This window comes from Eptatretus burgeri, chromosome 5 (assembly GCF_056783735.1).
Source record: "Eptatretus burgeri isolate ZD-2024b chromosome 5, Ebu_testis_v1, whole genome shotgun sequence".
Classification (NCBI taxonomy): Eukaryota; Metazoa; Chordata; class Myxini; order Myxiniformes; family Myxinidae; genus Eptatretus; species Eptatretus burgeri.
In genome coordinates, this window is record NC_140965.1 from 82662922 (window position 1) to 82735010 (window position 72089).

At 44.0% G+C, this 72089-nt stretch overlaps 2 protein-coding genes and 1 long non-coding RNA gene across 4 annotated transcripts in view; 2 read left to right on the plus strand and 1 right to left on the minus strand.

Moving 5' to 3' along the window:
- LOC147026840 (uncharacterized) overlaps positions 1–5364 on the plus strand; it is an 11764-nt gene extending 6400 nt beyond the window's left edge. Inside the window, exon 2 of the mRNA XM_085882693.1 lies at positions 2922–5364. Within this exon, the coding sequence (XP_085738819.1) occupies positions 2922–3885 (964 nt within the window). The 3' untranslated portion in view covers positions 3886–5364. The remainder of the gene's footprint in view (positions 1–2921) is intronic.
- Positions 5365–13704: 8340 nt separating this feature from the next.
- LOC147026841 (uncharacterized) lies at positions 13705–59541 on the plus strand. Of its 2 annotated transcripts, none has more exons than XM_085882674.1 (8): positions 13705–13896; positions 14084–15484; positions 19457–19618; positions 44252–44368; positions 50248–50278; positions 50536–50648; positions 56773–56861; positions 57652–59541. In XM_085882674.1, the coding sequence occupies exons 1-8, from the start codon at positions 13848–13850 to the stop codon at positions 57757–57759; spliced, it is 2070 nt and encodes a 689-aa protein (XP_085738800.1). In that variant the 5' UTR covers positions 13705–13847; the 3' UTR covers positions 57760–59541. The 2 variants fall into 2 exon arrangements, with proteins under 2 accessions (XP_085738800.1, XP_085738801.1); XM_085882675.1 differs by having other exon boundaries at positions 44255–44368.
- LOC147026842 (uncharacterized) lies at positions 13785–17275 on the minus strand. Its single transcript, XR_015058525.1, has 2 exons — positions 16742–17275; positions 13785–13840 (listed from the first exon to the last, which is right to left on the minus strand). It is a non-coding gene; the product is annotated as an uncharacterized LOC147026842 (long non-coding RNA).
- Positions 59542–72089: the final 12548 nt, after the last annotated feature.

A 72089-nucleotide genomic window follows, 5' to 3' on the forward strand; every position in this document is an offset into this window, starting at 1 on the left:
TTCCTTTAAGTGTTGGATGTAATTTTGGGGTCTTCCAAAACCACAACAGTATACTCTATTTGTGTTGGACAGAATTTTAGTTGTGAAGCCCTTGCTAAAGGGGCTGTCACACCTTGACGATTTAGCCAGCGTATGCCGACGTATGAAAAATTTGTCTAAAACGCTGGCACACGTCGAATACGTTATGGGTAAGTTTTGTATACGGTAAGAGCACGCTGAAGCACGCTGGCATACGTCGTAGTACGCTGAGCTCGTCGACAAATTTTAACATGCTCAAAATTTTTCGACGTATGCCAGTGTACGACTCACACGTTCCGCATACGCTGGCCATAAGTTGTAGGCACATTACGCGATCGTTGACACACGTCGACACACGTTACTTGTAAGTTACTCATAAGTCGAAACACGTCGAAGTAATGTTTAGCGTACCCGAAACTTATTTCTAACCTATGAGTAACGTGCTTTGAACCTATGTGTAACGTATCTCCAACGCACATTGACGTATGTAGACGTATTTGACGTCTTCCGGACGACCACAGAACTTACTGAACGTGTTTCTAACTTATAGCTACCGTATAATGGCGTATTGGCAGCGTTTAGGGGAATTGGTATATAAAAATGGGCTTCACAGGAGGAACCCGTCAGTGTTCCAGACTCCATGTTTTTTTTTTTGTTTTTTTCTTTTCTTCGGCATGACGGTGATGTTGACACTTCGATTTCTAGTGCGGTTATGATTTAAATCGTTGAGCGGCAGCCTATGAATAGCCTACGCCACGTGATCTTCGACGATACGCTGCCGCACGCTATGCATACGTTCGACTATCGTTGGGCATACGTTGTGAACGCCGACAACACGCTAAGCATTCGTTGGTATAAGTTATCTATAAGTTATCGAAGCGTTCTGTGTACGTTACTAATACGTTATGCATTTGTCCGACTCATTATGAATATGCCAAAAACTTAAAAAACACATCAATAGTTCAGCGTAGAAAAACATTTAAAAAAAGCCGAAGAAAACTTTGAAGAATGCTGCAAAGAAGTCTCCTCGCCGTGGCCGTGGACGCAGACACAAGGAGGATCCATCATCACCCACACCCTCCCCATCACACTCACCTACTACTACTACTACTACGACTACTAATGCCACGCTCACCCACTACTACTGATACTACTGACATGGACATGTACTCACCATGGAGTCTGAAACACTGACGGGTTCCTCCTGTGAAGCCCATTTTTATATACCAATTCCCCTAAACGCTGCCAATACGCCATTATACGGTAGCTGTAAGTTGGAAACACGTTCAGTAAGTTCTGTGGTCGTCCGGAAGACGTCAATCAAATATGTCTACATACGTCAATGTGCGTTGGAGATACATTACACATAGGTTCAAAGCATGTTACTCATAGTTTAGAAATAAGTTTCGGGTACGCTAAACATTACCTCGACGTGTTTCGACTTATGAGTAACTTACAAGTAACGTGTGTCGACGTGTGTCAACGATCGCATAACGTGCCTACAACTTATGGCCAGCGTATGCGGAACGTGTGAGTCGTACGCTAGCATACATCGAAAAATTTTGAGCATGCTTAAAATTTGTCGACGTGCTCGGCGTACTACGATGTATGCCAGCGTGCTTCAGCGTGCTCTTAACGTATACAAAACTTACCCATAACGTATTCGACGTGTGCCAGCGTATTCGGCAAATTTTTCATACGTCGGCATACGCTGGCTAAAACGTCAAGGTGTGATAGGGCATGACGGTGATGTTGACACTTCGATGTCTAGTGCGGTTATGATTTGAATCGTCGAGCGGCAGCCTTTTAATAGGCTACGCCACGTGATCGTCGGCGATACGCTGCCGCGCGCTATGCATACGTTAGACTATTATTGAGCATACGTTGTGAACGCCGACAACACGCTAAGCATTCGTTGGTATAAGTTATCTATAAGTTATCGAAAAGTTCTGTGTACGTTACTAACATGTTATGCATACGTCCAACTCGTTATGAATACGCCAAAAACTTAAAAAAAAAACATCAATAGTTAAGCATACGCCAGCGTTTTACATACATTTTGATACGTTGCCATACGCTGGCTAAATCGTCAAGGTGTGACAGCCCCTTAATCTTTAACAAGTGAAAATAATTAAACATGAGCGGTTTAGTCCAGTTCACGATGTCCATAAATGAGTTAGTTATATTTTTTTTGGAGATTAGCAAAACTCTACATTTTTGGAAACTTCATAGAATAACGAATCAGAAAATGCACGATTCCATTTTCCCAGAAGCCAATATCACGGCCATCTTGGACTTTTTAAAATGGCGACCTTCCAATACTATTTTTTCAATATCTTGACTTCTAGATTACCTAGAATCATGATTCCAGTGGCTAAATCTACATTTTTGGGGGAAATAAATCCAATGGTGATAATTAGAAATCAGTACATCTGATCAATGGCACAGCTTTAGGTCACCATCTTGGATTTTTCATGCACATAACTGAAGTTTACGCTTATCTCCTTATCCTGGCTCCTAGGTGACATAGGAACCTGATCCAAGTGGGTATCTGAACAAAAGTGTACTTAGTGCAACAAGTCAGTGTACAGGTACATAATCTCGTGCTGGCATTTGTAGGTTTATCTGTGGTGATTGTAATTGCAGTAATTACGTCAGTATCTGCAGGTATTAGAGGAACATCAAAATAATTCAGACGAATCCAGGTGTGTTGTTTCTGCGCGGCTGGTGTGTATGCAGCATGTCCAAGCTAATGCTAGTTAGCACATGTGAGCTGTGTTTCCAGGTGTGTCAACTGCAAAGCCCCTCTGACTATTTTTTGCATGTACATTATACCTTACATATTGTATGTGTAGTATTGGGTGTTGTATGTTAATGGGTGATGTTTACCTTTCTTTTTGCAGACCTGTATTAGAGCAACATGAGCAAGATGTCTCAGCTTCTCGTCAGCTTGGAGCAGAGAGACAGGGTCAGGAAATAATTAATTGGAAGCTGTGCATACTCTCTCAGTCTGATGACCAAAGTAAAGGACACTTGGTATTACATCCTAGACTAGATACCGTAAAGGAGAGAGCCAGCTTGAAAGATGGAAACTATGTTGAAATGCAAAAGTGGCTCACGGACATCAAAAAAGAAACACTATGTGAAGAGCATGCATTTTGGCATCACAGCTGTTACGTGGTCGCGACTAACAAGGACCACATTCAGCGAGCCCGAGACCGCTATGAACATGCATTATCCACTCGGTCATACCCTGCCAAAAGACGTGGACAGAACAGAGGAAGCACTGATGTGGATGAACCAAGCCCATCTGGTCAGTCTTCCCCATTCACATGGTCATGTACAGTGCCGCTGGACAAGGACCTGTGTTTCTTCTGTCAAGAAGACGCTGATGAACAGTTGTTCAAAGTCTGCACACAAAATGCTGGAGAAACTGTCAAATCAGCTGTAGTTAAGTACCAAAATCCAGCATTCAAAACGAGACTGAACACATGTATCTCACCAACAGATGCCCATGCAGTAGATGTTAGATATCACAAATCCTGTTGGACAAAACATGTATTCCATGCCATGCGAGATCAAGGTGACACAATGAGTTCATCAAAAGTCCATCTGCTACAAAATGCATGTCTGATTGAGCTGCTCAACCTTGTTGATGTGCAAACTAAAAACCAAGCCTACCTCTCAATTGTTGACATTGAAACCACATACACGAGAATGCTTGGACCAGACGGTATGGAAAACCATTTCCCGGCATTCACCACATGGTGGCTGAAGGAGAAGATCCTTACTGAACTGCCCAGTGTAAGGTCTGTCCTGCAGAAGAACAGAAGAAAGCCAAGTCTTGTACTCTTATACTCAGGCTGATATGACGGAGTATCTGGCATCAAAGACGGTTGAATACAGCAAAGAATCACCCAAGCTTGTCTTTGCTTCTGCTGCAGGACACACCGAGAGCAACAGTCAATGTATTGGACTTTGAAGGCAACAACCATGAAGAAGCAGACACCTTGTTGATCCACCATGCAGTTCTGGCTTCGCAACCCAACTCATCCGATGCACAGCTCATGTTCTTCTCCTCAGACACAGATGTACTGGTGCAGGTTGTAGCAAATTATGAAATCCTGCTGAAAAATACTTGTGTTTCAATGGCATCTGGGATTTTGGAAGTGAAACCAATATGGAAGGCTCTGGGTGCAGATTGAGCAAAGGCTTTGCCGGCATTTCATGCATTTACAGGAGCAGACAACACGGTGGTTTTCTAGAATAGGCAAAGCTACCTGGCTGAACATCTACCTCAAAGTAGATGATCATGTTGTCAAGGCTCTGCAAATGCTGTCTCAAACCAGTGAAGTGACAGAGGATCTGCTATCTACTTTGGCTGAGTTTGTATGCACTGTATACTTACCCAAGGGGATCCAACTCGACAACATACCTGAACTGAGATGGTATCTTTTCTGCAAGCACATGGCAGAAAGTGACGAGCTTTCACCCACACTTGGTGCTCTAAAGCAGCATGTCCTATGAGCCCATATCCAGGCCAGAGTGTGGGGTCAGGCAGACATCACCCAGCAGGAGTTCCTTGACCCACTACAGAATGGCTACTACAAGGACGAGGATGGCCAGCTGAAACCAATGACAACTGAGTCCCTTAGCACCAGAGGCCATCATTGAGATGGTCAGATGTCAATGCAAAGCAGAGTGTTCTTCACACAGATGTTCGTGCAGTTTAGTGAAGCTACCCTGCATGGAGTTATGTCAGTGTAGCACTGACTGCCAGAATGATGAAGATTCTCGGGATATCACATTTGCTCGTGACAGTGATGATGATAGCGAGGACGATGGAGATGTGTAGACAGACATGACAGTTTGCTTGTGTTTGCTTCTGTATAAACTTTGGGTGTCAAATTCTGAATATTTTTCTTTTTCTGTTCTGTTCAGCTATGCATATTAAAATGCAAGAGAGACACCCATACATGTGTCATTGATATTTGTAATTATCACCATTGGATTCCTTGCCCCCAAAATGTAGATTTGGCCACTGGAATCTTGTTTCTAGGTCATCGAGGAGGTGAGATATTGAGAAACTCATGTTTGAGGGTTGCCAGTTTTAAAAATCCAAGATGGCCACCATAATGACATCTGAGAAAATGGAATCAAACATTTTCTGATTTGTTAGGCTATAAGGTTTTCAAAAATATATAGTTTTCATAATCTCCCAAAAATTATAACGAAATTACATAAGGAACCTGACGAGTTGCTGTTAATTTTTTTAACAAACATGCCAGGAAACGGTAATGATGTCTTCTCCTCTCTTCTATGATTATTTGTTTTTGTTCGGCTGTTCCCCCATTGCATTGCACAGTGTTCTGTATTTTCTTGATGTTCATGTTTGGATTCTGAGAAACAAACAGCTCTGAAGATACCATGAACTAAAACAAAATCGGTGTTTAGTTCGTCGGCGTGCTGTTGCTGCGATTTGTGGCAGAGGTACGAGGCCATTTATTGCACGCACGTGCGCGCGCACACACACACACACACACACACACACACACACACACACACACACACACACACACACACACACACACACACACACACACACACACACACACACACACACACACACACACACACACACACGTCCTAAGGCCTCACATCCCACTTCTGGTGGATATAATAAAGATATCCCCAAAAGGAAGTAATGCCATCATAGCAGATATTTTTACCCAACTGGGTGGCACATGGTGATCCCCTTCTTGATTACGACATTGAAAGGACAAGACTGTTGATGCATTTTACTTGTAAAATGTTTAAAACTCAGTCGGTGTTTGTGAAGGGCTTTTGTGAGGTGGGGACAGGGATGTTGCAAGAGCACTTAGAGGCTAACACTTCCCTCGATATTTCCGTTTATCAGGAAGTCGGTATGATTTACGTAGGAATGGCATGGACACGCCATACATGTTTAATACTACACAAATCCTCAAACAAAAATCTCCCAAGATGCAAACTTATGATCCTGGAAAGCAACTACCGGTCGTGTGTGGAGGATTTCACATAAAACAACACTCATGAAGCTCTTGGACGGCATCACTGAACTACAAAACTAACCGACCTAAAACACCCCATTTTCAATTCTCTTTCTTATTTTTATTCTTCTTTCAGAGAGCCTAACTCAAAATTAGTTTAAGCTCAGTACTTGGGGTAAACACAAATCTGCTGAATTTCCAATGGGAATGTCCATGACTACTCAAAATTTTTCACAACTTGAAAAGCATTCCACAAAGTAGGCTTACCTGTAGGCAGGGCTGCATCCCTATGCGTCGTGCAATGAAGGTCTAAGAGGGGTGGGCAGAACTCCATGTTAATCAGCCTGGTGAGGGCAGGCCTGTGATGACACAATTGTCCAAGGGCCAATCACACCCATATGGGTATGGTTAACAGCGGAATATTATGGACTGTACAGTCTGTCTACTTCAAGTCCGACTGCTTTTCAGTCTTCACATCCTTTGTGTTCCGCTGTTCATGTTCAACTGACAGCTTTAACCCCTTAAACTCTTGCGGTCGTTTTCTCACCCACTATTCAAACCTCCATATACCTAAGTGACTGGAGTTTTCTCCGGAGAACCCAGGGTGGAGGAGCCAAAAGTCCAAGGAGCTCAGGATTCAAAAGGTTAATGACAAGATGATTCATAAATCAAAAATAAAATTCTCCCTTCTGTAAATGCTTTTTTTCTCCCTTTTCAAAAAATACAGAAACAAGCAGTCATAGACTGGTACTTACGAAATCGTCAACTTGACCTCTGACCTTGTTTAATAAAAGCCGTCTCCAGAGAAGGTAGCGACGCAAACCAGAAGTTTCTACGATGATTCTGTACCAAACCATCAAAAATCGAATGTTTGACCTCACTGTGACCTTGACCTTTGACCGATTTTGACAAAAATCTAATCAGCACGAGCCATCACCCTCCTGAATCACGTGGTGTAATTTGACATTGGTAGCTTCTTCCGTTCTCGAGTTATCGTGCCTACAAACAAACAAACACACAAACACACACACAAACAGATGACGGAAGTCATCAATATACTTACGAAATCTAAAGATCTAAAGATTTCGTAAGTAACAAGGACAGTAATATTTGAAAAAAAAATGTAAAAGGATGTAGGGGTGGTTTGCTAAAACGTATGTAAACAAGGTATAATAGGGATGGTCACAAGATGAAGAATGGTTGTGCCTACAAATGACACTCGCACTATAGTGTGTGTGTGTGTGTGTGTGTGTGTGTGTGTGTGTGTGTGTGTGTGTGTGTGTGTGTGTGTGTGTGTGTGTGTGTGTGTGTGTGTGTGTGTGTGTGTGTGTGTGTGTGTGTGTGTGTGTGTGTGTGTGTGTGTGTGTAACGGTTTTATATTTGACTGGTCAAATGAATACATGGAAACAATCAACATACATGATCCATTGCAAATAGATGCAGAGATGGGCACGGAACAACCATTATTCAAAGAATGATGTGGAGGTGGTTTCACATGATCATTTCTTGTGACCATCCCTTCCTTGTTTACATACTTTTTAGCATGTCATCCCAACATCCTTTTACATTTTTTAAAAAGTGTTTTTTAATTACTCTCTCGTACCATAAGTACACGATCCCAAAGGGAGATGTGATTTAAAAATAAATTGTATACATGATTGAGGCTCGTGGAAAAGCTGCAGCAGAATGGAAAGGGGGAAACCAACAGCAGAGTAGAAGTGAAAGTGAAGTCACGAGGAGGGGGAGAAGTGCACGTGGGGGTGAACAAGCTGAACGAAACGGCGAGAAGACTGTCTGTGATGTGAGAATACTAGACTTAGACACAGCTTCATCACAGTAGATCCCAATGATTGTGAGGGCCTTCCTTTGCTTGGCATCAAGAAAGGCAATGTGTGAGGCAGGGGCACCGGCCCACATGGTAGAGCAGTACTCCATCGAGCTGCAAATTGAGGCCTCGTTACAATCGTCCAATGGACCAGCTTGCTGTGACCAATTCAAGAACAGCTAAAGCACCAATTAATCTTCAGGCTCCTGACATCAAATTCACAAACAACTTTTTTAAAATTAGATTGACATGATTAGTTATATGAGGCATATAAGAATGTATGAATTGCTTTCCCAGTACTCGGTATCTGCTCTTTGAGCTACGGATCAAAGGGGCTGAACACTGTCACGACCAAAAATGATTTCACGGAGACGAGATCTATACAGAGTCCTCATTCCTATCAGATACTTGATGGGCTCAGCACAACTCATTGCAAAGGATGGACCAATAGATGTATGAGATCCAGCACTGTGTCCCTTGCAGCAAGGTTGCTCTCCTGAACTGCCATTGAATGTAGAATCTCCAGCAGCCTACACCAAAACCAGCAGCTCTGAGCGAAGGGCACCAAAACCCAGCCAGCCCCAGCGCCCCGTAGCCGATTAAAGCTCTGCTTGTTTTTGAAGACAACATACTCCCGAAAAACACCGTGACATATCACGTTTGAATAATTAAGCAAATGTTGGCGAGTTTTCCAATGACGTCAGCATATTAACATTAGATATTTGGTATCCGTACCGGGACAATTGTAAGGCGAAGTACCCTCGAATGGAAGTCTCGTAATGACTGGAGCGGAGTGTAGGTGTGAAAATAACCAATCGGTGTTAGTTTTCTCTTTCGACTAATTCTCGTCACATTATGGACAAGAATATGCCATAGCAAGAGGAAGGGTAGTTCATGAAATACTGAGGACTCAAACTGATTTGCACCTTGCATTGAATTTCACCTGAGCACAAGGTGAGCAAAGTATATTTATTGAAAACATCACACATCAATCACATTTCCCGAACCTGCATTTGTTTCATTTATAAGGAATGCGTCTGCAAGAACCAAATTTCCTTAGCACCTACTAATGTGTCCTCTGTGATTGAGAAGCTTGTGCTTGATATTCCGATAATGTTTGCCAAGACGTGTTCATAAAACGTCGCTCAACCGCTGAATCTTGGCAGATGTGTGTCCCTCGGAATGCGTGGTATGACCTTTTACCCACTTTATGCTTTAGTTTACATTTGAGATTTAACTCGATGTTTGATTCGTATTGTGCAAATCGGAGCAACCTGGTTATCTGGAGCATCTCGAGTTAACACGCATCCTCTTGCGTCATTCCCTGCCAACCCATGTTGCAATGTGTTCTGATTTGATTACAATGATTACTGATTTGATTACAACGCAAGAACTGACCTTTTCTGACTCTTGAGAATGAATCCTTGTGCAAATCCCATTGTTCTGGTCAATTTTTTTTTTTTTTATACTTCCACTTATTTCATGCTTTCAACTGGCTATGATCAACAGTGCATCACCACTGCTACCGAGTGTAGTCGATAGTCTGATTTTAAGTGACAGCAAATCACTTGGTTGGTAGGATAGCCTCACTTCACATCACGAGTGGTGAAAATGGATGTGATCACTCCACCATGTCGGGAGCGGTGGCAAGTCACCAACGAGGTCAAGAGATCGTTGAAGTACACCAATGACCAGTACTATCAGGCCTTTCCTCCAGATTCACATCCATCAGAGGGAGGGCACAAGCATTGATGCCTCGCCCTGCATGTTAAATACCAGGTTGAGAGTATATAGCTGGGTTACTATTCAAACCCAGGCTCGACGGCTCAAATGCGAGTTTACCGCTTGGCTATCCATCCAAGCAGCCCTCAGTTGCACTTTGAAGTCTCCTCGAGAATTCAGCTTTGCAATAAAATATACAAAATATTCCTGAGGCTTTTACTCATCCTCGTGTGCAATCCCCAAAGCCAAACATCCAATACAGAGACTCTGAGTAATTCATCACATAAAGAAGTCTATCAAACACTTGATCTTTACACGTAATCAAATCAACTGTAAACTTTACAAAGGTGTTTCAGAATAGTCATAATCCGTGCTCCCCAACTATCTTTCTCTTGCTGCTCCCTCGCACTGTGGAATGTTTACAATCCAGTGTTGTTGCTTTAGAAGTAAACTGTTTAATCTTCCTCATTGCCAAACTGCTCAGTCCACAGCTTAGAGTGCTATTTAAAACCTGGCACGACCTTATGCGGTCCCTTGCGAATGGAATAAGGATTCTGATCGTCTTGGCTCTGCCGGTTGATTGTTTCGTCCGAGCAATGCTATATATGGTGTCCTTTGGAGATGGCCACCTGCCACGTGTGACCTCTTCGTTTGTTCTACTCTTGTGCTGGACAATGCCAGGATAACAGCAAAGGAACTTCTCCCAGCCTCGAAGCCAAAACACAATGTACATCCTCCGCTCCTCACTGAAGTTTGATTTCCTCCAAATGTGAACGCAGGCAAATTTAGAACCTGCATGGAACGAGGCTTTTAAGTGATCAGGTTCACTGTAACATTCCACACATTTACAGGTTAGTTTGGCTACACCTTCTTCGGGCCTTAAGGAGTATGCTAAATACAATGTTTAATCTTACAATCGTGAATGGAAATGCTGTGCTGAAACTTGTGATTTAAAAAAAAAAGAATCAAATAATATTATCTTGTCGTTCAGTTGCCTCGAACTAGTGTCAGTTAAAGCGTAAAGATTGTGTAAGGTCTGTGTGTCATTACTCCTGTTTGCTCAATGACTGCAGTCCTGATTGTCAGACTCCAGCGCTTCGCAGTCATCGAGTTTGACAGAAAACTCGGAGCTGCTTTGTGCTTTGGAGTTTTATTATACTCGTCTTGAGACTTTTGCTCTTGACAATTATGTATGGTACCAGCAAAGGTACCCGGCATTGCCAGGGCAACACCGGGTCCCTCTTCCCACCCCATCCCTTCCCCCCCCTCCTTGTACCACCACCCTCCTTCCCTCCCTCCTACCACAAAGGTACCTGGTGTTACCTGGGATGTAACGTACATCTATGGACTACCACAATTGAGCACATATTTCGAGGCAAACATTTTATCAAGCTGCACAATATTGAATTGAAATATCAACACAATGGAACATATTATTGCAATAGTGTTGGGTCAACAATATTTAATGTTTTTCCATCAAGGGCTAGAACATGTATATGGATCAAAATCACTTGTTTTTAAATTTTTGTCGGATATATATATATATATATATATATATATATATATATATATATATATATATATATATATATATATATATATATATATATATATATATGGAGAAATTAGCTCAGGTGGTAAGCTTTTCTCTACAATCTCTTTTTTTTCACCCTTGAGAGTTATTTCGTGAGATGAGCAGTAACATAACCTTTAAATCGATGTGTAGGTTGTGTTTGAACTATTCCATGCCTGGTGTTGGCTTATCGGTGAGGGTGATGGGCTGGGGACAAAAGATACAGCGATTCATAGGTTAAGGAAATTAGGCATTTGATGATATGAGTGAGGAAAGTGAAAAAAATAAATTGTGAGAACTTCATCGTACAGAAACCGTTACAGCCTGTCCCAAGTCGAGGGATTGTTCAGCAGGCCAAAACGAAATGGTGGCTTAAGACCCCTGCGAGGTGATAGTGGTCTGACCAAAACGGCACGCCGCCATCTCAGAAAGGCTTTTTTTTGTTTTTTTAAATGACGAGCTATCTTTTAACGAGCTATTTTTAAATGTTAACTCTCTTCAAAAGGGATGTCTAAGTTTACCAAAATACTCAGTTTTCATTCATGTACTCCCTGGGAGTTCCTTTAGTATGCATGCAAAGTATGCATCTTTGCAACCACCAATAAATTATTTTAATGCTTAATTATAATGTATTGTATAAATAATATTTATTTATTGTATTTTCATCTAAATACCTCCATTATTTAAAACGATATATATATATATATATATATATATATATATATATATATATATATATATATATATATATAACCAATAATATTAATTTATTATTATTATATCAAATGCATTGCAATCGAAACTTGTTAACTTGAAAACCAACCAAACTTAAATAATAGGTGATGATGGAATCCAAAGACATTCTCACAAGACCTGATCAAACAATCAGCCAAATATCCTCTGTTTAACATGATGGAAAAAAAAAAACCTTCTCAGCACGTTCCACAAAATTATCCTTTACTGAACAAATTCTTGTAAATCTAAGTAGCTGAGATGAAAAGACATTGGAACCCATTTTAATTGATGCATTATGACCTGGAAAGGTGTACAAGACTACAGGGAAACTGAAATCATCAACTTTATGATTATACACTTGTACTAAAACCATTCTGTCCAACTCTAACCAAAACATCTAGAGGTTCGTTTTCTGATTCATGTTCAAAATATACCATTCATTTGAAATCAAGTTGTTCCTCGATCATAAACTGACATTTGTAGCAGAAGGAAAAAGTTAACCAATTGCTTAACTCTGCTTTTTTGCTTTGCGTGCACAGGTAAAATAATCCTCACGCTGTGAGAGCATAGGGTGTCGAGGCAGTTTCCTTGGAAAGGGGGCACAATCCTGGACAGGTCGCCCATCAACCACTCTGATGCACGTGACTCAAATGGCCCCTTCTTCCCAAAAAGCTGGTACTCATATTGCCGACATCGGAAGGATGAAAGGCTGAGTCAACCCGCCTGGTGTTAATTAAAGAAATGACAGGCTTGGACTCAAGACCTTTGAGATCGTAAGCCAGCCACCTTAACCGTTAAGCCAACACCAGGCTTCAAACGTGAAATAATGGAAGGAAAACGTGGAAATGAAAGTGATGACTCGATTCCCCTCGAGGTTTCAGGAAAGAGTTACGAGTCGGATTGTACAAGGGAGTTCACAAGGTGATTCAGGTAAATGTTAACGAAACCCTTGCTGAGTCAGTTTGAAAAATGATTCACTCCAAACTTTGACCGGCATTAAACTGTGCTTACAATGGATGCTCACGTGAAATGATTACACACATTACGAGGACAAAGTGCATTTTACAACCCGGTATGACCGAACCACCCAGCATAACCAATTTTTAACTGGATCTGTCGGACTCATAGGGCAGAAGAAGTTGATTTCCCCTCTCTGATTACTCGTATCTCCTCCAAAAGTTTCCTCTTCTCTCCCCACCCCTCACTCCTGCTCCACTTCTATTCCCTCCTTTCTCAACCCCTTAATACAACAGTAATACACCCTCTTGATTCTCCTGTTCTCCCCTTCATTTAGAATTGTTAATTCAACTTAACCGCCTCCACCCTCCCAATCAACCACTCTCCACACACACTGATAAAATAACGAATTTCCCTCTTAATGCTGACAGATAAAAGCCATTCAAAAAACAAACATCAGGGGTAAATACCCTTCATCGTTTCCCTTCCTGATCCTACTGGCAATCCTAATACAATGGAATTGGAATGTGACTTGTGCTGATTTACTCACATCAATAGGATGTTTGAAATGATTCTTACTTGATACAGTAGCCAAAAGAAGGAACGATCTGGCTCTTCAGTAAACTCTGAACAAAATAATATCTTGTTCATGTGGTTTAAAAGGGTAAAAAGGCAGATTTTTTTAGAATATTTTTATGTTTAAAAAAAAAAGAGAAGTTTTAAATATTTTTACTTAAAAATAAACTTTAACATCAAAATCATGTTCATGCCTTGTATAAACCTTCGAACATTCCACGGTGCTGTCTCACCACATGGTCTTGAGGCTTCCCCTCCAAAGCTCCACAATGGATTCAAGCTGCTGACGTCTGGCAAAGGAAACGGCGGCCTCCAAACACAGCAGCGGAAGGGTGGGGGCGTTTGAACATTTCGGTTCAACTGCCGAAAATGTCCATCCATCGCCAGCAAGCTTGCACGATCTGCCTGTAAAATGACATTGAGCCAAGCGACAACCATCACACTCAGCCTGCTCCTTACAAGTAAGAGTGTCTTTTTGTGTGTCTGTCTCCCACACCATGATTGGGTTACTCGGGACCCGAGGTTGCAGTTTGTAACGGTTATCCTGTTGGAAGTTACATAAGGTAGTTTGACTTTGCACTTCTTAATTGTGTCGGAATTGCTTTCAACAACCAAGTTGAAGAAAGATTCTTTGTTGTCTGCACACAGGGCTCTGCCTGGCACTCGAGGTCAAAACTGCACCTGAGGCTCCCCTTCTTGTCTGGGAAGGAGAATCGCCGGTGCTCAGCTGCTATGTTGCTCTGGCAGGAGAGCCGCATTCGCCACGTGCTGTCCGGAGTGTCGGCGTTGGCCGCGACCACTTGACTGGCGACATTCCCACAGACAGTGTGTGGTCTTCAAACAGTGGCAGGCCTTGGAGCTCAAGCAAATTTAAAATCCTCAATGGACAGCCGACATTTTTGCAAAAGCTCTTCATGAATTCTGTCAGAGCTATAATTCCTATAAAAGAAGACCGCTCTAATTTCCCAATCAGAAAACGGACAGGCCATGATGTTCCACCAGCTCCAACTTTACATGGAGAAAACGGTTTGGATTTGAGGACGTTAAATAAACTCTATCTGGTGCAATCTTCAACAAAGATACAACAATCGGTTGTCCAAAAGGCATTGGGCCAAAATCGCAGCACCTTTCCCGAGGAAGGGTCTGACTTCCATTCAGGGGAATTGAAACCACTCATCATTGGGGAATCTCAGGACTCTGGGGCAGCTCAAAGGCAAAAAAGCCCTGGAAGGTCAACCCCAAAACAGCAGCACAGACTTGCGGTATATCAACATGGGATGAGCCGATCTGCAGGTCGGATGAGGAGGAATGCAGCATATACACAAAATGCGACAGACAGGATAAGTTATGATCCAAACGATCACCTTGATGCTTTCAACCGAGAAAAACTCAATTACAACTCAAAAGCGACAGATCGAAATGCGTTGATGAAGATCATTGATGAAGAAGATAGTCCGAGCCACGGTATGAAAAACGGTTCTCAAACCTCAAATACCACTGAGGGATATGTGGTCCTCGAAGATGGATTGGGTAGTACTGTTAGATCACATGATACATTGCTTACAAGAAATTTTATTGCAATTCGGGAGTTGCAAGAAGAGGGTAACATCCCTGGGCTTGTAAATAGATCTCAGCTTGCAGGCAATTTTTCGAAAGAAGAATCGAGCAGTAAGGATAGAGGGTCTCGGCCGGTACAAACGACTGAAAAAATTCCAAGCGTAATAGAATCACCCCAAAATACCACAAGATCGGAAGTCTCAACTTCAAATAGGAATGTTCGAAAGGGTCCTACAGCTTTTATTGTGCAATGGTTTTTGGTGACAACCAGCGGAGAGTCCAGGGAGATCGCTCGCAGGGATCGAAGAGGGCAAGTGAAGGTTCTCAAGGAGTTTCGGAAGCGCTGGAAAGTTGAGTGGGACTCCAGGAGTCCTACTTTGTCATTGATTCTTCCACACTTACAACTTCGTGATGGAGGGACCTTTCGGTGTGCTGCCGTGCAGGGGTCGGCAAAAAAGGGTGTCAATGCTTCATCCGACGTTCATGTCAAAGGTTTGATAGATCTTTCATTTGTCTCCATTGGTTCTTTATGAAACCTCATTTTCTACTTCAGTGATATTGACAACTTGACATTTAATTGTGGTATTTTGGACCTGATCCCCTGTTTTTGGATCTGATAGCCTATGCTGTGGGCTCAATATTCAGGGATAGACCTGCACCATCTTGCATACGTACAAAATGAAAATCTTTTTATCCCTCTCGCCCTTCTGGACTCCATTTACATCCTGATCTCCTCTCCTTCCAAAGTGCTTCTTCCCCTTTTTCTCTTTCTTCTTCCTTAAATCTTATGTCTCCAACCACTGTAGCGGTATATCACCTGGACTTTAGTCAGGTGAGCACCCACCCCCCTTCCTTTTTAGCCCAACTAGATTTTAGTCCGGTGAGCTTATGTGATCGAGCAGTGTCCGTAGGTGAGTGAGTCAGTCAGTGAGTCCATAAACACTTCAGTCATTATCGCTTGAACCAAACACAGGATTTTGATGAAATTTGACCACAAGCTTCATATCTGAAGCCCAACACAGGTGTATTGACCGTATCAAGATCCGCGCTCATTAAGGTGGTCTATGGGGGTGGGGGAGGGGGTTAACCCTCCCAAATAGGTATTTGCTCTCTTCTCGGAAACTACACACTTGATTTCGATGAAACTTGACCACAGCCTTCATCACCTGTGATGTACCAAAGTTTGCTCACGGCATAAAAAAGTCAGGGTCTAAGCAGGGGATTTCAGTGACTGTTGCTCCTGATCCAGGTGAGCTTCAGGATTTGTAGCCCTATTTTTTGTTATCATTTCCCTATTGCTTCACATTTTATTTCATTACTTATCCCATTTGCCTCCCAAGATTAGAATATGTAAATCTCTTCCGATGCCCATGGGATAATCACAGCGATTTAACAGGGCCCATGTATTCATTATGATGGAATGATACACCCCCACACCCCTCCCATTACCTTTTACCTGCACTTGTGCCCTTTTCCTTTCTTCCCTTTATTATTATTTCCTCCCAAACCCACTCTCACATTCCTCTAACCTCCTTTCTCTTCTTTTTCTGAATTTAGATTTTTCCAAATTTATCCCCCACCCAGTGCATACATCTTTGATATATGGCCCATTAAATAACTGGAAATGTAATGAGGTGAGATTGATCCAGCACACCTGTATCCTGTATTTGACTGGCACATGACATTTGGAATATGACCAGTGTAGTCTTATTTATAGCACTTCATGAGCTGGTAGGGTAACACACTCACCTCTGATCTGTCCAGCATGGGTCCCGAGCTCCACCGAGCTGTAAAAGGTCGCCCTGGTGTTTCACATGCAGGCCAATTTGGCATCAATGTGTGTGCCGACCAGACTCGTCCACCTGCGCTGGGTGTTGATGACCATTAGAGATCCCACAGCATCCTTCACGAAGAGTAGGCGAGTTATCGCCAGCACCTTGGATAAATTTCAAATTCCTGCCACTTTTTTATATACATTGTCGAGGCTCGTATAAGAGCAAACACACAATGCACAGCAAGGGCGGCATGAGACAAGAAGTGTGGGAGAGGGGAGAACAAAACAGTGGGGAACAGAGACATTAAGAGATCTGTGGAAGGGAGAGGGATGGGGCGGGGAACATGGGGTATCCAAGATGGACATTACAGGGACTTTCAGGAAGGAAAGCAGATAATTTGAAGGAGGTGGGTTTGGGGTGGATTAACAGGAGTAGAAAAGATCGTTGTTTTGGATGGGGGAAGATAAGAGGTAGTGGTGAACTGCTGTTTTGAAGGCCAGTAGGGAAGAATGGGATTGAAGAGAGTGTGAGAGTTTATTCCAAAGGCGGGAAAAAGAAGAATGAAAGAGTGAAGGTGATCAGTGATTCGTGATTTTGGTAGTTTTACCAGAACGGGGCTGTTGGCGGACCTTGAGCGCCCTGCGGAAATATGGTGGGGACAAATCGCAGGCAGAGCAGGGGGGAGGCCAGAGAGGAAATGGAAGAAGACAGACCACCGACCTGCCTGCAGTGAGAGAGTGAGAGGCCCAAAGAATCGGCCTCATCGTGGGAAATGCCAATGATCCGAAATGCCTTGGTTTCCACAGCGTGAAGCTGAGAAAGGTGGGAGGCAGGAGCACCAGCCCAGAGGAGAGAGCAGTACTCCATCAGGCTGTGGACGAAAGCCTTGTATGTGGTCAGGAGCTCAGGTGGGCTGAGGAAGGACTTTGCACGACGGAGGATTCCCAGTCAGCTACTGGCTTTGGAGGCCAGGTTGGAAATGTGGCTTTCCCAGGAAAGATCATTGCAGATAGTGAGACCCAGAAGCTTAAATGAAAGGACTTCTACCAGAGGATTGTTGAGAAAGTCGATGGGGCAGTGGGGGGGGGTGGGGGGTTCTAAACGGTCCTTTCAGAGAGACAGAGTGAGAATGTGAGATTTGTCAGGATTGAAAGACATGTTCTACATGTTGGACCAGTTTGTGATTTTATCCAGATCTGCAAAGAGTGAAGAATATGTGACTTGCCGGTCTGAGGGATGACAGATGGTACGGCAGAGGGTGGAGTCATCAGCAAAGAGATATAGAGGATTTTCCAGAGAGTCGGAGAGATCATTGATGAAAACCAGAAAAAGAACAGGGCCCAGAACGCTACCTTGAGGAACTCCAGCCTGGACAGGAAGAGGGGATGAAAGAACTCCATTTAGGGCCACATGTTGACTGTGACAGGAGTCGAAGTCTGTGCGCCATGAGTGGAGATGGCCTTAGACACCATAGGGAGAGAGTTTGGTGAGCAGGGCAGGGTACCAGACCGTGTCAAAAGCACGTGATATGTCCTGGGATATGTCAAACGTTCAGTCGAATGTTTTCGGCTTTCTACTTTCAGTCGAACATCAGGCCTGGCCAATTCGTGAACAATGTAGGTTAGCCAGGGCAGCCAGTTCTTGAAAGACTTTTACCAAAAACGTTCCCTATACGTAAATCACGTGCAAGACGAAGGCATTCGTAGACATCAGTGTACCATCGTGCGAATTACAAGGACATTAGCAGACTTTGGTCGAATACCTATGGTATGTGAAATTTGAACTTGGGTTCTGAGCATCCTGGACCATCTATTTGGACAATGCTAAACGGGTTGATCTCTGACCCTCCTTTACATCGCATATGAACATGTTTGATTGACAGTGTGTGGATGGCTTCAACCAGGCACGACAGCTCGTATGATGATATGTTGGTCCATAAATTATCGGTCGACTGTTCGGGTTACCAAAGCTTTGCACATTTACCATTGGGTCGTACCATAATGTGAGGGTAGATCATGAACTGGAAATATTTTTGGAATCTTAATTATTGCACTCACATGTTGCCTGGATGATTCTTCTTCCATTGAACGCACAACACTGTGGGGAAGCATCATTAGCTGAGGGTATGGCTATGCTTGCAATTTAGGTTAGGACATGGATTTGGAACTTGTTCAGGGTGTTAGCGATAGCTCGATCTCCTTATGTCCACCAACAAATGCTGGCACATGGGATGCCCAATTTAACGTCTATCCGAGCGACAGCACACACATTCATACCTCGCCCCGCCTGCAAGACACCAGAGGGTGTTCAGTTACCAGGTTCCTTGTTGAGCTGAACAGATCCCTGAATGACAGGTTGTAGCTGGGCCGAGATTCAAACTCAGGCTGGATATCTCAAAGGTTAGTGTGCGTACCTCTCGGCCATCCTGCCATCCCTGCTACCTAGATAAGCACATATTGTTGCCTTGCACTTCGAGAATAGCCCGCTAATAATAATACTATAATTGACTGTGGTTCTGTGAAGTGCAAAAAAAAAGAGCCTTTTTAAGATTGTTGAAATAGTGGAGGTAAAACAACTTGTTTTAAGGGAAACTGATACATATCTACATATCTTTAGTGCTTTTGGATCAATGCGTACAGATGTGATGGTCATACAAATTCAACTCTTGGTTGTTGTTGTTTTTTAACAGTTATACCACACCCAGCACCACCGACTACAACTTCTATAATCTTGACACCCCCTGAGCTCAGCACCAGTGAACCTTCTCAACATTCCACACTGAGCCAACCTGTGCTCAATTCCACTTCCTCCAAAGCTGTGGAGATTGCTCCCTCACCTACACTGTCACAAGGTATCCATCAAAACCGTGGTACTCATTTATCCGCAGCCACACAGCAAGTCCAAAGTATCATCCCCTGCGAGGAGGGCAGTGTCGGTGAAGCAGGTCCTTGGGCAATGAAATACACGAGGTGGTTAGAGTTAGACACAGCCTTTTAAAATTTTATCTACAAAATCTTGAGTCAGGGAAGAGAAGGCATGGTCAGGATTTGAACCTACAATCACAAAATTACAATACAGAAGATCAGACACTTGAGCTAATGCAGAACCCATCCATCCAACCAAAAGTACCAACACTTTTTTTTAAATGTGTTGCCTACTGCTCTCTGGGTATCATGGTGTTTTATCACGACAGTTATCTAAGGCTCATGAAGGTGCTTAGAAGTAAATCACAGGTAGGACCAGGACATTATTCGACGTCAGAATACTTTTACATGAGCTAAAGAGTTCACAGAACACCTTACCCCGTGCAGTCTTGAGAAAAAGGACACGGCAAAGGTCTTTTCAACTCTTGTTTTGTGTTTCCGAGCACGATCGATATTTCCTAAGAGCCGCGATTTTGTCTGAAACTTGATAGTCCCCCGCTGGAGAGCGTGAGCGGTAAATTTGATTGGTCGAGATGGCATAAAATGGCGTAATATTTTGTCCAAGTACTAAACTGGAGGTTTTCTTTGAAAGTGGCAACAAATCGATTTGTGTTCTATAGTGTTCAAGTATATAATTCAGTGAAATAAAATAACTGTTTTAAAAATTGTAGAAAAAAATTTTTTTTTGTCATGTTACATTAGTTATTTGTGCCTGTTGTTTGTGTCCTTTGTGATGTTCCTTAAAATGGTAAGTTTCTTGTTTGGAATGATTTTCATTATTGTTTTTTTTTTTTTTTTACACCATGTTGAGGTTAATGAAAGAGCTAATACACACACATGTATAACAAGGCAGGAGACAAGAGGGGTGGGAGAGAGAAGCACAAAATAGTGGGGAACAAAGACAATCGATATCTGTGGAAGGGAGAGGGGTGGGGTGGGGTACACGGGGAAAAAAAATGATACTACTGAGCAGGGTTTATTCTAAGGAAATTTACAACTGCACAAACTCTGATGCGAGGCAGGGGCGGGAAAAAATGGAGGCTGCGAAGCAGCTGAGCACGACGGCGCAGCCGTCGTGGCACGTAGCAGCGCCGAGGCCCGGAGGGCAAGGCACGTGGAGCGCGGGAGGGTGTAGGAGGGGTATCCCCTCCCGCTGGGTGGCTCTGGGGGGTCTCTCCCAGAAAATTGATTTCTAGATGCTCTGTGGTGCATTCTGAGGGGTATCTTGACCAGTTTCATCTGTCAATCTGCCATATATAGCTATTTTGCAAGAAAATAATATCTAATTAATTACACACATATTTAAGAGTGGGTTACTGTAACGCTTGGTATGAATCATCGTCACGTGATACATATCTGCAAACCAAAATATACCAGTCACCCATACCTATTGTAACGTCTCTTTTCAGACATATATATATATATATATATATATATATATATATATATATATATATATATATATATATATATATATATATATATATATACAAATAGACTGAAAAATAAATAAATAAGTAAGTTAATAAATAAACAAATAGATACTGTTTTTAGTATATGTGAGGTAATTTATATAATTCTTTTTTGACAGGCATGGTCATCGGTCAGAATGGATATCAGGAAATGGTTTAGTCCAGCTGGTGGTGTAGCATCCAAACCTGGTGAGGGTGATGATACCATACCAGGTACATCAACAGCTACAGATGAAGACAAACAGTCTGAGGCAGATACAGAAAGTGTAGAAGATGAATCAAGAGAATACGAATTGGAAAGAAGTACTTCTGAAGGTAGTGAAAACACAAATGACCCTCCAGCAGATAACTCAAATCCATCTACAACCAACAGTGATCAAGGATGTTTTGTTCACCTTCACAGACATGGGAGACACTTAGTGTACTGTGATCCTTGTATGAATGTGAAATGTGGTAGTCTATTTCATATATTATGATTTATGTAATATGTATGATTGCATTATATTGTAAGGTTAATAAAAAAAAATAAGTTTTGGTCAGCTATCAGACTATCAGTGATGTCTATTGTGGTTCCTTCCTAGTTTGTGACACCCTAGCCATGCAAATTCAAACAGAGAACAAATTGACAACTGCACAAATCTGGATTTACAACTGCACATTTTGAATTTACAACTGCACAAAAGGGGTACAACTGCACGTTAGAATAAACCCTGCTACAGAGACTTTCAGGGAGGAAAATAGGGAATTTTAAGGTGGGTTTTGGGGTGGATTAACGGGGGTAGTAAAGATCAAGATTTTGGTGGGGGAAGATAGATGGTGGTGAACAGAGCTGGAGGGAAGAGTGGGATTGACGAGAATGTGGGAGTTTGTTTCAGAGGTGGGAAAAACAGGAATGAAAGAGTGTTGGTGAGCAGTGATTCTTGATTTTGGGAGTTTCACCAGAAGGGGTTTTTTGGCGGACGTTGAGCGCCCTGAGGAAATATAGGGGAGGACAGATCACAGACAGAGCAGGGGGGGGTGGGCAAGGCCAGAGAGGAGACTAGAAGACAGAAAGACCACCAACCTGGCTCCGGTGGGAAAGTGAGAGACCCAAAGACTTAGCTTCATCGTGGGAGATACCAATGATCCTAAAAGCCTTGGTTTCCACAGCGTGAAGTCGAGCTATGTGTGAGATAGGAGCACCACCCCAAAGGGGAGAGCAGTACTCCATCAGACTGTGAATGAAAGCTTTGTAAATGGTTTGAATCTCAGGTGTGCTAAGGAAGGACTTTGCATGATGTAGGATGCTCAGTTGCTGACTGGCTTTGGAGGCCAGCTTGGAAATGTGGCTTTCTCAGGAAAGATCATGGCAGATAGTGAGACCCAAAAGCTTGAATGAAAGGACTTCTTCAAGAGGATTGTTGAGAAAGTAGATGGGTTGGGGGGGGGGTTCCAGACAGTCCTTTCAGAGAGACATGATGATGGTATGAAATTTGTAACTGCCAGAGAGGCAGACAGACGACAACGATTACCTTACTCCCCTCTGTTCATGTGCAATCGGGACAAGATTCCCTCCAATTTGTCAAATTCAGAGCCAAAGTACTGCTAAACTGCAGGTTCGTGTTCCACATTGGGTGGCCATTGAGGAACCTCAAAAATAGAGGACAGTTGCATTTAGTGCACAGTGATTTTTTTTTTTTTCGAAAATAAATTTAGTGCTAATTAATTTTTATTTATACAGTACATATGCAGCCTGTGGCTACTTGGCTGCATCATTTTCTGGGAGCACAGCTGTGTCGCTGATGCGGTGCCCCTGTTACCAGCACAGTGGTACTCATTTTGCCGAACTCGGAAGGATGACAGGCTGAGTCAACCCTACCTGGTGCTAATTCAATGGGGAAAAACAGGGGGCTTGAACTCAAAACCCTAATATCTTAAGCCACGACAGGGGGCTTGAACTCAAGACCCTAAAATCTTAAGCCACGACAAGGGGCTTGAACTCAAGACCCTAAGATCTTAAGCCATGACAGGGCTTGAACTCAAAACCCTAAGATCTTAAGCCACGACAGGGGGCTTCAACTCAAGACCCTAAGATATTAAGCCACGACGGGGCTTGAACTCAAAACCCTAAGATCTTAAGCCATGACAAGGGGCTTGAACTCAAGACCCTAAGATCTTAAGCCACGACGGGGCTTGAACTCAAAACCCTAAGATCTTAATCCACGACAGGGGGCTTGAACTCAAAACCCTAAGATCTTAAACCACGACAGGGGGCTTCAACTCAAGACCTGAATATCTTAAGCCAGCCACCCTAACCATAAAGCCAACACCAGGCTTCAGCAGATTCATAATAAGCACAGTTATAAAGACGACCAGAAAGTTTAGTGTACGCACAATTCTCACATCCACTGCTGTTGATAATTCTGTCCTTCCCTGGCGTCATTCAGAAGAATTGTTTGTTCTTATCCAGGAAGTAAATAAAATGTACATATCTTTTCACAAGAAGAGTGTTCCTTCGACCATTCTGAGCTAAAGGACGTCTAAAGGACATTCTTGACATTTTTTGGCAAGATGAACGTTTAACAGCGTCATGCAACAGCCGTGACGTAATGACGTCATAAAAGGAAACAACAAATGTTTAACAGCGTCACGCAACAGCCATAACTGTTCCATAAAGACTTCATAAAGGAAACGTGACAAATAAGATCTTTGTTGGCATTCACAGGACCAATACAAATGCAGCATCATCCTAAAAATACTCTTGGTGTCTGTCTGTCTTTTTTTGACCATGATATACATTGTCATTATTTATCCAATCTCAACCAAACTTGACAGGAAGACCAAGGGCCACATGATGGAGGTTGTAGCAGCAACCCCCCCCCTTTTCCCCGAGGGGGTTACACCCTGGATGAAATCTGTGTTGAGGTGTATATCCATATTAAAATAGCTAATCATGGCGTTTTTTAAATACAGCTTATAATAACAAAAGTATAAATTCAACACTAATGATAATTGTATCATATTAATGTTATTACAAAATAATATGAATACAAATAATGTCCCTCCTCCCCAAGTGAGTTTTCCCTCCTTGGACAAACACGGTGTTGACATGTTTAAATATCTTATCGTGGCGTTTCGTGGGCCTACCGGAGGTAAAAAAAAATTATTATAAACTACAAACACCTTTTCAAACAGTCGCAACTGCTGTTTCACACGAAACTTAAAGGGAGGAAACCCGACATGACCCTGTCGCTACTGCAGGGTTGAACTAGTTGATGAAATGGGAAATATATTAATCAATGAAAACCAACAATCAAAAGTTCAATTGTGGGTTGAAAGCTTGGGTGGCTCAAGAGGAAAATAGATGACATAAAGGTAGGTGTCCGGTTTCCTATCAAAGAGGACAAAGTGGCAGAAAAACGGACTGTCCTCTATAAAACCATACAAATGGCCACCCTAGTTCTGCAGTTTCAAAATATAACATTCAATTGACATTAAGTCGGTCCTCAATTATAGATGGACATATGGAGACAGATAGATGGTGAACAACATCACCAAAGAGGCAAATGGCTTCACCCCACTTTTCACTTTGTGTGCAGAGTAATTGCAAGAACACTTTGTGTGCAGAGTAATCATATACCATGTCCAAACGCTTAGATATGGTGTATGTGGGATTTGATTCTGGCCTCGCTGGATCATGAGGGTTCAGATGGGAACACTAACAGGTCAATCCTTTCCCCACAATTGGATACTTCCTGGAGTGAATGGTCAAGGTCGGTACGCTATCCCATCGTTTCCTCGTTCAGCCCTCCTATGAAAGTAGAGCTGCCCGCAGTATAACCATACGGTGTGCTTCGTTCCATGGAGGAATTGGCGCGTGCGTGCCTCTTACACATGTCGACGCTAATTGCAATACTAAGAACCAAACAAATTGGATGACCTATTCACTACAGGGACTCTGCTGTGTGCTTAATGCACAAAGGAAAAGGCAAATTATTAAACTATGGAGAAAATGTTTAAAAAAGGAAAAAGCAGGACACACACAGTCTGCTATAGTAACCCTCATCTTCTTAAACTTCGAGAATCCAGGCTCGCTCCTCACATCCACTCATTTGTTCCTCTTTTCTCTCACTTGTGAAACCAACTTCCTCAGTCTGTTCAGTTCCATTCTTCCCTCCAGGGCTGCAAGACAGCTGTTCACCACTATCTCAGGTCATCCCCCATCCATACCCATGATCTCTTCTACCCCAAATTATACCATTCCCAAGCACTTCCTTTTTCAAGGTCATTGTGAGTTCCTCCCTCGTCTCTTTTCGTTTGTTAGTTGTCGGTTGCTTGTTCCTTTTTTCTGTTTAATCTCCGCTTTCCCTTACCCCGTCTTGCTCTGTTGCACATTGTGTGCAGCTTGTTCATGTCCATGTGTCCTTCTCCTTCTCCTCCTTGACCTCATTCTCACCCTCACCCTCACCCTCACTCTCACTTCTACACTGCTCTTGGTGTTTCTCCCTTTCCATTTTGTTCCCATCCACTCTGCTCTAGCTCTTCCACGAGCCAAGATCAAGTATATGATTTATACAAAAAAGAAAAGTGCGAGTCACAAAGTAATATCGCTCTGTAATGTGACGACACATCTATATCTGTAGGTGCTCGTTCAAGATTGCCTTTTCTACATCTGACAGTTCAACACACATTTCAGCATTGAACCATTTGTGGATGGAGGTTATGTTTTCACCCCTGTTTGTTACTTGGCAAAAAAAACAACAATTGCCAAGTATTTTGATCAGTTCAGTTAGTTAGTTTGTTTGTTATGACGAAAATTAAAATTTTTCATCAAATGTCGGTAGTCTCAACTTAGAAGTCTATTGATTTTGAGGTCAAAGGTCATCTTGAGGTCAGATTTGTAAAATTGTCAGTTTTCATTGTCTCGTTTGTTACCTCCGCCACCAAAGGTGGAAGGAGGTTATGTTTTCACCCATCCGTCGGTTAAAAATTTATGACCTGTAGGTGATAAACAGACAAACAGATCTTCACGAAACTTCAACACATGGTAGAGTTGGTGATAAGGAAGAAGCATATTGTTTTTCAAAGGAAGGAGGTCAAAAGGTCAAAAGGTCAACAACTTAGAAGATATTTCTAAAATCATCAATTTTCATCCGATTGACTTGATATTTGAAGAGGATTTATATTTCAGGTCACTGAATTCAAGCAGCCAATTATTTTTTGAGGTCGACATGGACCAAAAGGTCAACATAGGCCCAAGGTCAACAACTAAAGAGGTATTTTGAAAATCCTCAACTTTCATCCCATTGACTTGAAATTTGAAGAGGATTTGCATATCAGGTCACTGAATTCAACAACCAATTATTTTTGAGGTCAACATAGGCCAAAAGGTCAACATAGTCCGGATTTCTAAAATTGTCAATTTTTATCCGATTCGCTTGAAATTTGAAGAAGAGTTGCATATTTGGTCATTTAAGTCAACCACCAATTATTTTTGAGGTCAAATTTATTTTATGGACTTTGCAAGTGTCGTGCTCTACACGACGTCTTCTTGTTATTATTCTGTCTGTTAATCACCTATATGTCACAAATTAAAACCGATCTTCACAAAACTTCACACAGTTGTCGAGGTAGTCTCAACTTAGAAGTCTATTGATTTTGAGGTCAAAGGTCATCTTATGGTCAGATTTGTAAAATTGTCAGTTTTCATCCGATTGACTTGAAATTTAAACAAGATTTTCATATTGCGCCACTGAATTGGGAAACAACTATTTTTAAGATCAAAAGGTCAACTCAAGGTCAAACTTCTAAAATCATCAATTTTCAACTGAAAAATCATCGATTTACGTCCTCTTAACTTGAAACTTGAAAGAAAGGTATCCAAAATTTTTTTTTTTAAGACAATTTGCATGGTCCATCATTGAATTGGGAAAGCAACTATTTTTGAAGTCAAAGGTTAACTCAACGTCAAACTTCTAAAATTGTCAATTTTCATTTAATTAACCTGAAAATTAAGCAGCAACTGCAAAGTGAATCACTGAATTTGGAAACCAACTATTGTTGAGGTCAAAAGGTCAAAGGTCATCTCAATGTGAAACTTCTAAAGTCATCAATTTCAATCTGAAAAATAATCAATTTTCATCTGATTGACCTGAGCTTTGATTAAGATTGTCAATTTTAATCTTGATGAAATGAGTAATTTGATGTATCCATGGCAACCTTTCGAGAGGGGGTGGATTTTGCAAGTATCGTGCTCTGCACGATGTCTTCATCTTGTTACTTACGAAATCTAAAGATTTCGTAAATATATTGATGACTTCCGTCATCTGTTTGTGTTTGTTTGTGTGTGTGTGTTTGTTTGTAGGCACGATAACTCGAGAACAGAAGAAGCTACCAATGTCAAATTACACCAGGTGATTCAGGAGGGTGATGGCTAGTGCTGATTAGATTTTGGTCAAAATCGGTCAAAGGTCAAGGTCACAGTGAGGTCAAACATTCGATTTTTGATGGTTTGGTACAGAATCATCATAGAAACTTCTGGTTTGCATCGCTACCTTCTCTAAAGACAGCTTTTATTAGACAAGGTCAGAGGTCAAGTTGACGATTTCTTAAGTACCAGTCTATGACTGCTTGTTAGTTCATCTGTCTGTTTTTATGCAGGATATCTCAAAAAGTTGTAGAGGAATTCAGATTAAATTTTGTGGTCAGGTTGGGTGTGTAACAAAGACAAACTGATTAGATTTTGGTGAAGATCCGGATCCAGATCCGGCTACAAGAATTTTCTAAGCAATTATTATTCACCATTGAGAGATCAGGCCAAAAACAATATATAGCACAATATCTCAAAACGTTGTGAATGGATTCGGATGAAACTTGGTGCACTTGTTGGGGGTGTGACACGGAAGAATTGATTCAATTTTGGTGAAGATCCCGATCTGGATCTGATAAAAAATTTTTTTAAGTGATTCTTCACCATTGAGAGATAGTGCTAAACCGATATATAGCACGATGTCTCAAAAAGTTGTGGACGGAATCGGACAAAACTTGGGGGATGAGGTTGGGTGTGTGGCAAGGACGAATTCTTCTATTTTGGTGAAGATCCAGATCTGGATCCGGATCTGGATTCGAGAATTATTTAAGTTTTTAAAGTGATTCTTCACCATTGAGAGATAGGGCCAAAAACAATATACTACTGTTTAGCATGATATTTCAAAAATGTATTGGGCCTGATATGTTCTCATGGATCAGGCATTACGTGGCAGAGGTATGCACTCTACCGAGTGCCCTTCTACTTTTGTATATTTTTCTGTGAGTGCGATAACTCGCGAATGCATTAAGCTATCGTCCTCAAACTTTATCAGAGGATTTCAAATGACAAAAGTGGGGTGGTCAATGTATTTTGACCATATCGGTCAAAAGGTCAACATAGTCCAAAGGTCAACAACTTTGTTAAGTTTCTAAAATCCACCATTTTCATCTGATTGACTTGAAATTTAAAGAGGATATGCATATCGGTCACTGAATTCAACGACCAATTATTTTTGAGGTCAACATAGGCCAAAAGGTCAACAACTTGGGTGAAATTCCTGAAATCCTCCATTTTCAAGTGATTAATTTGAAATTTGAAGAGGATTTATATTTCAGGTTACTGAATTTATCCAGCAATTATTTCTGAGGTCAACATAGGCCAAAGGTCAACTGGCCGTCACTTCTGGTTGTTCGCACACAGCTGTGCTCCTCGGCCAGAACACGATAAGTGTTGTTTTGCATATTTTGTTTTTGTGATTTGTGTCAGGGGTTGTGGGATTATATTTATGTCGGTTCCAGTTGTATTCATAACAATTTAGCGGGTATTTGTGTTAGTTTATTGAAAGAAGCAAGGAGAGGCCGAGTGTTAAGTTTAGCGTTTAAGTTAGTTGAAGCCTTTGAAATGTGGTGGTGAAGGAGGGTATAAATAGAGACTGAAGGAGAAAGGAAGAGGAGTACATAAAATGTGATAGATGCTCAATGTGGGCCATATCAACAATAGGGGATGCAGAGGGTTCTTATTACAGCGCGTGCGCTGGTATACAATTGCACCGAGTTTGAAATGTCCCCAGTGTCTACCATGTCTCCGGTGTCCCCCCACCCCCACGCGTCTCAAGTGACAGCCAATGATGGCCGTCCGGTAGATGGCAGTGCGTAACCTAGATGGAAATGGCGACAATTGACGGAAATACCTGAGTATTCATGGGCCGACAACTGATGGAAACAATTGACGAAAATACCCACAACTGACCGAAACATCCGAAGCGATAATAATAATAATTTGCCGGTTTTCCGCATGAACTACACATTAGATTCACACAATACTGCCTTTTTTCAATGGAAATTTGTAAAACGAATGTGTTATATATGTGAAAACCATTGAATTTAGAAAGAAGAAGAAAGAAGAAGAACAAAAGAAAACCATTCTTTTGCGGCCCCCTGCCACACTGTATCGAACAATTTCATTCCTTCTGTTATATATAAAGGTGCTTATCACAATAATAACAAGATTTTTACATTTCAAATATTAAGTACGCTTTTTAATTGTTTTTCAACTGAAAAAGCATAAATTACATATTTTAACATTAGTGTACTCATTTGCTTCACCACACGTGCTGTAATGAAGGATTTCACTTGTTTTTGTATGAAGTGTGAGGAAGTAGCCCACTTGAGGATGGTTATTATTAGGTTGAAGGAACGGATAGATAATTTGCAGCAAGTAGCAGAATGTGAGAAATTTGTCAATAATAGTTAGTTACGGTTGTGGGGTGAGGTTGCTGGGGATGTTGGCAGTGGTGATGGTGCAGTGGGAGCAGGCAGTGGTGATGGTGCAGTGGGAGCAGGCAGTGGTGATGGTGCAGCAGAAGCTGATTTCTGTGATCACTTTCTGTTGGATGTCTACTGATAAATTACAGATTCTTTGATGCACAGTGTCATTGAACAGCGACACCATGTTCAGCTTTTTTGCTGCACCTCTCCCAAGATGCAACGAATCATATCCTTGCAGCATGGCAATACCAGAGTTTCAGTAGTAGTCAATGCGAAAATGTAGTCATTTGATGGTCATGCAGCCAATAATGACTCGTGGTCGTCATTTGGCATCCACTAAAATAGGATGTGAATTAGCCTTGTTGGTGCTGATGTCGGCCTCGACAGAAAAATACTGAATTAAATTTTGTTTATGTGATGTCAGACAGATTAAAATTGAAGCACACGGTTCACGTGTGCCCTATAAACATGAATATACTGCCCATTACTCACTCTAATATGCAATTAATATCCCGTAATATAATGTACAGTCACCCGCAGCCCACCTGCTTCTGACCCCGCCGGTCACCAGTTTGAGAAGTGAGGTGAGATCGTTTGAGAATCCCTCTGAATTAATGAGTGGCACCTTTTCATACTCAAACCTTGTTAAATTTAAATGTAAGAAAGTAAAGAGTGTAAATTGCTATTTTGGCCACAGCAATGACCTTCTCAGCTTTGTCATTCAAAACGGATTCGAGAAAAGGTTCCCACGGGGCCACCTCGTTGATATTGTTGCGGTATTCGCGCCCGCCGGCGTGCGAACGGCCACGTAACTCGAATCGCGGCACGTCGCCCACCGGACGGACAATCCCGTCGTGACCCTCTCGGACTAACGCCGGGAACTAGTCACGGGTGGGCCTTTCGGCCTCACCACGATCGTGCCAATCGGCCCCCCGCGTGGGATAGGGTTGCTCGCCAAATTCGACCTACCTAAGTACCCACACGGAGGGTAGACCGGGCGATCGCACCTCGCCGCAGGTCGACTTCGGACACGGGCCACTTTAAGCGACCCGTTCCGTACTATCGGGATAACCGAGCGGTGTTATCGTCAACCTCGACGGTTCGATTAATTATTGGGCGTATTTAGCCCACGACCAACCCTTTACGTGAAGTAAGATGGAGATTCAATAAAGGAAAAGACGAAGCGAAACGGGAAAAACAGTTCAACATAAAGCACATTTATTCCGCGGAAAACGGAAAGCACACATATACAATTATACACCAAAATAGTCCGGGAGCCAACCTGTGTACGAGGCTGTTTTAGGGTTGGACCTTACAGCCTCTGCTATAAAATTTTACACCCCCAGGATGTTTAGATATATGTTTGCAGTTCATGAAAACCAATGTTGGCAATTCATAAGCTCTTGCGAAAAATTTTGGCGGCCGTTTTTGTTTGAGGAAGATTTGAAAAATTTGATAAAACAGCAATTGTCAATAAAATTTCTAAAAAAATTAAAAAATCACATTCATGAAAAATAAATGTGAACTAAATGTAAGAATTCAATCAGTGCATTGTAAAATGACAAAAAAAAAATTGCCTTTGTGAAAGTAAACCTCGTAAAAGTACATAATTTTGTGAAAAATGCCTTAAAAATAACGTTTTTTGAAGATGGCCTTTAGAACTTTTCTTATCATAGGCAGATGCTGCATTAGAATACTAATTTCTCTTAATGTGATATGAACATGGTATCCATGGCTAATTAAAACAGCAAATTTGATTGAGTTCTATCAATTTTTAAAGAGAAAATTAACATTTTTGTCAACCAAAGTTACCCCTACCCCCAAAATCCTCTTACTCTATTGAACACAGTTCGGTTAAGGTTTGCTGGATCCAGGTTGGGTACTTCACAGTTCACTCTTCCAAAGGAAAATTCAATGGTGTTTGGAGTGACATGGCCCTGGAGCAGACATACAACAATGAAGGGAAGACATCTCTGTTCAAACGCATATCTCAGGCACCAGCTGCTCGAGATAAATATGTGAAAACAGCACCATTTCTCACAGCTGTATCAGAGAACATAAAGTCTATGGCTAATCTAGGCCAACAGGAATCTACTCATCATGGAGAAACACAGAAGCAGGCAACAGAAGAACATATGCATGTTGAGGAGATCAAGAAAGTGATATGCCAGCAGATGATAAACCCATTCCAGTGTAACAACCAAGTGGTTCTGCTCAATAGAGCAACTAGTGAGAAGGCTGCTTCAAAAGACTTGGTCCATGCTCAAGCTAAGGGCATGGAAGCCATTATGAAAGCAGAAGAGGTGGTCTCTATTAAGATTGAACCACTGAAGCTGGTAACTTTCTCCTCACAGAAGAAATCAAAACCATCAAGGAAACAGAGTTTAATCAGGATCTATCAAGATGAGACTGCAACTACACGTGTGCTGTGTTTCTATCGAGATGCCGACCCAGTCACAAGACAGATTGCATTTTCCCATGAGTGGACAGACTATCCATCATCCCTGTTTGAGGTTGATCCACGCTTAGCACAGGGGGTTGTAATGCGCAAAGGCAACGAGTCTGATTTCGTGGCAGTGCTAATTGCTGAAGCTGAGCAGGATGTTGTTTTACAGCTGCCATCATTACCACAGAGTGACCTATACACAGTTTATCTGGTAGACACAATGGCATTTGTAAATAAATACCAAAAAATGGGTGCGAAAACATTTGGTGAACTTCCCCAGCTGTATCTTCGCAAGCAGGTGTATCCTGCAGTTGAAACCTGAAATGTGCAACTGTGTCAACATCATTGGTGATCAGTATGATTTTGATGATAGCCATACTTTGAAGGGTGATGAGCAGCAGAGGAGAAACCAGACAGACCAGGCAAGACAATTCTCACCATCCAAGAGTCTAGAAATTCCGGACTGGAATTTATTCATGAAGAATCCAAGAAATAAAGGAAATCTTCAGAACTTCATTGGCACTTCCCTTTGTGAGAGTCCTGAAGCTATTCCGGATGGAGTGACCATCATTCTTGGTAGTATGATGGAAAACAAAGGTCACACTCTTTCCATCACATCAGCATCAAGTTCAGTTCTGGACTTACCTTGTGAAGAACATGAAGAGGCAGACACAAGGATTATTGCTCATCTTGCGTATTGTGTGGAATATCTTGATCACCATCGAGCTGTTGTGCATGCAACAGATACAGACATAATTATGCTGTGTATATATCACTTCTGCTGCTTGAACACATTGCAAGAACTCTGGATACAACGGCAGAATCAATACCTACCTATTCATGAGCTGGTAGAAGTGTTGAGCAAGAAGTACCAGAAAATCCTCTTGATGTCGCAGCTACACTTCTGTGCACATTTGTGTTGTGTGGATGTGACACAGTGAGCTACCCATTCAGAAGGGGAAAAGAAGAGGTCAGGTCAGGTATGGGAGCATGTGCCAGAACAGCGCGTCGCTGCGTCCACTTTCCGCCGGTACTCCAGGGGCCTCTGTCTGGCCATCCCCAAGGCAGATGCCAGGCCCATCCCCATCTCCTTGAGATGATGGTCAACCTGCTGCAACCATGAGGCACGTGGTCGGCCCACTGGCCTCCCACTCATGAGACTCCCTCGCTGAGAGAATCTGGTGAGCAGGATCAGCGTCAGGAAAACGAGCCACATGTCCATACAGCCGCAGCTGACGCTCACGGACTATGCAGGTAACAAATCTCATCCGAGTCTCTCTCAGCAACCGCTCGTTGGACACAAAATCCGACCAGCGATAGCCAAGGATTCTCCGAAGAGACCTGGTACCAAAGGAATTAAGTCTCCGTCTCAGATCCTTGGTCAAAGTCCAAGTCTCGCACCCATAGAGCAAGACTGGAAGTACCAAGGACCTGAAGACTCAGACTTTCGTCCTCCCGCACAGGTACCGGCAGCGCCACACCCCATGATCCAGTGAATCCATTACTCCCCAGGCCCGACCCAGACGTCTATTGACCTCCGGCTCACAACCTGCGGAGACATGAATATCACTGCCAAGGTAAGTGAATCTCTCCACGACCTCAACATCCTCACCACAAACAGACACAGACAGGACAGCAGCATCCAAGATGTCACCGAAAGCCTGGATCTTAGTTTTGACCCAAGAAATCCGTAATCCCAACGGCTCCGACTCCTCATTCAGCACCTCGAGGGCCCCCAAGAGGATGTCTAAAGTCTCCGCAAAGATGACTGCATCATCTGCAAAATCAAGGTCTGAGATCTTGACATTGCCAAACGATGCACCGCAACTTGATCTCTCCGACATCCTCCCTAGAATCCAGTCCATACAAGTGCTGAAAAGTGTGGGGGCAAGTACACATCCCTGACGAACTCCAGTAACAACTGGAAATAAGTCAGAGATGGTACCACCACACTTCACAGCACTCTCAGTACCAGAGTAGAGTTCAGACATCAGATCGATCAGTTTCGGTGGCACCCCACGAAGACCAAGAATCCTCCAGAGGACATCCCGATTCACTGAATCGAACGCTTTACAGAGATCAACATAGGCTGCAAGCAGCCCCTGCCGAAACTCTCGTCTGTGTTCGGTGAGGACACGAAGTGCAAGGATACGGTCAATCGTTGACCTCTTTGGTGTAAAGCCTGACTGCTCTGGACGCTGGTGCTCAAGCAGATGGTGGCAAACCCTATCAAGAATTATCCGAGCAAAGACCTTGCCCGGCACTGAGAGCAGCGTCACCCCTCGGTAGTTTTTGCAGTCTTGGCGATCACCCTTCCCTTTCCAGAGAGGGACAACAAGGCCCCTCTTCCAGTCAGTTGGGATGATGCCTGTGTTCCTGTGAAAAGAAGAGCGGCACAGGTTTCTCTGGGACTGATAGGAAACCTTCCCCACCTTGTTGATTTTGGAAGAGATAGTGAAATGGCAGCAACAGAATGTGTCATTGATGAGGCCAGAGTATACTGGACTGCTCTGCATGGCCAAAAAGGGTTCAGCTGTTTGGATACCCTCAGGCAGCATATGTTTGTCTCTTCAAAATTAGACCTTAGGTCACTGCCAGCAACAGAAGATGCGTTTTACTTCCTTGTTTTAAGAGCATTGTATCAATTGCTTCTGTATAGACGTGCACATCTCAGTGACCGAGCACTTCCCCCAGCCACAACATTTGGCAGAACCCTTATCAATGGAAAACTGGTCCCAATTCTCATGTCTAAGCCAGCCAAGCCAAACATAGACAAAACGGTGTCTTGCATGTGCAAATTATCCAAATGTCTGAAACGATGTTCATGCAAAAAGGCTGCTGTGCCTTGCTGAGTGACATGCATATGCCTTGGTCAGAGAGGTTCATGTGGTGGAGTTGTTTCAGAGAGTGACTCTTCCTCTGAAGAGGATGTTTCATGTCACAATATTGTGTTAATCCATTTCTAATTTTATCTTCCTTAAAACCATGGCATGTAAAAGTATGTTCTTGTTCCTGACCCCATTGATAGTCAAGCATTTCTGAGTTACATAAATCTTTTGTTGTTTGACATATAACCTTGTCAATTGAAGGGAGGTTAAATCTACACCAATTGTGATATAGGAAATGAACTCCTCTTTAATATGAGGGGTCATTTGTGTATATAGGTTTAGTGGTTATGATTTTAGGACAATATGAATTACCCCTACCCCCATCCTACATCTTCGCTTTTGCCAACATTTTGTTATCAGAGGGGGCTCGCAAAAGTGTTGACTGTGTTGTTGCGCAAGAGTTTCACCATTGCCAACATTGGTTTTCATATACTCAAAGGGTGTCTCTTTATGAAAATCAACACAAAAATTTTATAGCAGACCGGGCAATTTTTTTTTTTAATTTTGATCGGTTGGCTCCCGGACTAAAAAGCAAATGTAAAAGTGACACGACAATTCTGCACAAAAAGCAAATGTAAAAGTGACACGACAATTCTGCACAAAAAGCAAATGTAAAAGAGAAACACAATGCAGATCTACTACCGACTACCGAGCACACGGCAACACTTGTACAGTTTTACTTCACAGACGGCGCCGACAACACATATACTCAAAGCAAAAGAAAAAGGGACCACCCTCAACGATGAGGGGGGCAGACGGGCCTGGGGCCAAGACCGCGTCGAGCCTACCCGTCTGGTGATGAGCCGCAAAAATGGCGGTGGCACCCCGACTCCGCGGGCCTCGCTGGCACTGCCTGGAAATGGGGTGGGAACGGGGCCCCCTTCTCACACTATCTCAGCGCGGGGGGAAACAGGAGGGGGTTGTTGATGCTCGGGGGAATGATATCTCGCTGGCTTGGGTCCCGCGACGAGCGTCTCCACCGCGACCTTGGTCGCGTTACCGGCCTCCCCTCTCTGCAGCTCCCCGACTCTGACACGAGCGCCCTCTCGACTGCCTTCGCCGCCGCCACCTCTCCAACTCTCCACTCTTCTCAGCTCCGTCCAACTGTTTTCTCTGACTCTTCTCTTCTCAACTCTCCTTGACTGACTGCTTTCCTCTTCTCAGAAACTCTCAACACGTTCCAACTCAACTGCCAACTCTTCCCAACTCAACTACTTTTTTGGTGAGTGAACGCGGCCCTTTATAGCCCCCGGGGCTTCGCTCCTTCACCTTCGACCCTTCACCTCTGGCTGGCTCCCCATTGGACAGAGGAAAAGTGGGCGTGAATGATTTTTGATCCGCGAATCTGCATATAGCGATTATACTCCGACTCACCTGGAGGCGGGGCCAAATCGCCCCACGTTGGCTGATAGGACGGAACAGAAGTGGGCGTGAATCGTTTTTGATCCGATTTCTCGGAAAGGCTGGTGTTTTTGCACCCGCTGCTCGGTGCGCGCCCTGTACGAGTCCAGCATCGGTGCCCACAAGCGGCGCGGGAATGGCGGTGATGCGATGGTTGCGAGAGCGAGATGTGACGGCAAGGGTCGTGGCTGTTGGTGTGAAGCGGCGTTGCGGTTGGTGGTTGTTGTGTGATGGCTGTTGAGACGTGGTTGGTGGTGGTGGTAGTGGTGGTAGTAATGGCGGCTGGTCCAAAATAAAGATAGTAAAAGAAAAACGGCTATCCTGAAGGGTCGCAGCCCGAATGAATGACATTTATTCCCTCTAAACAACGGGTTTGGGCCTAACTAGACATATACTTACAGAGATATCTCACCTACGGGACCTGAATGGTGGTTTGCGAATTTCGTCAACCACAACACTACCCCCTCCCCTTTTTACAGACTCGTCCCGAGTCGTCAAATTTTCGTGTGCCATCATGTGTAGTTTTCCCCGAGTACATTTTACCTACGGATCCCTGAGTGCGACATTATTCATGGTATTCGTGTCCCCAAAATAAATAACCTGAGGGCTGAGTAACTACCTAAACAAACCCACTCACACGGACGACTTAAATAAAATTGCCGGCGCTAGGACAGACATGCCGGGGGCGCACTCATATTTACAGTACATCTTAACCTTAACTTACAAATTTTACACTAAACCATGGCCCAGAATCAATGGACTCTGCAAAAAGAAAGCAGTTAGCAGGGAGCCAGGCTGCTCGCATGCAGTCTCTGGCTCAAACAACGCAGGTGACAGGGAACGTGGCCGGCTGCTCACACGCAGTCCAAGGCCTTCCCTTTTGAACTGAACGCAGTGAACCACAACGGTGCATGGGCTGCACAAACGCAGTCTCCGTGCCAGCTCAAGTGGCACACGCAATGAACACAACGAATGGATGGATGAATGGATGGACGCAAACACGGTGCACGGGCCGCTACTGCAGGCCCATGTTGTAGCTGCCAACAGGGCAGTTCTCGCAGCTTGCAAACTGTTGCTTTCTGATCCTGGCGCACATGGCAATGAACAGGGGGGGGGGCAAAGCAAAATTGAACGGGGCTGGTGAACATGGGCAGTGGGCATGGCATGGCAAAGGTGAGCAGGCAAACACAGCCTGCAGAACAAGGCCGCTGCAGGCAAACACAGCCGGCAGATGAACTAGCCGGCACAGGCCTTGCAGAAAACAGCTGCAGACGATCCGGCCGGTACAGGCCTTGCAGCACAGCAGCTGCAGCCGATCCAGCCGGCACAGGCCTTGCAGCAAAACAACAGCTGCCAATGAAGCTGGCCAGCCTTCGCCGTTCAGTGGAGGTTGGTGGAGGGAGTGCGGTGGTGCTGGCCACTCGGAAGGCGGGCTCGGACCTACTCTACGGTCTCCCTCCCAACATATCGCCTTTGCCTGTCACTGTCTATACCCACCCCCTTAATTTGTGAAAAACCAATTTAGCCCCCACTTTTTTTAAATTTTTACTTCCCCACTATAAATCGTCCCCTAACCCCCTGTACTGTCCTTGTTCGGCTAACCTATCCTGTCACCTAGCCTACTCCCAACCCCTACGTTCCCTTCCCGGAGGGGAACAAGGGAGAGCTAACGTCCTGTGTCGAGGCCCAACTCAAGCCTCAGAATGGCCTCCCCAGACTTCAGCGATCGATAACCAAAGTGGGTCCAGCGGCCCACAACGAGAGCGAGGGGCTGGATGGTGCGGAGGGGTACATCTCCTAATCTACCCTAACCATTAACTGTTAAACTACCCCGGGGCTTTCAACAAGCGCCTCTCGCTTAAACTATTGGTTCTAACAACCCAGATTCCCGTCGCCTGTGTTGGTGTCCTCACAATTTCGGGCCTCGCCCCCCAATTTTCTCTCCCTGCCCTCACACGGTCTCATGGCTGGGACACGTGGCTCCCTTTGGCAGGCCCGACCCTCTGCCGATTCTCCGACGATGGCACCCCCGGGCACTACACTGCCTCCGAGCCTACCAGCTCCCTAAACACCGGGGAGTGCCCCCCATGGCACCTCCCCTGAAACGCACACGTGGCAGGCTGGCTTCCCGGGCCCCTTTCCGAGGGTCACACGTGCCCACAACACTGCCCACGCGGCTAATGGCGCCCCGGGCCCCCGCACCAAGCAGGCGCACCCGTGCCCACTACGCTATCCCGGCCCCCCATGGGCCCTTGGCCTACCATGGCCGACTAGCCTGGTGCCCGGGGTACCCACTCAGCGATACTCACCTTTCGCAGCCACGCTCCCAGCCCGTCAACAGGGCTCCTGCACCTCTCCAAACGGGTTTCGAGCCTACACTCCCACCAACAACAAAACGACCTCCAATTTGTAAATTTGACTAACCCCCTAACTCAGTCTACACTGACCCCGGGGTCCCTTGGGCGGGAGTCACTCCTCCCCCCAATCACTCATCGCACCATGCATTCCCCATTTGCTCCACTCACACAGACCCGCTGGCCTCACTCACTCACCAAGCACATGCTTCCACTTCACTCACCAACTCTTCAACACACTCACCGCTGGACTCTGCCATCCTTCTAACTACCTCCCCTAACTAACTCGTGCTCCCACGTCGTCCCTTAAACTAGTAGCACGTTCCTTTTAACACTACGTAGCTAAACTACGTCAACTCTACACATCCAAAGGCAGTCACTGTCTCCAAATGTCAAAACTAACTTTCCCAACCTAAATCTTGCTACAATCCCTCTAACTCATCCATTCAACAGACTCCATGAGGACTTACCCCTGCCCCATGAAGTCGGTCTAGCTAAGCTAACCCTTCCCCCTAACTAGTTTCCATCCTGTGCCCTGGTAAGGGGGTCTTCCACCCCTTGCCCGGGAATCCTGTTCACCCGAAAGTGAGGCTTGTTTTTTTTTTTTTTTTTTTTTTTGTTACATGCGCAGCACCAGCGCGGCAACTCACAGCTCACGCACTTTGCACCTGCCCGTGACGTCATGCAGCTGCACGTGTACCTCGTCCCTCCTTGGACGGTACCATCCGGCAGGGATACCCCTCCTGCCGGATTCCAACCCCACGTGCAGCCATGGCGTCACCGTGCGCATAAAAAAAACACAAGCCCCACGTCTCGAGGGGTTCCCCACGCGAACACATGTGCTTTGCCAGTTGGAGCTTAACACACACGATCGCGTGGAGAACCCGTCCAGTCCAAATCCGTAATCCTGCCTAAACTTTGTCCGTCCGCGGGATCGGCAAATCCACCGCTGGCGTTTCCGAACCGGGACTTCACTCTCGCAAGCGAGCACGTGGGGGCCTTGTGCGTTGCACAGCACGAACCGCGTGCTCGCTGCTGGGTGAACCCGGCACGGTCCCAGAAACCACTACAGCCGCTACTCGGCTTTCTTTCCTCTGTCGCAGTCTCCGTCTCCATTCCACACACGCACTCCCGCGTGTTACGACGCTAACACACCTCACCATTAAACTCACACCGGGAGACGCGGCTGCATGTTCACACATGCCGACCGACATCTCCCTTACACACAACGACCTTGCACACGCTGTCTCTCTCACACTCGGCCGCTCACTCACGCATGCCATTTCCCTTGCACACGTGGCTCCACTCACTCGCGGCCTTTCACTCACTCGTGCCATTTTCCTCACACAAACCATACTACTCACACACGCGGGGGCACTCATCCGCGGTTCCTCACTCATACACCGTGCCTCACTCACACACGCGGGGGAACTCACACACGGTGCCTCATCCACACACGGCATTCTGGGAAGCACGCCCTTTGGCACACTTGCCACTACACCACTCACACACGTGGGGGCACTCGCCCGTGGTGTCTCACTCACACATCGTGCCTCACTCACACACGCGGGGGCACTCGCCCGCGGTGTCTCACCCATACTGGCGGTTTCATCCACACATGGGGACGCACTCACACCTTGCACCACACACACAGGGACAACCACACTGGGGATTCGTGTCCCCACAAGGGTCTCCGGGGCCTCTATACCCCCCAAGCTCTCCGTGCACCTGTCCACAGCACTCCTCCCCTCGACCTCGCGAAGCACGACCGAACCCACCTGGTCGTGATTTGCCTCAAGGGGGCATACTCCCTCCCCTCGTTCCTGGAGGAGGCCATCCAACTGCTCGCACCGGGTCTCCACCCAGTCCGCGAGCTCACCCCCATTATCCTCCACTACCTCCGTGTGTGTGTGTGTGTGCGCGTCACTTACCCCATCTTCATCGTGTAGTCTTCCCTCTATCGTTCCCATCTCCCGTGTCTCTGCCAACTCAGTCACCTCTTCCCTTGTTATCTCCCTTATCTCAACTATTATTTCCGTCTCTTCCCTTGTTATCTCCCTCGTGCACGTCTCCGTCACCCCAATTAGTTTTTCCCTCTCGGTCACCGCCACTGTTGCTTTCTCCATCACCTTCACACTTCTCGCCCAACACGTCCCCCGAATTACTTTGTCACCCGCCTCCACCGCGGGCCTGACAGCCGTTGCACTCCCTCCCAGCTCGTTCGCTCCCACACGTGGCGTTGCCATTTTGAGCTCCCCGGTTACTGCCTTCATGCCCGCCTGCAGGCTTCGGCCCATGCTCTGCGTCTCACCCCGCAGCCCTTTCATTTCTTCCTTCATGTTTGTTTCCATTTCGTTCATTTGCTGTGTATTCGCATCCATCTTTTCGTTCATGCCTTTTATTTCGTTTTTCATTTCATTTGTGTTTATATCCATCCTCGCTGTCATTGCCACCAGCATGGCGCATAGCTGGGCCATGTCGGGTGCGCTTGGGTGAGCCGATTCGGCAAGGATCGGGGGGTTTTGGCGGAGAGGGGGAGGGGAGGTGTCATACACCACGGCCGCCGCCGCACCTATTTCGGGCTCTGGGTTCAGTTGGGCGAGTTCGTGTTCCTGCACAACCAACATTTCCTGCACGGGGATTTCATCCTGGACCATGGATCCTACATTACTACATATATACATTTCTAATACCCCCGGCTCCCGCTCGCCTTGAGACGCCATCTTATTTCTCGTAAAGGGTTAATTTGAATCGCTCGTAATTTGGAGGGAATCGGGGGTCGCTCCTCTCACCCCTGGACCGATTCCCGTGAATTTAGCTGGAGACAGGAGAGCCCGTTGTCCCGTTCTCCGACACCAGTGTCGCGAGGAGGGGGATGGGTTTGTATCCCACTCCTGACACCAGTGTTGCGGTATTCGCGCCCGCCGGCGTGCGAACGGCCACGTAACTCGAATCGCGGCACGTCACCCACCGGACGGACAATCCCGTCGTGACCCTCTCGGACTAACGCCGGGAACTAGTCACGGGTGGGCCTTTCGGCCTCACCACGATCGTGCCAATCGGCCCCCCGCGTGGGATAGGGTTGCTCGCCAAATTCGACCTACCTAAGTACCCACACGGAGGGTAGACCGGGTGATCGCACCTCGCCGCAGGTCGACTTCGGACACGGGCCACTTTAAGCGACCCGTTTCGTACTATCGGGATAACCGAGCGGTGTTATCGTCAACCTCGACGGTTCGATTAATTATTGGGCGTATTTAGCCCACGACCAACCCTTTACGTGAAGTAAGATGGAGATTCAATAAAGGAAAAGACGAAGCGAAACGGGAAAAACAATTCAACATAAAGCACATTTATTCCGCGGCAAACGGAAAGCACACATATACAATTATACACCAAAAGCAAATGTAAAAGTGACACGACAATTCTGCACAAAAAGCAAATGTAAAAGAGAAACACAATGCAGATCTACTACCGACTACCGAGCACACGGCAACACTTATACAGTTTTACTTCACAGACGGCGCCGACAACACATATACTCAAAGCAAAAGAAAAAGGGACCACCCTCAACGATGAGGGGGGCAGACGGGCCTGGGGCCGAGACCGCGTCGAGCCTACCCGTCTGGTGATGAGCCTCAAAAATGGCGGTGGCGCCCCGACTCCGCGGGCCTCGCTGGCACTGCCTGGAAATGGGGTGGGAACGGGGCCCCCTTCTCACACTATCTCAGCGCGGGGGGAAACAGGAGGGGGTTGTTGATGCTCGGGGGAATGATATCTCGCTGGCTTGGGTCCCGCGACGAGCGTCTCCACCGCGACCTCGGTCGCGTTACCGGCCTCCCCTCTCCGCAGCTCCCCGACTCTGACACGAGCGCCCTCTCGACTGCCTTCGCCGCCGCCACCTCTCCAACTCTCCACTCTTCTCAGCTCCGTCCAACTGCTTTCTCTGACTCTTCTCTTCTCAACTCTCCTTGACTGACTGCTTTCCTCTTCTCAGAAACTCTCAACTCTTTCCAACTCAACTGCCAACTCTTCCCAACTCAACTACTTTTTTGGCGAGCGAACGCGGCCCTTTATAGCCCCCGGGGCTTCGCTCCTTCACCTTCGACCCTTCACCTCTGGCTGGCTCCCCATTGGACAGAGGAAAAGTGGGCGTGAATGATTTTTGATCCGCGAATCTGCATATAGCGATTATACTCCGACGCACCTGGAGGCGGGGCCAAATCGCCCCACGTTCGCTGATAGGATGGAACAGAAGTGGGCGTGAATCGTTTTTGATCCGATTTCTCGGAAAGGCTGGTGTTTTTGCACCCGCTGCTCGGTGCGCGCCCTGTACGAGTCCAGCATCGGTGCCCACAAGCGGCGCGGGAATGGCGGTGATGCGATGGTTGCGAGAGCGAGATGTGACGGCAAGGGTCGTGGCTGTTGGTGTGAAGCGGCGTTGCGGTTGGTGGTTGTTGTGTGATGGCTGTTGAGACGTGGTTGGTGGTGGTGGTAGTGGTGGTAGTAATGGCGGCTGGTCCAAAATAAAGATAGTAAAAAAAAACGGCTATCCTGAAGGGTCGCAGCCCGAATGAATGACATTTATTCCCTCTAAACAACGAGTTTGGGCCTAACTACACATATACTTACAGAGATATCTCACCTACGGGACCTGAATGGTGGTTTGCGAATTTCGTCAACCACAACAATATACTTGTTTTGTTTTTCCAGTTGTATTGAGGAATATTCCTTCCTGGCACAATTCAGTGGAATACCAATATACAGTGTGGAAGTATCCATTTAATTGCATTTAGTATTATTATTATTACTATCAGAGTACCTTGTTCCCCTCCGAGCAAACTGCCCAAAGACCGCTTCTTCCATCACTCCTGAAATTAAAAAGGAACCCAGGTTACGTCCATGAAGCAAAGACCTGCCTAATGCTTATGTCCATACATCATACATTGTGGTTGTATAGCTCGACTAATTCCAATTGCACTGGCCCATAGGCTGACACCAGAAGCATGAAGTCTAATGGCTGAGGCCGAAACATACTGTCCTCTTCACAACCATAGCATCAAAATGGTGGCTGTATGACTTTTTTTTGTTTTTTCAGGTTACAATTGTGAGTGGTGTCATGCCAGTTGTCCAACCGATGGGTATCGAGTGGCCATACAAACACTTGCTCCATTATATATATATAGATTATCATCATCACTTCTCTTATTACCTGTACTCCCAGCAGAGGTATTCTGGCTCGCTCTGGGGGTTTGCTGTCTCGGCGCACTCAGCTCACTCATATTCCTGCTCTACGTCGTCTGTTATCGGCACTCACGAAAGCATCCCCGCGCACAGCCAGGTATGCTTGCTTGGTTTATGAGTCCTAGTTGTGCATGTGTGCATGCCATTGGTTCTCCTCATTCATGGATCCTTTTGTTGGTGTTGAAATGATAAACCCACAGTGTTACAATCTACACGAAAACTGCCTCCACCACCATAGATGGATGGAGGTTATGTTTTCACTCCCATCTGTCTGCCTCTGTAAGCAGGATATCTCGAAAGGTTATGGATAGATTCGGGTGAAACTTGGTGGATAGGTTGAGTGTGTGACAAGGACGAATTGATTCGATTTTGGTGAAGATCCAAATTTTTAACTTCTTAAGTGATTCTTCACCATTCAGAGATCAGGCCAAAAACTACATATATAGCATGATATTTCAAAAAGTTGTGGACGGATTCGGACAAAACATGGTGGATAAGTTGGTTAGGTGACAAGATCAAGCCATTTAAATGTTGGTTCAAGTCTGGATCCAGATCCGGCCAATCAGTGAGATACAAAACGTAAAGTGTTCAGCCTGGTGGAGGTATGCATTCTACCAAGTGCTGTTTTAGTTTGAGAAGTGTTTGCTTGTGTTTCTTTATCGTTTGTGTGTTTGCTTGAATTATTTGCACTCTGAACCACTGGACAGACTGAGTTGAAATCTGGTGGGGTGTGCACAGAGAGGATTTAGGTGATAAAACATTTCATTGTCCCGTTAGTTCAGTGTAGGGGTTGTATCCCAAATTCTCTCCATGACAATATGGAAGGAACTTTCAAGGAATTTCAATGCTGGAGGCTTTTAGGCCCATCAAGCCCACACAATGGTTTCCAACTTATGGTGGTTGTCCAATATCTATCCTTTAAGTGTTGTGTCAAGCAAGGAAGCAGCACATACCATTTTTAAAGTCTTTTCTATGACTCGGCCAGACTTTGAATCGCTGACCTCCCAGACTCAGAGTGGACATTCAAAAGATTATGCCACTGAGAGATATATGTATGGCATAGTGCGACTGCCACTGGGATGGGGGTATTGCATGTCATACTAAAATACTGGACACCAATTCTGGGGGCATTAAGACATCCGTAATTCTGGAATAATGGTTTATTTGGGAACTAGATTAAAGGTCTATTTGGGGTCCTGGATTAAAGATCTATTTGGGGAACTGGAATTCAGGTCTATTTGGGAAACTGGATTAAACGTCTATTTGGGGAACTGGATTAAAGGTCTATTTGGGGGAACTGGAATAATGGTTTATATGGGGAACTGGATAAAAGGTCTATTTGGGGAACTGGATTAAAGGTCTATTTGGGGAACTGGAATAAAGGTCTATTTGGGGAACTGGAATAAAGGTCTATTTGGGGAACTGGAATAAAGGTTTATTTGGGGAACTGGATAAAAGGTCTATTTGGGGAACTGGATTAAAGGTCTATTTGGGGAACTGGACTAAAATTATATTTAGGCTACTGCACTGAAGGCCTATTTAGGATACCTGACTAAAGGCTTGTTTGGGATACTGGACTGGGTGTGTGACAAGGATGAATTAATTTGATTTTGGTGAAGATCCCAATGCAGATGTGGATACGATAATTTTTATCTCACCTGGAATTTAGTCCGGTGAGCTTCTGCAGTCAAGCAGTGTCTGTAGGTCAGTGAGTGAGTGAGTGAGTTAGTCAGTCAGTACGTAAAGTCGTAAACACTTCAGTTATTATCTTCATATCTGATGCCTAACGTAGGTGTATTGACCGCATCAAAATCTGCACTCATTAAGTGGGTCTACGGGGGAGGAGGGGTTGGAGGGTGGGGGTAGGATGGGGTTTGGATGGGGTGGGCCCTCCCTCAAAAATATCTATTTGCTCTCTTCTCCAATACTACGGAGAAAAAACATACGATGGAAAAAAATTTTGGTGACCACTTCTCTGTCAAGAGCCCACCACCCTCCGCTCTAACTACAGTACACCGAAGGATGGGCTTGGAGAAATGCAATGCACAAATTCCCTTGTAAGTAGGACGAGAATCACTTGACCACAGCACTATGCAGTTACTTCATTTTATTTCAATTTTAATAAAGTCATGGTATTAATGATCGTTTAAAAAATCCGAAAGTTTAGTGCTATTGAAGTAGTCCAGAAGGTCAGGTCAGGTATGGGAGCATGTGCCGAAGCAACGCGTCACTGCGTCCACTTTCCGCCGGTACTCCAGCGGCCTCCGCATGGCCATACCCCAGACAGATGCCTGGACCATCCCAATCTCCTTACGATGCTGATCAACCTACTGCAACTACGACAAATGTGGTCGGCCCATTGGCCTGCTCCACTCACGAGGCTGCCTCACTGCGAGCATCTGGTGAGCAGGATCAGCATCAGGAAAATGAGCCACATGTCCATACAGCCACAGCTGACACTCACGGACTATGGAGGTAACAAATCTCATTTGAGTCTCTCTCAGCAACCGCTGGTTGGACACAAAGTCTGACTAGCGATAGCCAAGGATTCTCCGAAGAGACCTGGTGCCAAAGGAATTAAATCTCTGTCTCAGATCTCTGGTCAGAGTCCAAGTCTCACATCCGTAGAGCAAGATTGGAAGCACCAAAGACCTGAAGACTCAGACTTTTGGCCTCCTGCACAGGTACCGACAGCACCCCACTCCATGATCCAGTGAATCCATGACTCGCCAGGCCCGACCCAGACATAGATTAACCTCTGGCTCACACCGCGTGTTTTTCCTCCTCTCATAAAAGAGTGAGGTTCTCGAAGGCTTTACCCCAATTCTGTCATCCAGTGAGCTGCCCTGCAAAGGGTAGCTGTAAAGGAGGTACTCCCACAGAGTGGGTTTTCAGTTTTCTTTGCGTTTTTATTATGTTTTGCGGAGTGAAGGGTTTTACGTTAGCCGGAGTGCAAATCCTGCCACCAACCTCTTGAAAAAAGGTAACCCAACTGCAGGAGGACATCCGCAGACAGTTGGGCACTAGATATGGATGGCCGGTGGCTCACAAGGAGCTCTTCCACCCTTTGACAGGTTTTGTTTTTAATCCTGCTGGGTGTCCATATCCATCCACCCTCCTCACCAGAAAATTTGGTGGGGAAGACGGTTTAGTTGCCGCCAACCCGACCATGAAACAAGTTAGTACAGGTTTACATGGTACCTGTAGCAAGCCACAGATCTAATCTGACCTGATCTGGTAATAACAACAAGGATGGTTGTATTGAAGACACTCCACAACTCTTCACATTTCCCCAAAGTACCCATTCCCACAGTCCTTGAAGTCCAGAAGCAGTTTCGGCTTGACCACAGTCCAGAAGCAGTTCCGAAAACCACCATTATACACAACCCCATCGAACCTTTATTACCCCATGTGGATGAAGTGAAAATTTGGGTTAAGCAATTAGTCGCGTGCTTATGTTCATGTCTGCATTTTGTTACTCCCTTTTAAATTAATTTTCTCTGCAACCACTTGTCGAATTGTCACGAAATTTTCACCATAGGAGATACAACTCATGTAGAATGCTTTAATGATAATTATGATGTTATAGGTCATGTGATGTGGCAGCCCTGTTGGAAAAAGCCACAGATCTAATCTGACCTATTTTATTTGGTGTTCCATTTGATTTAAATTTAACTTTTTTTTAAATCCGTGCATCTTCTTCTCTCTTCTTCTTCTTTCGGCTGCTCCCGTTAGGGGTCGATCCCAGGGGTTAGGGGTCGACCAGATGATCCCACAGTGGATCATCCGTATGATCCGCATAGTGATTTGGCACATGTTTTACGCCGGATGCCCTTCCTGACGCAACCCTGGTCACCTCTTGTGACACAGGGATATGGTACACCTATTTTAACTGGGGTATACACCGGCTCAGTATACTGGTACTCATTTCGCCGACCTCGGAAGGATGACAGGCTGAGTCAACTCCCTGGTGTATTAATTCAGTGGCCCAACGGGGCTTGAACTCAGGACCTTTTGGATCCCAAGCCGCTGCCCAAACCACTGCGCCAACACCAGGCTCCTTTAAATCCGTGTATATGGTGTAAATATTAACGTCATAGGTCGCATGGTCTGGTAGCTATGATTTTTTGAAGACTAAACCTGTAAAAATATTCTTCTCCAGAACGGCTTGATAGATCAAGGGGCAACTTCACAGACTTGCTCCCCAAGCCTTGGGAATACCAGGATGTTCACATATAATTAATAGGTCACATGGTCTAGCAGCCATATTGGATTGAATGAAAAAAGATTTCTCTTGAACTGCTGCATCAATCGAAGTGAAACTTCAAAATTATGATGTAGTTGTCATGGGGAGTACAGGACATGTTTTTTTTAATTTCAATCTGATCAGACACATGGTCTGACGGCCAGAATTATTTTTTGATTTTGAATTTGCATTCTTGTTTATTTTATTCTTTTTTGAATAGGACTCTCTTGGCTGTGCCTGGATGTGTTTGAGAGTAGAATAGCAGCAGCTGAAATCAGAGTCCTTTCCTGGTTCCTCCTGATGACTCCATCTTTGTTTTATGCTTGTTTGGGTTATTTCTGATGACTCAATGCAGTACTGCACCTATTTTATTTGGTGTTTCATTTGATTTGAATTTAAGTTTTTTTTTTAATCCCATTCTGAATTCAATTCAATAAAGAGGACGTAATGCGTCAGGCGTCCGATCAAAGCGGGGTTGTAGCAAAGCGGGACGTGTTGGTACCCGGTCATCACTGCCAGCTGGTATAAAGTGGCAGTTCTAGTGTGAACAGCATACATCGAAAACTGTCCAATGGAGGAAATAGAAACTTCACCACATGTTACATGACCATTTCATATCGTGCATATTACTTGGATGATGCACGACCCCTCAGAAGTTGCATGGTGAATTGAGCAAAGCCTAATGCCAAGAGACTACCTGACTTCCTCATGTTAGAAATTAGAATCATTGTAATCCTTTCAACCTTTATTGTGCCTGGCTGGTGAAAAAAGCGAAGAAGAAGAAATACAATTTAGTGTTTTAATGATCTCCTGATTTATACATTATTGATCTATTGTGGTGTCTTTATCAGTCTCGGTCGTTATGAAAGCACTCAAGAACGAGCATGAAAGCTACCTTGTAAAACCTTATGAATATACTCTGCAGCAGACTTTTCAAAGTGCAAATTTGTACACATTTATCTCATAAATGTAGAAAGATGCAATTATCTATTTTTCACCAGAAGTGTTGGCTCACTCCAAGTCCTTCTCAAAACTGCGCAGGGTAAGTATTTATATGAATACCATCTTGCTTAAATTACAGTACAGCAAAACTGGAACTTCTTGGAAATATTATAAAGGCTATTTGTGTTCTACAGTGTTCAAGTATATAATTCAATTTAAATAAAATAAATATTGTAAAAGTTGAATAAATAATAACATTAATTCCAGGTTTTACCACCAGCCATTTTCCGCAGTGTGTCAACGCATCACCTTATCTAACACATTACATTAGTTATTCATGCTTGTTGTTTTTGTCCTTTGTAACGTCCTTATAAACAGTAAGTTTCCTGTTTGGAATGATTTTCAATTTTGTTTGATGGCCAGGCAAGCAGACAGTGAAGATCGTATCTCACTCCTTTCTGAGCATGTGAGATCAGGACAAATTCAGAGACAAAATATGGCAAAACAAAGGATTTGTCTTCTTATTCATGTTCAAAATAAAACATTCAATTTAAATAAGTTGTTCCCCAATCTCAAACCGACAAGACGGACGGACATGAATCAATTGCTTTACCCTGCTTTTTGCTTTGCATATGCGGCATATAAATACTTTTTGTTCCATCGTGATTTATGCGACACCCAGAGAAGGAAACCTCATTATCTGTCTCACAGGTATAGCCATAAAGTTTTAAAATGGTGAAAATAAAGTGTGCTTTTTGTGACATTAATTCAAATTTATTATCTTTCAGGAACAAAACCCCATCACGATTGCAAGTGCAGGTATGATGTCAACTGTTTCACCTATCTTGCACATTTCTTATAAAATAAAATATCGCATCAGATCTATGAATGCAGCGAAAGCAACGTGTACAAACGCTGTCCCTCAAGGGCATCTGTTGGTGCTTGAAACTTGTTGTAAACATCCATTCCTGGTGGTTATTGAGATTGATCAATCAGAATGTTTTCTTTGTTCATTTTGCATCAGCAAAAGAAAAATAGTTAAGGATTTAAATGGATGTGTTGATTGCTCGATCCAGGCAACTACGAAGCTGTGGAGCAAGCTGTGTGGAGCAACACTCCTTCATTCAGACACGAACAAACAGTCTCATGCTCATTGGAAACTTTCAATATAAATCGCCTACTGAGAAAGGTCAGTGCTGCTTCTTCTGTTCGAACGTGAGATGTGCAGCACCATGCTTCCTTGAGTTGTCTCAGATGAACTCACCTTAACTCTAACCAAAGCCCTAACCCTAACTCTACTCAGTAGGTTAGCTATCGCCAGCACCCAGGCCAAATTCAAAATCCTATTCCAACTTTGAAAGGGACAATGTATCAGTGGCATACCAGCTGGGTCCCAGTAAATGCTGCTACCTACAGCCTTGAGCTGCATACGAAAGAAGAAGAATCCTAATTGATATAAAGGGCCTAATTGAGTTAAGTGCACTGCAGTAACATTTCAAGTTTGACACACGCTTGATGTTAATGGCGATTATTTTCGTGTCTGTTCCTGATCTTTGTTCAGTTGGAGTTGAATGGGATTCTATAAGGGAACCTGAACTTTGAAACCCTGTTTATCATCAAGTTTTATCACATTATGTGGCACGCTTTAATTCTGAGGGGGCTTGTATTGTTTATAACCGAGCTGCAAAAGATTAAAAAGTAAACAATTCGCTTCCTCCAATAAAAATCATTTATTCTTCCCCACAAACTAAAAATTATGGGAAATGCAGCATCACATGTGACACTGAGTAATTTAAAGTGCACATGTTATTATGAATATCACTTTACTGGGCCCAATTAATGTAATTGTGTATGTATGTATGTATATATATATATATATATATATATATATATATATATATATATATATATATATATATATATATATAATAACATGGTGCTGATTATGGAAGGGGAAGGGCAATGTTCAAGATCCAAGGAAGTTCAGGGGCATTACACTCCTGAATCATGCAATGAAGGTGCTGGAGAGGATTCCGGATGGGAGGATAAGGAAGAGGGTGGAGATGGAGATCGGAGAAGAGCAACAGGCGCTTAGAAAGGGTAGCGGGATGACGGATGGGATGTTTGCACTGAGACAGCTGGTGGAGAAGAGGTTGGAGGTGCAAGGTGAGATGGCATTGGGATTTGTGGACTTAGAGAAGGTCTATGACACTGTCCCAAGAGAGATGGTGATGGTGGCACTGAGATGGATGGGAGTGCTGGAAGCAGAAGTTAGGTTGGTGGAAGGGATGTACAAGGGAACGCAGGGAAGAGTTTCGGTTGGTCCTGGGATGTCTGAGGAGTTCAGTATGAGCATCATTTTGAGGTAGGAAAGCTCTCATAGCCCACTCATGTTTATCATGGTGATGGAGCTGTTAAGCAGGAAGGTAAATATGAGGGGTATTCTGGGGAGGATGTTGTTTGAGGATGATCTGGCTATCGTGATGGAAGATGGACGAAGTACTGGGGGAGTGGAAGGAGGCATTTGAAAAGCATGTGCTGAAGATGAGTATGGAGAATACTGAGATGATGTGCATCAGGCAGCAGAGAAAGGAAATAAATATCAGGTTAGAGGGGAAGGAGACCAGGCAGGGAAATAGGTTTAAGTATGTGGGAGGAACAGTGACCGGGGATGGTAACTCAGAGGCAGAGGTGCGGAGGAGGATTCAGGTGGGTGCGAATGCATGGAGGAGAGAGGAGGGTGGAGGGAGTAATGGCAGACAGAAAGATATAAAGGAAATTGAAAGGGAAGATTATGATGTTGTGTGTAATGCCGGCCTACCTTTATGGTCTGGAAATGTTGCCACTGACCAAGAGACAGCAACAGAGGCTGCAGGTTTGGGAGAACAACTGGATCAGGAGGATTGCAGGAGTGAAGAGGATGGATGAACTGAGGGAGGCGATTGATGTGCAGATGAGCTTGATGTGGAGATTTGTGAAATACCGACTGAGATGGGCTGGGAACTTGGTGTGGATGGAGGAAGAGATAATGAGAAGGATATCAGTAAGGTATGGGTGGTTGGAGAGTGGAGGGAGTTGGCTGAGGACAGATGGAAGTGGAGGAATATTGTGGTCAAGGCAGGGCAGAGGCTTGGTGCCAATGGACCTCACCCCTTATCATGGAAAGAGGAGGAGAAGAAGAAGATTCCCCTACTTAGAGTTTGGGGTTATCTTTGTGACATATGCAAATAAGTTGAGGTTTGTGAGATCCCTCTTACCCTAGGTATGATCCATACATTCCCCCTCCTTTCCACTATCTCCTGAAAAACTTCCTACCCTTCTCTCCACACTCTTCCCACACTCCCTAACTGCTTTCTCTCTTCTATCAGCCGCTCACCCTACCTCTGTGTTTGTTTTAACTATGTTATCCCTTATGCTATGCTGCTTCTATAACGTTTTATAACAAACAAACAAAAAACACACACGGAAACAAAAGCAAAATGTATCAAGTCTCCCTGAAAAAGATAAACTGGAAGATTTTTGGAAAGGATTTTATCAAGATCCAAAAGAACACAACAAGAAGGCAGTATGGATCTGAAACTTGGAAAAGAAAAAGCAACATCTAAGGGAAATACCCCCAGTGATAATTGATGGAGTAAACATTAGAAAACAACTTGCAAAAATGTCAAACTTTAAAACCCTCGCCTGGATGGAATTCCAAACTCCTGGCTAAAACAACTGGATGCTCTACACAATCACTACACTCGAGCATTCAACGAGCTTATCCAAGAGGAAAAGGGAATGAATGAATAGCACACAGGAGGTAACACCTTCCTCATCGCAAAACCTGAAGAAACCCAATTACCTCACAAATATAGACCAATAACACGTCCACCAACAAGATAAAGTTTCAACCGGGAATCGTCGCAGAAATGATGTACCACCACCTAACACAACTTGGTGGCTGAGAGGCAGAACAGAAGGGATGTAAAAGAGGATGCTACAGAATAATCGAGCACTTACTATTAAAGAAAGAAGGAAGCCTGGTGTTGGCTTAGTGGTTAGGGTGGTGGCTTGGGATCCCAGGGTCCTGAGTTCAAGCCCCGTTGGGCCACTGAATTAATACACCAGGGGGTTGACTCAGCCTGTCATCCTTCCGAGGTCAGCGAAATGAGTACCAGTGTACTGGTCCCGGTGTATGCCCCGGTAAGAATAGGTGTACCATATCCCTGTGTGTCGTAAGAGGCGACCAGGGTTTGCGTCAGGAAGGGCATCCGGCCATAAAACATTGCCTCAAGAAAAAGCCCAACCCCTGCACAGCAGGGAAAATGGCTGTAAAAACGGTCAATTACTATTAAAGAAGGCCAGACTCAAAAACTGCAAAACGAGAAGAGCCAAATTGTTCACATCCTGGATCGACTTTTAAAAAAGGACACTTTTGATAGTGTCCCACATTCATGGATGATAACATGCATGCAAGTGTACAAGATCAACTGTGAAATAATCAAACTGATTGAGAAAGCAATTTTGCCATGGAATACATAATTGATATGACAGTACTTGGAAGGAAATATCGAAATACCAGGAGTGAAGTTACATAGTGGGATCTTCCAAGGTGATAGCCTTTTGCCCCTCCTGTTTTGCCTGGCACTGGACCCACTGAGCAACCTCGTTATTTAGTAAGGACATGGATACACGCCAGCATCCAAGGATTTTACAAGGAATTTTTACGCACAGTAGGAGGCCATTCGGCCAATCATAGCCTGCACCACACCAATACCAGATTTAATAAATCCATCAATACCAACAAGAGAACATTCAAGGAAACAGGAAAGGTGACACAATTGTACATGGATGATTTAAAACTCTTAATGAATGACGAAAAATTGGCAGACTGACTCAAATTAGTGAAGCGCTTCTCTGATGACATTCAAATGGAATTTGTCCGAGATAAATGTGCTAATTTCACATTCGTACAAGGTAGACCAACAAAAATGAACCACATAAAAATCGACCTACATACAAAAATACAGGAACTAGAAAATGAAGCATCATACATACCTCGGAGTAGAAAAAGGCCACCAAATATGTCACAAACAAATGCGCAAAATAATTCCAAAGAATACCTCTGTAGAACAACGCTGATCCTGAAAACACATCTCTCCCCGAGAAACAAAATCAAAGCGATAAAGCAGCACCAGTGTTCCAATAAAGTTGCGGAATAATAGTGTGCACAATCAAAATTTTAAAAACGAGATGTCAAAACGAGGAAACTCCTCAATATCCACAAACTGTTCTACAAAAACCACCGCCTCCAGAGAATGTACCTGCCGATATGAGGAGGAGATCGTGGCATGATGGAGCTCACAACCAAGTACACAGAATAACAACTGCAGGATTGGCTGTATATGTGAAAAGTTCAACAAGAAACCAAATTAAACTTGTATGCAAATATGAAGACAGCAAACCAGAACAGGTATCTCTAACCCACCTTGCAAAAAATTTCCCAAGACAGGTGCGATTAGACTATGTCCCACACAAAACTAAAACAGCAATGAATACAGCCCAAACTATTGCAAAAAAGACAAAATAAAGATATAAAACGAAATATAAACTGATATGTATATGTATGTGTATATATATGTATGTATATATATATATATATATATATATATATATATATATATATATATATATATATATATATATATATATATATATATATATATATATATATATATATATATATATATATATATATATACTGACAATTGGGTGAACGATGAGAGAGCAGGAAGAAAAAAAAAAGTTCGATAGATTGGACACAAACAAAGAAGGCTCATTAGAATCGCTGAGAAAAGGTCAGCTCAACTGGGATAGAGAATGAATCATAATATATTCCCAAGACCAAGGACACCATATGAATAGTTTTAAGGAAATGGCGGGACTGAATCAATCGGACAGGTTCAGGCTCTGCAAGGTAGAAACAGAAAGCATGAGTCACCTTCTGGCATATAAAAAAACTCAAGTCAGAACAGTTGTACACACAAAGGCACAACAAAGTATATGGAGTAATCCACCCGCACATCTGCAAAAAATTCAATATCCCAGTTCCTGAAAACTCTTGGAAACATAAACCAAAAGCGAACATTGAAAACAAGGAAGTAACGCTCACGTATGACCTGCTGATCCCATCGAACTTGAACATGAAACACAAAGGTATGCGACTGGATAAACATTAGAACTTGGGTCCAAAAAAATAAAAGATGGCATTGCTAATTGTGGTGTCAGTACCCAGTGATTTTGGCCTGAACTATGCAGAAATCAAGAAAATGAACAAATACCAGGATATCAAAAATGAAGTGAAAAGATCCTGGAAGCTAAAGAGTGCCAAAGTTGTTGCAGTAATATAATTGTGGCAACAGGATTGATAAAGAAGAACCTCATGGATATCTTAAAAACCATCCCTGGGTATATTACAACAAAATAATTTGTTGGAAGCTGTCTCGGGCTTGGTGACAACTTTGAGAACAAGAAAACTTTACAGCTTGTTCCATGAATCATGATCCCTTCCTGAAATGGAGGTGGATAATTCGAAACCTGGGAGGACCTCATTCCACCTCCTGAAACCTGCATATGGAGATAACTATCTCTCTCTCTCTCTCTCTCTCTCTCTCTCTCTCTCTCTCTCTCTCTCAGTCTCTCTCTCTCTCTCTCTCTCTCTCTATCTCTCTCTCTCTCTCTCTCTCTCTCTCTATCTCTATCTCTATCTCTATCTCTATCTCTATCTCTATCTCTATCTCTATCTCTATCTCTATCTCTATCTCTATCTCTATCTCTATCTCTATCTCTATCTCTATCTCTATCTCTATCTCTATCTCTATCTCTATCTCTATCTCTTCTGTGAATTTCATTGCGAGAGGGAAAAAAGGAGCTGCAACCAGCCAGATGGAAAAACGAGGTTGACCTTCATTCTGGATTATATATGCTGTAGTTTATGAGCAGTAATGCTGCAGTTGTGTACAGCATGCAGTCTTTGAAACAATGAAACATTTGTTGTGCCAAACATTAGATTCCAACACGATTCCACATTCAACGAGTGAGTAACCCATACACCATGACATGATGGCAGTTTTAAGTACAATTCAACTCTCACAAATATCTAACAGATGACTTAATTGACTGTTGACCCACACCTTACCGAGATAGCCAGCTGTTTTGGCTTAGCCCAGCACTAAATGACCCTTTCTCTCTGTAGCATCTCCACCATCAATGAGATTATCTCATCATTTGTACATTCAGTGTGGAAAACGTGTACTTTGTTTGTGTTGCAGAAATGAAAGAAGGTGAAGTTCCCAGAGTTCAAGCTGACACAGAACGTGAGCGTGATGCAAGCAAAGAAGAGAGCGCAGACTCTGGGCCGGTGAGATATGTGGCTTTTTGTACAAGCTTTGTTCAACACGTTTGCTGTCATTCATTGTACATATAATTATAGCTTCATATCCAATGGAAACTGTGACGTCGATTTGTCCTTCATAGCTTGTCTAATTATACGGCTGGAGCATAACCAATTAACGTGACCTTATCAACATCCTCCGTCATCTCCAACTGACTATTTGGAGATCAAACCTTGTTACCTCGGCCACTGAAGGTGGAAGGAGGTTATGTTTTCACCCCTGTCTGTCTGTTTGTTTGTTTATGTGCAGGATATCTCAAAAAAGTTGTGGCCGGATCGGGATGAAATTTTGTGGACAAGTTGGGTGTGTGACAAGGAAGAACTAATTAGATTTTGGTGAAGATCTGGGTCTGGATCTGGTTCTGATGATTTTTTATGTGATTATTCACCGTTGAGAGATGGGACTAAACTAATGTATAGTAAGACATGATATCTCAAAAAGTTGTGAACGGATTCGAATGAAACTTGGTGGACACATTTGGTGTGAGAAAGAACGAAATGATTAGATTTTGGTGAAGATCCAGACCCGGATCCGACTACTAGAATTTTTAAAGTGATTTTTCACCATTGAGAGATAGGGCCAAAAACGAAATATAGCACGATATCTCAAAAATGTGTTGGGCCCGATATGTTCTCATGAATCAGGCATTGTGTGGCGGAGGTATGCGCTCTACCAAGTACCCTTCTAGTTGGTACTGTTATCTTCCTGATCCCAAATAGCATCCGACTTGATTCCGTGCCATCCGATTGTTTGCAGACGGAGTTGTACTACGCAGACCTGGACCTTCCTTCTGCTCACAACCCGTATCATCACATTGCTACCAGCACTGTGTATGCGCAGCTTGCATTCACAAAACCAAGTTAGCACTCGGTGGCTTTCCATCACCGACCCTCGCTTTCCATGATCGTTTCCTCATACATACGTCGCTGGTTGTTGAGTCAAACCACCTTTACCATGAGCATTTAATTACCACAACACCCTGATTTTAAATAGAAATTACTGTTCTGTAAATTTCATCAACTTTCACTTGTCTTAAGACCACTAGTCTGTAAGGAATTATTTTGTAGCTAAAATGTCACTTTTACGCTTTCACAATATTTTTATGTATACATTACACAGCACTGTATAGTAGGCCTACACAGGACAGTACTGTATAGTTACCCAGTGCTGTACATGTACTTGGTACACAGTATTGTATGTTAAACAGTACTGTATATGTATACAGTCTGCAGTGCTCTATGTTATACAGTAAAGTACATGTATGCAGTACTTTATGTTGCACAGTAATGGATATGTACATAGTAATTTATATACACAGAGTGCGCAATACTGTATATGTACACAGTACTGTATATACACAGGACTATATATATTGTTGCAGAGATGGCTACTTGGGGTTAAGAATGTGTGACTTGGAAATAGTTATTTCCTTTATTGCATGTATTAGTGTAAGAGTGAGGTAAACTTAACCTTAATAGAATGTGCGTTGATATTCGTATAGTAAGCCTGTCATCTCTCCTCATAATGTTTGTGTTTAAACCGCTTATCCCTTCAGTCCTTTTTAATGTTTTAACCTTTACAATCTGTTATTTTATGTGCTTTGGGGGAATAGCGGCCTAGCCTAGAACCTTCGGTTCATCCGGGGTGAACCGAAGAGCATATAACGGCAGGGCCTCGGCTTCATTGAGATTGGGACTGCAAATGAGTGCAAAGCGGGCAGGGCCAAGTGACACGGGGGCAGGGCGAGAGCCAATGGATTAAACTGGGGAGAGGCTGAAAATCTGTGGCTCATCTGGTCTGGGGTTCGGTGAAAAGATGATGTGCCATGGAGCTCAAGCATGGTGGCGGAGCCAACACCTCCCACCATCACCCCATCCATTCCTCGCCCGTCGAGAGCCCAGACCCCAGCATCGTGCCGAGTTCCACTTTAGACTTGTGTGACCAGGATGCCTGCCTGCCACTTGTGCTCGGGACACACCACATTTGACTAGTGGTACCCATTATGCAGGCCGTACTGTGTGTGGTCTTGTGATATTCTACCTGGTCCTTTCCCTGGGGAATGTTTGAGACCTTTAACGATCGAATAATTAAGACTTTCCGACTCTAAGAAATCCTGGGACATGTATCTCTTTTATTGTAAATGAGTTGATTATAATGAGTGCATTACTGTTCTTTCCCCACATTCCACACCCCCTCTCCCATTTGAATACACACTTTGAATTCAATGTGTCTCATTAAGTTTTTTGGATCATGATTGCTGGGGAAATGGCTGTGTTGGCTTTTATAAGCCTTCAGTTTAAAGGATAATTTTGACTTGAGCGAGTAACACGCCATTGAAATTACTCTTTCCTGGGTGCAGTGATTTGCTCGCACTGCCATTTTGGGTGTCCAGCATGGAGGGAAATCTGCTGTTGCCTGATCGGCCAAAGACGATCTAATTAGAGCTAGATATAATTGTAAGTAGGCCCATGATCCGGTTTGGAGCACATAGACTGATTGGCTAACGTGACAATCATAACAACATATCTATAATAAAAAGTGTGTGTGTGTGTGTGTGTGTGTGTGTGTGTGTGTGTGTGTGTGTGTGTGTGTGTGTGTGTGTGGGTGTGTGTGTGTGTGTGTGTGTGTGTGTGTGTGTGTGTGTGTGTGTGTGTGTCCATAACTCCAAAATGATGAAACCAAGTGGCATGAAACTTTCCATGCATATTAAAGGAACTTAAAGGGAGTGTATGAATGAAAATTGGGTGTTTAGAATTATTGAAACACCCCTTTTGAAGATAATTAACGGCCTTATATAACACTGGTCAACAACAAATTTGTTGTCTGCATTTTTTAAGCTGATTTAGGATGAATCTGATGCGCTGAATCCAAAACTCACATTAGTTTTGTTCAATCAGGTCAAGTTTTTGAGATATGGCCACATGTCGTTTTTTACATTTTTGTTCACATGTACGCATGTGTGGAGCATTTTAGAAGAAGTTGGTGGGGGTAAAATGTCATGTCAAATAATTGTTTTGATTGGAAATAATTATTTTAATGACAAGAAGTATTCAGGTACGATAGTTCTGGGTGATTATGTCGAAAAGGGATCAGTTTGAAGTCATAAAACCTCAAAATCTTCCAAAAATTGGTGAGGCAAAGCATAAAGTTCGTGGATCAAAACTAAAGTTAATGGGGCAGATTTTGTAATAATGTGATACAAAAAAGTTGTATTTCTTGAAATAACGAACTCTGAAGAATGTACAATACCTACATGCGCCAATTTATGACATGCGCTTCTGCTCAAGCTTGGAGTGCCACAGTACGAACCCAAAGATTGGAGACTGTTCATTGACAGCAGCAAGCGATCACTGAAATGTGTTCTGCTACACAACGGCAACCAGTTTGCCTCTGTACCCATCGCTCACTCGACTACACTGAAGGAGAAGTATGAAGCGGTGAAGTACGTGCTGGAGAAAATTGGTTATGATCAGCATAAGTGGTTTATTTGTGTTGACCTGAAGATGGTGAACTTTTTGTTGGGACAACAGTTTGGCTTCACCAAGTACCCATGTTTTCTGTGCATGTGGGATAGTAGGGACCGTGCTCAGCATTACACGAAGAAGGACTGGCCTGTGCGGGAGGAATTGGTGCCATGCAAAGAAAGGAACGTCATCAACGACCCTCTGGTGGACAGAGACAGAATACTCTTCCCACCGCTGCACATCAAGCTCGGCTTAATCAAGCAGTTCACCAAGGCTCTGGACAAAGATGGTGACTGCTTCACTTACTTGTGCCAGGCTTTTCCAGGATTGACCATGGAGAAGTTGAAAGCTGGCATCTTTGATGGTTCTCAGATCCGTCAGCTCATCAGAGATCCAGAGTTCAAAAACTCAATGAACGAAGTGGAACTGGAAGCGTGGAAGACATTTGTTTTGGTAGTGAAGAACTTTCTTGGCAACAATAAGGCCAGAAACTACGCAGAACTTGTCAACAACATGCTGACTGCTTTCAGAAACCTGGGCTGCAACATGAGCATCAAGATGCACTACCTATTTTCACATATGAACCGGTTTCCTGAGAACCTGGGTTCAATGAGTGACGAGCAGGGGGAGAGATTCCATCAGGACATGAAGGAGATGGAGACCAGTTATCAGGGTCGCTGGGACGCAGTCATGATGGCTGACTACTGTTGGAATCTGAAGAGAGACCTCCCTGCCGCTGAACATTCCAGGAGTTCGAAGAAACGGAAGTTCAAGCCCTGAAGTTTGAACAGTGGTGACGCAACATGCAATTTACTTGTACTTACCTTTATCAATGCCCACCATTCAGATGACAGTAATCGATGTTTCTATCATGTAATCAATAAATGTTGTTGGCAAAACATTTTTTTTCTTAAAAACATGTTTAGGATGATATGTGTTGACAAAAATCAGCTGATAATGCCACAAAAATGTAATTGATTTTGTCACAAGATCTGATTTTTTCAAATCAACTTAGCACAAAAACCTGACCTGATGGAGAGAAACGGATGCCATTTCCTGATTCAGCAGTGCCAGAATACCCTAAATCACTTGTAGAAATCTAGACAACATTCAGAAAGTAAAAAATTGTTGACCAGTGTAATTATACTTTATCAAGGCTCACCCTTGGTCACCTAACTCTCGATGGGGTCTTAACGTGATTCCTGGGTTACCTTGATGGGGTCTGAAGCCACCATGCTTTGACTTGGAACAGGCCGGCACAATTTCTGAACAATAAAGTATTTTTTCCATTCTCCTCACTCATATTATTGATACCTATGAATCGCTGGATACATTGCAAAGCTTATAAACGCCCGGCTTATAGATGTTTGTGGACGATTAAAAAAAAGCTTATAGGCGCCAGTGTTTGTGGCTTTATTTCATTTCTGCACATGCCATAACCTCAAGAATCTCTTAAACTATGCTGAATTGAGCTCCACAATTGAACTTAGCAGCAGTTCTGATGCTAAAAAAGTGTTCATTTGTCCAATTCTGACATTGCTTGAGTGTTTCCGGGTGCATGGAATTATCGATGGCAATTGGTAATCGGTTGCCAAAGGCTCAGTCACACCTTAATGTTTTAGCCAGCTTATGCCGATTTTTGGAAAATTTGTGTAAAACGCTGGTACACGTCGAATACGTTATTGGTAAGTTTGATAACATTGAGAGCACGCTGAAAAACACTGCCATACGTCGTTGTACGCTGGCTTTAAACGTTGTACTTTTCGGTTGTCCTCAAATTTTCCATGCTTGAAATTTTAAGACTTATGCCAGCGTATGACTCACACGTTCCGCATAACGCTGGCCATAAGTTGTAGGCACGTCACGCAATCGTTGACACACGTCGACACACGTTACTTGTAAGTTACTCATAAGTCGAAACACGTCGAGGTAATGTTTAGCATACCCGAAACTTATTTCTAACCTACGAGTAACGTGTTGTACTCACGTTACGCGATCGGTGACACACATCGACAAACGTTACTTGTAAGGTACTCATAAGTCGAAACACGTCGAGGTAATGTTTAGCGTACCTGAAACTTATTTCTAACCTCTGAGTTACGTGTTGTACTCACGTCACGCAATCGTTGATACACATCGACACACGTTACTTGTAAGGTACTCATAAGTCGAAACACGTCAAGGTAATGTTTAGCGTACCCGAAACTTATTTCTAACCTATGAGTAACGTGTTGTACTCACGTTACGCGATCGGTGACACACATCGACAAACGTTACTTGTAAGGTACTCATAAGTCGAAACACGTCGAGGTAATGTTTAGCGTACCTGAAACTTATTTCTAACCTCTGAGTTACGTGTTGTACTCACGTTATGCGATCGGTGACACACATCGACACACATTATTTGTAAGGTGCTCATAAGTCGAAACACATCAAGGTAATGGTTAGCATCAGTGTTCCAGACTCCCCAATTATTTTTTTTTTTTTTTTTTTTTTTTGGTTTTATTTTTTCTTCCTTCCTTCGGTATGATGGTAATTTTGACACTTCGATTTCTAGTGCGGTTATAATATAATATAATTAATAGGCTGCCGTTCAACGATTTAAATCATAACCGCACTGTACACTGAACACCATCATACCGAAGAAAAAAAAAAACCGGGAGTCTGGAACAGTGACGCTAACCATTACCTTGACGTGTTTCGACTTATGAGCACCTTTCAAGTAACGTGTGTCGATGTGTGTCAACGATCGCATATCGTGCGTACAACTTATTCCCATCGCATGCGGAGCATGTGTCATACGGCAAGTACATCGTAAAATTTTCAACATGTTTAAAATTACAAGACGTACTCCATTTAATACGACGTATGATAGCGTACTTTAGCGTTCTATTCACGTATACCAAACTTACCCATACCGTATTCGACGTGCACCAGTATTTTAGACGCATTTTTCAGAGGTTGGCATATGCTGGCAAGATCGCCAAGTTGTGACTGCGATGTTGACACTTCCATTTCTGCGGCGGTTACGATTTGAATCGTTGCGCGGCAGCCTTTTCATAACCTACGCCACGTCATTGTCGGCGATGCGTGCAGCGCGCTATGCCTAAGTTAGACTATTGTTGGGCATAGGATGTGAAGGCCGACAACAGGTTCAGCATTTGTTGGTATAAGTTATCTATAACACAATGAAACGTTCTGTGTCCGTTACTAAGATGTTCTGCATAAGACCAAGTCGTTATGAATACGTCCGGATCTTAAAAAAAAAAAACATCAAAAGTTCAACATAAGGCAGCGTTTTACATACATTTTAATACGTTGCCATTGCTGGCTAAAACGTCAAGGTGTGACTGGGCCTTAAGCCAGGTGTTCCGTTGGAGGGCTTGCTTGAGTGCTTAAGCCACTTATCTAGTGGCACGGTTTGTGTCCCGATCGGGATATACAGTCGATAGTTACTACAAGGTAGAGGTACATATACAGCACACACAGATATGGTACACATGGGTAGAATTGGATCTCAACAGACTCTGCGGGTGTGTGGGCATGCCATACCAGTTACAGGTGCTGTGATGGCAAAGTTTCTTCCCATACCTTATGGAATTGTTGAGGTTTTCCTTTGTCCTCGTTACTGTTTCTGAAGCAATTGGTTATCGGGTTTGCTTTATAAAGGTGATATGTTTCTATTTGTGGGTTTGAAGCAAAATATATTTGATAACACCCGATTCCCGAGCCGTTTGCCGTATTAGCGTGTTTTCTAAATTATACACTGGGGAACAATTTTTTTCTTATTATCTGTTGCATGAGATTTTTTAACTTATTCTATGTATATTTTCAACGCTGATTTCAAATCTGAAATCGGTTTTCCTCTACATGCTCTCATTTTCATGCAATTTGAAACTTCCCATTTTCGCGAAAAAGGACACCCATTGCTATTTGCACTCAGGATAACTTGAGATCTAGGGGTGCGATTTCGGACTTTAGTGGAAATATACGATGCCTAAACTGCTAAATAACTATCGACCGTATTCGTTTTGCTGCTAACTATTTGCTCACGATTTATTTGACATCAATTTTTTTTATCTTTATTGATATTTATTTATCTTTATTGACATATATTCTTTAACTTTATGTTTTTCTTTGTTTCAGATCTGATCATGGCTTCTTCAATAAGACATAAATGTGTAAATAATCCTGATGCATTCTGTTATGTATGTGGCTGCTACACACTACTTCATCAAAAGTGCAATATAACATCGTTTGTAAGGCGTGCCTATAAAGCCTATTTTGATGTTCTTCTTGGTGACCAAGACAACAAATGGGCTCCTCATATGGTATGTCATAATTGTAAGGAAATGCTTCGTGACTGGACAAAAGGAAAACGAAAGGGTCCGCCTTTTGGAGTTCCCATGGTTTGGCGAGAACCCAAGGACCACGTAACTGACTGCTATTTTTGCCTGGTCAACACAAAGGGTGTCGGCAACAAAAACCGGCAAAATATCTCCTATCCCTGTATTCCCTCAGCAATTCGACCTACTCCTCACTCTGAGGAACTCCCTGTTCCAGTCTTTAATGGTTTTGTCTTATCTGAAGATGAAGGCAGTGAACATGATCAGCAAGAGCATGAGGCTCGTGATGACGGGCTTCAATAAATGGTTTCAGAATCCGAAGCCTCCTCATCTGATACCAAACAGTCATCAGCCCCTCAGCAGTTTCGCCAACCGGAATTGAATGACTTAGTGCGTGATTTGGGGCTCTCCAAGAAAGCAGCTGAGGTATTAGCCTCCAGGCTGCAAGAACAAAATCTACTTGACCACTCTGCAAATGTTTCATATTTCCGAAAGCGGGAACAGATATTTGTTGCCTTTTTCTCAGAAGACGAGCAGTTTGTTTACTGCCACGATATCCCAGGTCTTCTCAGGCAATTAGGTGTAACTTCGTATAATCCAACAGAATGGCGATTATTTCTGGATACCTCTAAGCGCAGCCTCAAGTGTATTCTCTTGCACAATGGCAATGTTTATGGAGCGGTTCCAGTTGGTCACTCAGTGCATTTGCGAGAAGAAGATAATGGCATAAAAATTGTCATTGACTTACTCAAATATCACGAGCACAACTGGATCATATGTGTAGACCTGAAAATGGTCAACGTTCTCCTTGGTCAACAGAAAGGCTTCACAAAGTTTCCATGCCATCTCTGCATGTGGGACAGCCGAGCTCGAGAGAAACACTGGATCCAGAAGGAGTGGCTCATCCGTGAAACTCTGGAAGCAGGCATGCCAAACATTGTGAATGACCCAATCGTCAGCCGAGAGAAGATCATTTTTCCCCCACTCCATATCAAGCTCGGCTTGATGAAACAGCTCGTGAAGGCATTGAGTACTGATGGTGAATGTTTCCAACATATAGTTTCTGCTTTTCCTGCTTTGTCTTTCGAGAAGATAAAAGCAGGTGTGTTCGATGGATGTCAAATTTGTGCCCTTGTACGTGATGAGGAATTTGTAAGGAAGATGAATGACAAGTTGAAGACAGCGTGGCTGTCTTTTGTCACAGTTATACAAAACTTTCTTGGTAACAAAAAGGCAGATAACTATGAGTTTCAGGTTACTAGAATGCTGTTGGCTTTTCACGATCTTGGGTGCAACATGAGTGTCAAGCTCCATTTCCTGAATTGTCACCTTGATCAATTTCCTGAGAACCTTGGGGCTGTAAGTGAGGAACAGGGAGAGCGCTTCCATCAGGACCTCATGACGATGGAAGAGCGCTACCAAGGGCGATGGGGCAAAAATATGATGGCAGACTACTGCTGGAGCATCAAACGAGATTGCCCTGTGGAAGTCCACAAAAGCAAGAGCTGCAAGTGCAAATTCTTGCCTGAATAGGACCTATTTGAACTTTGCATTCCATCCTTATCAATTGTTCTGAATCACCTATCGTCTTTATTTCGAAATATATGTTAATTTAAATTTGCTTTTAATTCAAATTGTAACTTACCAAATAAATGTTGATAATGGTGGATTGAAAAAAATCGAGAGCTTCCAGAGAGAAACTAACTTCAGATTTGAATTCAGCACACTCAAATTAGGTAAGATCAAGTGCTGGTATCAATGCAACAAAAACTTTGTTCCCCAGTGTTATTGATCCAATTTTTATCCACCTGGCACATGCAGCTGTTTATAAAGATTAATGTTTATGTGCAGCTCCTTGAAACGTCGAAATTAATGCAATGTTGTTTTTATAATTCGTTTGTTGAAATTCCCTCAAAACAATGGTGAAAGTGACTCAAGGTTTTTGGGTTGCATTCAGTATGTACTGCAGTCAGTAATTAGACTGATCTCTCCCCCTCTCTCTCTCTCCCCCCCACCTGTCTCTCCCCCCCCCCCCCACCTGTCTCTCTCTCTCTCTCTCTCTCTCTCTCTCTCTCTCTCTCTCTCTCTCTCTCTCTCTCTCTCTCTCTCTCTCTCTCTCTCTCTCTCTCTCTCTCTCTCTCTCTCTCTCTCTCTCTCTCTCTCTCTCTCTCTCTCTCTCTCTCTCTCTCTCTCTCTCTCTCTCTCTCTCTCTCTCTCTCTCTCTCTCTCTCTCTCTCTCTCTCTCTCTCTCTCTCTCTCTCTCTCTCTCTCTCTCTCTCTCTCTCTCTCTCTCTCTCTCTCTCTCTCTCTCTCTCTCTCTCTCTCTCTCTCTCTCTCTCTCTCTCTCTCTCTCTCTCTCTCTCTCTCTCTCTCTCTCTCTCTCTCTCTCTCTCTCTCTCTCTCTCTCTCTCTCTCCACCTCCCCTCTCTCTCTCTCTCTCTCTCTCTCTCTCTCTCTCTCTCTCTCTCTCTCTCTCTCTCTCTCTCTCTCTCTCTCTCTCTCTCTCTCTCTCTCTCTCTCTCTCTCTCTCTCTCTCTCTCTCTCTCTCTCTCTCTCTCTCTCTCTCTCTCTCTCTCTCTCTCTCTCTCTCTCTCTCTCTCTCTCTCTCTCTCTCTCTCTCTCTCTCTCTCTCTCTCTCTCTCTCTCTCTCTCTCTCTCTCTCTCTCTCTCTCTCTCTCTCTCTCTCTCTCTCTCTCTCTCTCTCTCTCTCTCTCTCTCTCTCTCTCTCTCTCTCTCTCTCTCTCTCTCTCTCTCTCTCTCTCTCTCTCTCTCTCTCTCTCTCTCTCTCTCTCTCTCTCTCTCTCTCTCTCTCTCTCTCTCTCTCTCTCTCTCTCTCTCTCTCTCTCTCTCTCTCTCTCTCTCTCTCTCTCTCTCTCTCTCTCTCTCTCTCTCTCTCTCTCTCTCTCTCTCTCTCTCTCTCTCTCTCTCTCTCTCTCTCTCTCTCTCTCTCTCTCTCTCTCTCTCTCTCTCTCTCTCTCTCTCTCTCTCTCTCTCTCTCCCTCTCTCTCTCTCTCTGTCGTCTCGTCTCGTCTCGTCTCGTCTCGTCTCGTCTCGTCTCGTCTCGTCTCGTCTCGTCTCGTCTCGTCTCGTCTCGTCTCTCTCGTCTCTCTCGTCTCTCTCGTCTCTCTCGTCTCTCTCGTCTCTCTCGTCTCTCTCTCTCTCTCTTTCCCCCCTTTCTCTCGCCCCCCTTTCTCTCTCCCCCTCTCTCTCTCCCCCTCTCTCTCCCTCTTTCTCTCCCCCTCTCTCTCCCCCCTCTCTCTCCCTCTTTCTCTCCCCCTCTCTCTCTCTCTCCCCTCTCTCTTTCTCTCTCTCCCTCCACCTCTCCCTCCACCTCTCCCTCTCTCCCCTCCCTCTCTCTCCCTCCTCACTCTCTCCCCTTACTCTCTCTCCCCTCACTCTCTCTCTCCTCCCCTCCTCTCTCTCGTCCCCCTCCTCACTCTCTCCCTCTCTCTCGTCCCCCCTCCTCACTCTCTCTCTCTCGTCCCCCTCCTCACTCTCTCTCTCTCATCCCCCATCCTCCCCCTCTCTCTCTCTTGATCCCCCTCCTCACTCTCTCTCTTGCCCCCTCCTCTCTCTCTCTCTCTCTCTCTCTCTCTCTCTCTCTCTCTCTCTCTCTCTCTCTCTCTCTCTCTCTCTCTCTCTCTCTCTCTCTCTTGCCCCTTCTCCTCACCCTGTCTCTCTCGTCTCCTCCCTCCTCCCTTCTACTCTCTTCACTCACTCACTTACTAAAATCTTTCAGCATGAGCATTCCTATTTAATCCAATAGATTTGCAGACAAATGTCAGGATGGATAACATGCTTGTGATTATATATTTAAATACTTAGAGACAACATCAAGATTCAAGGATAGCAAAATGAGAGAGTATGAAGGTGTACGCACTGTCTGCTTCTGAACATTAAAGTATCTGAGGATAAATATACTCCTCATGAATATTCATATACTCCTGGGGCATATCAAGGCTGTCCTTTGTTTTGCAGATGGATGTCCATTGCGCTAGTATTAGCTGGGCGACATTAAAAAAAATCCCACGGTGCGTGTTTTGTGAAGAGTAGGTGAGTTATCTTCGACACCCTCAACAAATTACAAAATCCTGCATGAATAACCTTCGTCAGAACGTCAAACCTGGCCATCCAATTCGTGCAACACTTGGGCCACACTGCTACATTTTGTGGCCTTCCCTGTACACTCAAAAATGTATTTTCGGACATAATCAAGAGACACGTACTGAAGATAATTACCCGTGCATGTTAAATTATGATATAAAGTGGTTTCTTGAATAAATTTAATTAATTTCCTTAAGTTACACAAACATCTCGGTTCATGGAGGAGTTAAAAGGACAAAGGGATCAGGTTCACAAACTGACAACAGATCAAAGGGGAACAAGGAGACAAAAACATTGCAAGTGAGTGGATGAATGGCAGACGTGAGAGGGGTGGGGTCAACGGGGGTAGGGGGGGGTACTGGAGAGATATGGGTATGGGAGAAGGCAGAAGGTGACGATGGGCACCACTCTTGAAAGACTAGAGAGTGGCACGAGACAACAGAATTGATAAACCTTGAAATCGGTTCATGGTGTTTTTTTTAAGGAGGGATTTTGGAAGGGTGTGTGTGTGTGTGTGTGTGTGTGTGTGTGTGTGTGTGTGTGTGTGTGTGTGTGTGTGTGTGTGTGTGTGTGTGTGTGTGTGTGTGTGTGTGTGTGTGTGTCGTATCGAGGATATTCAACAAGGTACACCTGTCACTCAATTTGGCCAACACAGAATCTCAAAAATCGCTTGTCAATCCAACATGTTCTTACATCATAATCGTGTGCCTGCACTGAAGTTGTGCACCTGATATTTGATCTGTGGCCTTGACCGACCTTTAAAGGATTGTGACCTAATTAACACAAAACACCTTTTTTTCATCATAACTTGAATAATGATGTTGAGTTTTATGGATACATTGTACATGGGGACACATTTTATTAATTTACACTCTATACCTAAATATTGAAGGTCAAGGTCATAATGCGGTCGAAAAAGAATATGGCCATCGTGGGATCGTGGTCGTCGGGGAAGGCTTACCCACGGTGATCGCAGATATCTAATTTTTTAACGTGTGAACGCAAATAAATATATTCTACAAAGCCAGTTCAGTGAGGCTGTCGCTATTTTCAGGCTTACAGAAGCAGAACTTCAAATGGCTGACACTATATAGATCGAGTAGTTCTATGAAAGCTGATGACGTCAGCCTTTCACGCTGTGACTGAACAGTCAAAGGCGTGACCACGGTCCTAGTACCGAGTAAATAAAGTAGATCTGTAATGGCTGGAGACCGAGTCACGATTTCGGTGAGTCATCATTTAACCCTCGATGAGCAGTGAAAAACTTTTCTCAGGAATTGCACGAAACCATTCCAAGCACTAGCATGTTGGGTCGAGAGTGAGAGAGGGTGTGAGAGAGAGAGAGAGAGAGAGAGAGAGAGAGAGAGAGAGAGAGAGAGAGAGAGAGAGAGAGAGAGAGAGAGAGAGAGAGAGAGAGAGAGAGAGAGAGAGTGAGAGAGAGAGAGAGAGAGAGAGAGAGAGAGAGAGAGAGAGAGAGAGAGTGAGAGAGAGAGAGAGAGAGAGAGAGAGAGAGAGAGAGAGAGAGAGAGAGAGAGAGAGAGAGAGAGAGAGAGAGAGAGAGAGAGAGAGAGAGAGAGAGAGAGAGAGAGAGAGAGATATGGGGCAGGGAGAGAGAGAGAGTGTGAGAGAGAGAGTGTGAGAGTGAGAGAGAGAGTGTGAGACAGAGAGTGTGAGAGAGAGGGAGTGAGAGAGAGAGAGTGTGAGTGAGAGTGAGAGAGAGAGAGAGAAGAGAGAGAGAGAGAGAGAGAGAGAGAGAGAGAGAGAGTGTGAGAGAGAGAGAGAGAGTGTGAGAGTGAGAGAGTGAGAGAGTGAATATGCATACGTGGATGCTGATTGTGTGTATTTGGGAATGCACGAACACACATTGTTGCCAGGTTAAACAGTGACTCACAAGGTGAACATGTACGTCATGCGAAGACCTTGGTAAAAAAAACCCACCAAATAAAAGATCGACCTTCCAGCGTCTTTTTCTTGAAGCGAACTTGAATAATAACAAATGACAAAGTGACCTTTGTAAAACCGGTTTACTCTTTTGTGTACAGCACGTGACTGCGGGTTGCATCGTTGCTGGGAGCACGACTATGCTTGGTGATGCAGTGCCCCCTGTAGGTTAGAGCAGGACTTAGTAAAAAAAAAAAATCCTGAATGCCGGAGATAATTTGCCAAGTGCACGTGAAAGAAACCGTAGGACCAGACTGGACGCCCAGTATGACGTCATTCCGAGGGACGGGACGCACGTTGTCGCCTCCCGTGTCTGGTGAACACCAGGATGGCAGTTTATAGCTTAGTTCGAGCAAGACTGCTCCAAGAGTCCAAGAGGAGTAATATTAAAAACGATAACCGTCGATTACTCAGTGACACGTTGGTTGGACGTTTATACACAGAGTTCGCCATTAATCAGAATCCCCCTCATGGATGAGTGTGTTCATTACACATTCTAATGATTACTGAGCCCCGAATGTTGTGATTCACACGATTATTCAATAAAGGGTACAAGTTCTGTGAGGGGATTGTGAAGTGTTTGTGAGGAGATTGTGAGGGAATTGTGAGAGAATTGTGAGGTGTTTGTGAGGGGATTGTGAGGGAATTGTGAGAGAATTGTGAGGTGTTTGTGAGGGGATTGTGAGGTGTTTGTGAGGGGATTGTGAGGTGTTTGTGGGGGGATTGTGAGGTGTTTGTGGTGGGATTGTGAGGTGTTTGTGAGGGGATTGTGAGGCGGTTGTGACGTGTTTGTGCGGGGATTGTGTGGGGATTGTGTTGTGTTTTTGTGGTGTTTGTGAGGAGATTGTGAAGTGTTTGTGAGGAGATTGTGAGGAGATTGTGAGGAGATTGTGAAGTGTTTGTGAGGGGATTGTGAGGTGTTTGTGAGAGAATTGTGAGGTGTTTGTGAGGGGATTGTGAGGGGATTGTGAGGGGATTGTGAGGGAATTGTGAGAGAATTGTGAGGTGTTTGTGAGGGGATTGTGAGGTGTTTGTGGGGGGATTGTGAGGTGTTTGTGGGGGATTGTGAGGTGTTTGTGGGGGATTGTGAGGTGTTTGTGGGGGATTGTGAGGTGTTTGTGGGGGGATTGTGAGGTGTTTGTGGGGGATTGTGAGGGGATTGTGAAGTGTTTGTGGGGGATTGTGAGGTGTTTGTGAGGGGATTGTGAAGTGTTTGTGGGGGATTGTGAGGTGTTTGTGGGGGGATTGTGAGGTGTTTGTGAGGGGATTGTGAGGGGATTGTGAAGTGTTTGTGAGGGGATTGTGAAGTGTTTTTGAGGTGTTTGTGAGGAGATTGTGA

Coding starts and splice junctions, on each gene's coding strand:
- LOC147026841 (XM_085882674.1), top strand. CDS start 13,848: ATGACATTGAGCCAAGCGACAACCATCACACTCAGCCTGCTCCTTACA. Junction 13,897..14,083: donor ACTCAGCCTGCTCCTTACAA/GTAAGAGTGTCT, acceptor GTCTGCACACAG/GGCTCTGCCTGGCACTCGAG. Junction 56,862..57,651: donor AGAGCGCAGACTCTGGGCCG/GTGAGATATGTG, acceptor GATTGTTTGCAG/ACGGAGTTGTACTACGCAGA.